We start from the raw sequence: 60,948 nt of genomic DNA, 5'->3' as shown, positions 1-60,948 counted from the left end.
CTACCTACAATCACATAGGCAGTTGGCTAGTGGTGACGTTCTCTGTCCAACTGTGCAGTGATTTAGAATGGTTTGAGGTGTTGGGCCCTATTGTGTATCATTGCAGTACTTAGTATGTACTCTATTCAGTTAGGATGTAAATCACATTCACTTGGATGGATGGTGCTCCTTTTATAAGCTTTAAGTGTTGAGGTGAAACTAACACTGTAAAGCATGATATATATATTTTATCGAAAACTTCATGGTTCGGCTCATAACCTGGCTTTTTAAGAGGGTTCCTTGTTACTTGGTTTGCTAAAAAAAGAAATATGATTAGTGATAGTGGGATGATTCAGAATCCATTTTACCATAATGGACGTCTGACTTGAAAAACAATTTTAATATGAGCTTGTTACTCTATGAGAACCTTAAGTGGAATTTTTGGAGAAAAAATTCTTATATAAACTTCATTTGATAGGGTTTTTTTTAGGAATTGATAAAATTGATGAATTTCTTAAAAAAAGGGGGGTTGGATTCAGACACTTGGATTAGAAGGGGTGATGGCCTTCTAATCAAAATGATATTTTTTTTACTTTAAACTCTAGGATTTTCTAGAAAAAAGAAAAGTGATAACATCTTCACTTAAAATCTATGGACTAACCTTGTAATGGTTAAAAAAAAGTTTGTAAGATGGACATGGATAATAATTGGCAGTCCATTGATACCTATAAAACACATCCAAGGCTAAATGAATTGTTGTTTTGTTTGGATGGATGCAGGTAAGGACTCTATCCTATCTTTGAAAGGTTTTTTTGTTTTTTGGCAAGTTGTCCATCACAGATTACACATTCACTTACTGCAAGGGAAGTTCTCCTGCTATTTGTATACTGGAATGAGGCTTCATTCTTACAAACATTAAAATACAAAGATAATTCTAAGGCTGAGTTGTTTTTGTACTTATCAGTTCCTTTGTTCTAAATCCATCTGTCTTTTGAATGTAAAAAGTTCAATTATGTGTTATTATTTATGATAAAAACAGCTACACACACATCCTAAACAAAAGGTTTTTTCATTCTATGAGAAAATGGGGATGCTTCTATGATGCACCCACAGTCTATAATCCCTTGACTGGTGGTAGGTGGTCCTTCACTAGACTATGTTTCTGGTCTCCTGCTCACGGCTATTATAGTCTTTGACTTTGCCGGTTTAAGGTTTGCAGGCCCAATCTACAGTAATTGATCTTATTTTTTATACAATTTCCTTTCAAGACCAGAAACTTTTAGAATGACAGCCCGCATGAGTGTTAAACACAGCCCTGAGCATCATACAAAGATTCTTGAACAAAGTAAGTTGTACCTTAAAGACCATAGACCAAAAAATTACTTGTCAGTTAGAACCCGACCTCTCCTTGCTAGGAAGGCCAAAGATTGTATTACCTACTACAAAAAGTAGTCATAACCTTACTAAACTTTTTTGGATATACTGCAGACCCTTGCTCTTTCACAAGGATTGGAATTGACCTCTGAGCCCCTCTCTGGAGCCACATCTCTTGTCCTCATATGTATTAACAGCTTGAATGCCTCTCAATTAATATATGATTCGGCTCTTACATCAGACAAGAAAATGTATATTGTACCCATGTTATCCTTTAATGATTGGGTCAAAGTTCTCGCTACCTTAGACAAAGACTCCAAGGAAGGGGTAAATTTGATTTCTCAGTACATAGCCCAACTTCCCTTACTTCCTATACAATACCAACATGAGCTTGCTCTATTTTCTTCATCTGGGGTTGATCTATCTAACTTTTTAAGGAAGTTATGTGGCCTCATTCCTTCTTTTATTAGTACCTCGGCTATCCCTGTTATCCCACAAACTGGTGGTATCTTTTGTAGGGATAGTGCAGCTCTAGAAGCCATCAAAGCATTTCAGAGTATTCTTTGTTCCCTCAATGACTCCAACCTTTTGGAAATAATGCTAAAAGTTTTTACAGTTTTTCCTTTCTTACCTGTTAGACAGATTGAAATTGAGTCTTTTGGGGTGGACCATCAGCTTTGGGTCTTACCCAACAAAGCTTTCTTAGCACCTATTTTAAGTGAAACCTGGGTTTACCTTGCCAACCTCACAGCCTCCACTGTCGAGGACTCCAGACTCAAGATCTTAAAAGGTGGACAATTCCTTGACAGAGAACTCATCAAAGCCCCCTTTAACCTCAATCTCATTGACCACTCTAAATGCCCCTCCAATACTGGCCTCTACATCCGTACAAAAGGGAACATGGAGTTTTCTTAAAGCAACCCAAACTTCTACACAAAATCCATTTGGAATGTATTTTGGCCTTATGTTAAATGTGCCTGCAGATTTCTAGACCCTAAAGCCTCTTGTGAATCTAGCATCATGTGGTTTGATCATGCCATTTGGTTTATTCTCAACCATCTAGACCTACTCTTCATTGAAAAGCCCGTGGATTTCCACCTCTCCCTTATTTGCTCCTGGTTGGGTGGCCAAGCTAAACAGATCGTAATTGCTCAGATTGCCTTTAACATCTTTCGTGGGCTAATGCTGGATATCTTGAAAGAACTAAAATATGATGAACCTAGAATCTACCTAACTACTTATGCCAACTACAAAGGTGTAAAGATCATCACTAGCTTACTCAAGCCTTGTATTGATGAAGACATTCCCCTGCTCTTAAGAGGCCCAATTCTCTTGCTACTCCCAACTCTTTCACCTCCTTCTTAACTCCTAACTCTTCTCTAACCGGGGTAAATCTTGTAGCTACACTAGGGGAAGAGGCAGAAACTCCTCCATCAGGAAATTTCTTGATATGTAATCCTTGGTATTTTGATTGGCCAATTATATCTTTGACATTGATGAATTAGCTAGCAGCTTTCTTTTGGTGACTCAAACGTGTGGCTAGGATCTTGCTTTTAGAGGAGATTAGAGGAGAGTCTATTGAACAAGAAAAGTAGAGTCTCTCTCTCTCTCTCTAGAGGTAGAAAAAAAATTCATGGAGAGGAATCGTGAGAGAAGCAAGTCACATGGCAATCATAGTAAGATTAGAGAAGAAGGACATTGTGTCGTGCTGCAAGGGACTTGTTGTGCGTTGCGTGTGAGCCACTAAGGTTGCAAACACACAACTCGTGTAAGGGAAGCTCAGGAATTCAACGTCTCTCACCTCTCTCTTTTTGTCATTACAGGAATTTGGTGCCATAGTGAAGAGGGAGCCCGCCGACGCCGCTTCGCTGCTGTCGACGCCGTCGCAATGCTCAATCGCGCATACATGTGTGCACACACACACACACACACACACACACACACACACCCCCCGTGAGCACACAATGGAGAAGGAGATGGAGATAAGTCAAGAGCACTCTCTTTAGCATGCACCTCTCAGAATAAGGGATTTAGGTCATAATGACCCTTTTACATGGGTTTGGCCCATTCACACATAGGCGCCATACTGGTCGGTCAAAGTAAAAATTAATGTCAATTGAGATATGTGGTGCGTCTCTCATTGGAAATCACCCAATCACCTATAGGACCAATAAGCCGCTCGGTCCCTGACTCAAAACAATGTGATATCCGTGGATGTTAACTGGGCCGATGTCCAGCCTCATATTTTCCCGGTGCTGACTCCACTGCATGTCCCGTAAAAACATCATCACACGGGTCTCCTTCATCAGTTAGCATGCCCCCCTTCTTGATGTAGATTTTGTCCTTCGAAAGCTAGTGAGGTGAAGCTCGTTTATCAAGGTGGTAGAGCATCTGGGATAGATTGTCTGCACAACAAATTCACCGTGAGAGAGAGGAACTATATGGCAATAAAGCATGTGGGAAATATAAAGTACATGAGGATGAGTAATTGCAAAGAATTATGAAATGCTGCACTGCCATTAAGGACAAATAAATTGTACTTTGATGAAATTAATCAATCAAGAGTTTTGGGCTTATGGATGAATCTATCAATTAGGTAGGTATGGATAAGGTTAAAACAACTACTCTAGTAGTAGCTAAGTTTGGAAGATTATCTAAATGCAAGAGGCCCCAAGTGTGCCTTTCATCTTTGATTAGCCAACTAACTCTCACAACTCCAAACAAGAGCTTGAATTTTTCACTTTAAGCTTAATGGAAGTTCTTTTTCATGTCCTTTTTTTCTTTTTCTTTTTTTTAAAATTCAAAATTATTTACTGTCTGTGCTTATTTTGTAAGTCTAGGGTTTTTTGCTTTTCAAAGAAAAGCGTCCACTTTGGGAACCTCGAGGGCTCTATTACCATAGACAATGCATGTGAGTGAAGTACCAAACCAAGCCGAGATTTCTCTTCTAGCTTGAGATTTTACCTTTGTGGTACTTTTTCTTTTTGCTTCCATTTCCTTTGTATTCTCACTAGTGCCTTTCGTTGTTGAAGTGAGCGAGCTTCTCTATGCATAAAACACTCCTAAGGTCTCAAACACCCATATAATTTTACCAACTAGGACTAGTGGTCAAGTAAATGAGTTAACCTAAAGTCACGGCCTCCTAACCTCAAGGCTCATCGATAGGAATAAACTCTAGTTCATCAACCTAAGCAAAGAAAAATTTATATAGCTATAATGGCATATAACAAAACATAACTAAATGCACTTAATCAAACCATGGAAGACCACAATCAACAAGTATAAATATCCACCAACATGAATCATGGAAAGTAGTACACCTGGAGGTATGGAGGAGGTATGGAGTTGCTCATTTCGTCGAAGCAGATGTCCTCAGCCATGTCGTGGAGATCCATATATGTTCTACACAACAATATCAAGCAAAAAGGCACTATATCTTGAGGAGGCATGTTAGTGTGAGAAGAAAAAAACTCTTGGAAAAGACCAAAACTCATGAAAAACAAGCTGAAACAAAATATAGACCCCTAACCTACCTATCTGTTATTACTTATGGAATCAAGGGAAGAGGATAGTATATAGACCGGGTGGCATCCCTAAGGCTAGTCTTCTATCCTCATTGTCTAGATAAACAAAATCATTGTCAATGAGACCATAGTCTTCCTTAGATTCTTCATCATCATCGTGTGCACATGTTAATCAAGAACCTTGCCATGCGCGGATACTCATCTTGTGCAAAATAATAAGCATGTGTCACTGGAGAAACATTCATTATTGGGTATGGGTCACTAGTAGTCCATAGACATATTAGCCATTCTAAGTCCCCAAAATTTTTCTCACACGCGAGTCGTTCTACCAAATCCCATTCACAAGAAAGTACAGGGTAGTATATGTGAAACACTTGAGAAAAATTAAAAGGGTACCTTTCATAAAAAATAGAAGCGCATGCCTCTGGTGAACTAGTGTTGGAGGAGCGACTCACACACCCATAAAGTGCATGCAAACACTACCTAGATCAATATAATGTCAATCGAGGACACAGATAACACGATAGGCACACGGAGGAGATCTCTTTAGCTTGTCAAGCTGAGACCATCATACACATACAACACTCTGGAAGGCCAACTAAACCACAATCAAGAACCTCACTTCTCTCAACTACACCACCTAGCCGCATACACACATACGGAAGGTAACTCACCTAATCATGCCAGATTCATATGAAACTTAAGGAACACCATCCCCTCACTAGGATACACTTGTACCTACGCTTCTACACTCAAAACCCTCACTCTAAACCCGTCTGCGGAAAACGCGTAGGATGACAGAGCAGAATTTTGAAAGTGCCCGAAACTGAAATTTATGAGTACTTATGCGTAGCTTATGTCGCCACGATTCTATAAACTACTAGCACGCAGAAAACAGACATCGTTTGATACACTTACTACCACAAATAGCTCGTAGATGCGTCAGCATGTGCGCTTCGTCTCACGTGGAATTCTTGGCGTTGTCGCGTAGCTCTCCTTGAGCCTATAGCAATGGTGCAGTCGGATCTCCAATGTGTTGAGCGAGCCAGGCGTAGCGATAGGATAAAGCTCACACTCACTCTCTTTCTCTCTCACACACAGTAGACGGCAGCGCTAAAGTTATGATTATGATAAAAGCCCCCTTTACAAAATGACCTAAGTACCTTATATACTAAGGCTACCTTAGGTTTAACCAAAAATGGGGTCGAAAGGGTCAAATGGCTTTGTATTTACAATCTGGAAGTGCCATTGCACCCCGGCTTCTGAAACTAGAATAACTACTCATTACAAATGACGTTTATAGCCATAATCCGCAGCATTTCATAACTCGCAAAAGATAAGACTTTGGTTATGTTGTGTTGTTGACCTAGCGGTCAACAACTAGCCATCTTTGTGAACACATATATATGTGGTTAGGTCTCTAAAACATGAGGGTTGTTTCTTGTGTTGCTTGATGTGATATGGTGCATTTGTACTATGTGTGGGTTCGATAGGGTGCACTCTTGTTGCTAGTGGCTCTTGCTCATTTACTGTTTTTGTTTTGTTTTTTGTGATATGGTGCATTCATACTATGTGTGGGTCCGATAGGGTGCACTCTTGTTGCTAGTCGCTCTTGCTCATTTACTGTTTTTGTTTTGTTTTTTTTGCCTTTTGTTAGTATAAGTATAAGGCTATGTATATACGTTCCCTCAATTTTAAGAGTTGATAGGTGAGGAGGAAGATTAAGAGGGAAGCGAGCGAATGATGGTCATAGTAAACACTCTCTCCTTCCTTGGGTAGATCATACTTTTTGGAAGGTTGTCGTCAGCTTCTAAAACCAATCATTCCAAGCTGTAATGGGTAAAGTATTTGACCAATAGTTTTCCACCACCCTATGAACTTCATCAAGTTGCAAGGGTGGTAAGGTTCTCTCCCATGATCTTACTTACAACATTGTTGTAGGTGGTGAACTTACAATGGGAGGTGCAAATTCTTTCTTGTTTGTATGGATATTTCTAATGGTAGGTGGAGGTTGTATTGAAGCTTGTATTTTTGTAGATGAACTACATGAAGAGCTAGAAGGTTCATTTGACTTTCCTATTCTTGAGCTAGGTGACAGGAGAGAACACAAGGTACATTTAGGTACCCAGATTTGATCATTTCCATCATAGTAGCCTTGGGCTTCTAATAGTCTCTTAGGAATCCAACGTAACATTTTCTTACATTTCTTGGGGCGTCTCTCACGAGGCTTCTATTTTGAATCAAATTGAGCATCGAAAGTGGTTGTCAAGGAAGCTTTAGGGACCCATTTGTATGTTGCCCTTGACAAATCACGCTGAGTCTTGGGTGCCTCATTCTTTATTTCAATCATGGAAGTTGAAGCTCTAAAGGGTTGTGCCATAGGAATAGATGTTTCAACCTCTTGAATATGCAATGTTCCATTTTGTGTTCCCTCAGGAGGCAATAACTTAGAGACTATTGCTTGAGTGGAAGGACTGAGAGTTTGTGTTTGTGTCGTGATACTCCCCGTTCTCCAATCGATAGTACACTTGGTTGCAGAAATCACTTACATCCTAGGTTTATGCTGCCCTCCATAGCACCCGCAAGCATGACCAAAAAGCTTTGAGCCACTGTCCCGTGTCATAAATGACAGGAGCGTGCAAGATTCCAAAGACAATAGGTTTCTTCTTGTTAATACCCTTGACTTGGATGGTACTTTCGGATAAAGATGGCTTTCCTAATTGACACCACACTCCATAGGATAACAGATTATGTTTAGCTCCCGTGTCCAATAAAGTGTTATATAGCACTTTTCCATAGGTGCTATTTAACTCGATGGGGTATCGTAGAGGTGGGTCAAAATCTTCCCCTCTGATTCAACTTGAAATGCATGTGGAACTCCCAATCTGGCCTCTTGTTGGCGCCTAATACATTGCTTGAGCTTGTATCTTTTTCAATTCTGCTTGTGCCTCGGCTGCCTTTTTCTGATGAATGGCATGTAGCTTCTCTTGGCCTAAAAGATCATGGTATCTTTTAAATTTACTCCCATTGAGGAATCCAATGGTTTCCACTCCATCAAGTGTTTCCACGCGAATGGTACCTTGTGGGGTGATTTCGTATACTCTATATGGTCATTTTTATGCATATTTCAGCTTTTTCTTCTCGTTAGCACTCCATACATAAGAACTTTATCCCCAACCTTGATATCCTTGTTCTTTAAATGACGATCAAACCATTTCTTTCACCTATCCTTCTCCACAAGTGCATTTTGCACATCCAATTGCCTCTCTTCATCTAATCGCTCAATGATATATAAACGATCAACCAAAGGGTTACCATGCCAACCTTCATGTGAAGCTACTCAAAGCTAGGAATAACAAACTCCCAGGGCCTAACTTCTTCTTGGCCATATACCATTTTGAATGGTGTACAATTAATAGCCACTTTATATGCAGTACGATAAGCCCATAGAGTTGATGTTAGCTTCAAATCCCAATCTGTGCAATGAGCCTCTATCATCTTGGTCACGATAGAAATTAAAGTCTTATTAGTGCTCTCAGCTTGGACATTTTCTTGTGGATAATAAGGTGTCAACTTATGGTGGGATATCATGAAGCTTGTTGTGAGTTCCTTTATCATTTCATTTATAAAATGAGTGCCATTATCGTTCACAATTTCAAAGGGACAACCAAATCGTGTAATAATATCTAGGTTTGAGTTATCTCCTTGTCTTCCATTATCTGGGGGTTGAAGTTTGTGAATATTGTGTGTTTGGTAAGCATGCTAGCTCAAATATTTTCAGGGTGTTAATATGAAAGATCTTAAGAGAATAAACCTACTATTGTGTGTTTGGTAAGCATGCTACTTCAACTATTTTCAGGGTGTTAATTATGAAAGATCTTAAGAGAATAAACATATGCCGTTTGGATGTGTGTGGGCCAATGCCTACCAAATCACTAGGTAGCGTTACTTATAAGAATCAATCATATATAAAGCTTAAGTGCTTAAGGATATTTAATGGTGGCAAATATGGAATTTATACAATACAAATGGAGTTAAGAGAGAGCTTATGACTCCTCATACACCTGCCCATAATGGAGTTGCAAAGAGGATAAATCACATGATTCAAGAGAAAATTTGCAGTATGCTATGAGTCATGCTAAGTTGTCATATGGTTTTAGACTAAATGAAAATTATAGCTCATATGATTAATAAGATCACCAATGAATGTACTAGCTAGTGGTGTTCAAGAGGAGTTTTGGGCAGGTATTAAGAATTTTGTACACTCATCTCAAATTTTTTGGTTGTGAAGCCTTTGTGGATGTGCCATAAGTGTGTTTTCCTTGGCTATGGAGAAGATTGTGAGATGGAACATGTTTTGTGGGATCTAATGTCTTATAGATAATTTGTAGTAGTGATGTCATGTTCAATGCGAAATAGAATAGCAAGATAAAGATGTTATCTTACTTGTTCATGAGCAAAGACAACATGCTATACATGCATCACAATGGAAGAGAGTGTGCAAAGTGATGCTCCTAGTTGCTCTAGCCATGTACAAAGTCGTGGTCGTTCATCAAGAACTTCAGAAATTGTGGGATAACTAGTTTCTCATGCATTATGTTGCATTGAGGAGGTGAACTCAAGTTTCTAGGTTGCTTAAACAATTGTGCCAGGCCTATAAGAAATTTTGTTGACAAATTGTGGAGAGCCCTCCTGCTATACTGAGGCTATGTTACAAAATGACAAGCTTAAGTGGGAGAGTGTGATGACATTCAAGATGGATGCTTTGTAAAAGAATCAAACTTAAAAATTTAGTGCCAAAAGGGAAGAATGTTTTTTTAATGTACATGGGTTTACAAGTTGAAGATCACACCCAATGATGCAAAGCTTAGTACAAGACAAGATTGGTTGCAAAGGGTTCAAGAAAAGCCATTGTATAGATTTTGACAAGGCATTTTTGGAATTTGTTAAAATGAATACTTTTGCTCTAATTTCTAAAGAGGACATGGAGTTGGTCCAAATGCATATTAAGATAGGGTTCTTACATGGTAGTCTTTGTGAAGACCACCATGTGAAGACATTTACATGCATCAACTAGAAGGTTTTGTAGAGAAGTTGTTCTGTCAACATAAGAGAAGCCTAAATGGTTTGAAGTAGGCACTGAGGTAATGCATAGGGAAGAGCACATTATTATGCGTTGAAGTGTTTCAATATGGGGGGGTGGGGTTGGGGAGATCCGATTTCAAGTGCCTTGCCTCCATATTTTGAAGTGTTTCAATATGGACGCAGGAAGCTAATTTCAATTGGATTGCCTCCATATTTTGAAGTGTTTCAATATGGACGCAGGAAGCTAATTTCAATTGGATTGCCTCCATATTTTGAACCTTAGCCAAGAAGATTTCCCATGAAAAAAGGGTTGAGATGGCCAAGATCCTTCCACTACAAGTTCTTTGATGTACACCATGATCTAGACTCATGCAGAGTGGTGCACCTAAACTAGTCACCATTGAGTTATGCTTTTGTGATAACAAGTATGAATATCCTAAAAGCTTTGGTGCTCCAAGTAAGCTTGACTACCTATATATGTCCTCCATCAACATGAGAAGGAATTAGGGAGGCACTTAGAGTCGTATTCCACTAAGGGTTTCCACTAGCTACAAGGGTTGGACCTCTCTCTAAACGAATAGCCTTGCAACTATTGATGCAAAGGTGCCAGAGCATGCACTCACTCCAAACACTATCAAACAACACCTCACTTGTCCAATGAGTTCATGTAGGAAAGTGACTGGCTACAAAAGGTACCATAGTTATTTGAGAATCAATTTGATTCTTTGTCCTCACAAGCAATCTCCACTTACCAACAAAACTGTGTGTAGGTTGTACGTTTCATATCATTATTATTGAAGCCCCCTAAGTGGAACAAGGTTGCCCATAGAGTCTAGCTAGTAAAATCCAAAATCAGAGGGATTGTGTGGTGTAAAGAGTGGATGGGAGTGTTAGGTTTTCTTTGAGAAGATGGCAAAGCTAAGACAGCTAGAAGATTTGTACGTAGAAGTATTCGATCTCCACATGCTCAATGTTTGTGAGTTTTACGTGTTGATGGGTTTGAAAATTTCACATAGTACCCAACTAAAGACCCTCTTCCAAATCTTTAAAAAACCTAATGGGAAACATTAATTATGTGCTTTGGCTATACTAAACAAATTTACATTAAATTTCTAGTAGGTTTTAATTTCTCACCTTTGAATATTGCTTTAGATATATACCTTAAAATTTGACAGCTAGCTGTATTAAGCTAATAGTAGGGCTTTCCCCGCACTTCTTATACAAGCATCGACTCTCGATCGTATAGGCACACCTTTCTCTATCGATATCTTGCTCTGGGGGTCCACCTCCAAGAAATTATCCATACAATGTGTAGTCAAAGAGTCAAATTCACCCTTCAGTTACATGCTATGGAGTGTATAAAATAACTCCTTTTTAAAACAAAACTTAGGGTTTTTTTTGCAAATTGCAATGAAACATTCCTTTTCTAAATGTAGTCCTATATAAGCTTCTAAAAATTGTCACATAAAATGCTCCTTCTTTTGAACTCAGGTGACCCCGAGCAATCTTATGACAGCTTCACTTAAACCACCGATTGACTGTGTTGTGTCTACCTTGGAGCGTTTGACAATGTTGTGTCTACCTTGCTTGTTTTGGGATGACTCTAAAAAACCCAAACAACATGTGAAATATCAGAAAATGTTGTGAAGGAGTGCTAGCTCAGTTGGTAGAGCAAGAGCCCCTTGTGTCTAAAGTCTTGGGTTCAAACCCCCTTGACAACTCGTGTGACATGTAGCCCTTAGGGGTTGTTCCCCTAGTCCATATGATGGGTTGGGCAACTTTATCTAGCCAGGAAGACTCACTTGCTGCCTCCACTATGAGGGTTGGTTGTAATTTCAAAGTTGTAGGTAAGGCCTCATTCAGACTGCGCAATGCATCTTCAACCCTTCCACCCGGACACCCGGAAGCAAAGCCAACTTTTCGAGTGTTGCTTTGTTCACAAACAGAAGCGAAAAAGAAAGCAGTTGCAAGGCGATGTGGCTTTTGATTGGCTGGAGCAGTGCACACAAGTTACGGGTGGGTGGGCAACCGGAACATGGAGTAGCCCCCTTGGGCATGAGTCAACATTCTAGCTCAGCAGGGCTAGCCAAGTAGAGTGTGCAGTATGAACGGCCTCCACTGAGGCGTGCATTTTCATTGGTCCACCTATGAGAAAAGTCTCTTGCACACGACGATATGAGCCCAGCCTAATTCTAAAAATAAAATAAAAAAATGTGGGCCATGTGTAGATTTGGCACACACTTCTTTTTTAATGAAAGTGAAAAGATTAAATTAATTTGAAAAGAACATACAAGGGGTGGGTCAGCCCCAAATTTGGCATAGAGTTTGAAGTGAGAGTCAAGTGGGAATGGTAGCCAATAGAAAGGATATGTACACTTGGCTCGCTGAGATGGGCTGAAAGGGCCATCTCCTTCAGATAAGGGCTCCATCAACCTTCACTCGTTGTTTGTCTGTCTCCTTCTCTCGCTTCGGCTAAGGTTCTCATGTAGTGTAACTGTGAGCCGCGCACACTCTCTCGCACACACAGCATACTCTCTCTAGCCCACTAGATATTTTGCTTCTTCTGCTTATACGTTTCTTCTGGTGGGCGTGGTAAGGGTTAGAGCTAATTGCCTCGCGTTTCTGTGTTCCCATCCGCGATCCATCTCTTCTGCAAGGTTTACATTTTGGGTATAAATTTGAAGTTTTGGTTTCCCGCCCAGACCGATCGCCTCGCCCACTTGCCAATTTGATCTTTGAGTGGCTTCTGTGTGTGCAGAGAAATGGCGTCCTTGACAGAGAAGGCGACCCACATGAGCAAACCCATGATGGGCTCCGGGCAACTAGCCTCTCGGCACTTGGTGAAGAGGACCATGGCTAGCTCACTCGGAACAGGCTTACGCAGAGGTATGGGTCTTCCCAAGCTGGACATGACCTCACCTAGCAATGGCGCGGCGGCTCTCAGGTCGCATTCCTTTGGAAAGTCTATCATGTCAGCGGACAGCCCTTTTGCTCCTTCCCCCAAGTCAAGGGTTCCCCTTTCCCCTGTCTGTATGGCTGCAGCAGCAGATGCTGGCGGTAGCGACGCCTCTCCGAGGTAGGCTCATCCACAATAGTTTATTTTTATGCTAACTCTCATTTACCCTTGCACACAATATGCAAACATGGAATTGTTTAAACATTGAGGCATGTACTCACCAGCTCACTTGATGTGCTACATCTGAATTTTTGGAGATTTGGCATGTTTGTTGATGTTAAAGGAGATGAGACTTTATTTCTGGTGAATGACAGCAGCGTGTCTACCTCATCTGAAGGATTCCTTGCGAAGTATCCTGCATTGGTGACTGGATTCTTCTTCTTCATGTGGTATGGATATTGACCATCCACCTTTTTTTTTGTGTGTGTGTGTGTGTGTGTCAATGTGCGGTGTCTGTCTGATGTGTGTGTGTGTGTGTGTGTGTGTTGAGAGACAAGGCTGTAGAAACAATGCCGAGAAACCTCAAAGATCCATCCGACGGGCCTTAACTCAGGACCTGCTATTAAGAGAGGCAGAGTATCAAATTTACCACGCTTGAGAATGAGGGCCTTAATTGACATTTGACTGGCAGTTTGGAGTAGTGAGCAGGGATGAGATATAGAAGAGATTATAATTGCTCGTGTTAGGCCATGTGCACTGTGAAGGCATTTCTAAGATAGATGACACGGTCATCGACTTCTTCAGATGCATTATGATTGATGAGCTACGTTGTGTTGATCTTATGGCTTTTGTGTAGCTATGTGCACCAATTGACTAGCCTTCAGGAAGGTTTGTACCTCCACTGCGCCATGCTTATGGTGCTCTTTGCCTCAAGCGCCGAGCGCAACAAAAGATTAACCTCCTTTGTATTTTGTGTGGAGGGGTAGCCCTACCCCAGAATATCTGGCCAAATCAGAGTCTTGTGGAAAGTTTACTGGGATTAGGAAGTGACGTGATGCACCCTCCCAAAGTAGTCTTCTTTTTGAAAAATGCTGCATAGACATTAATGCTTCTGAGCAATATCTGCATTTTGTTGGCAATTGCAGCAGAATGTGTTATCTATGTTTCTTGGCCAGCCGTTGGTACATAGAACATTACCACTGTTTGGGTACTCACAAAGGATTGGGCTGTGATAGCTTATGCTTTCCCGAGAATTATTGTATCTTCGCATGAATGTTCATAAGGGTGAGCACAGGGTTCAGGTGTAGATGAGATTGATAGGGGATCTGTCATATGAACAGTTAATATAAATGCCCTACACCCACTTGTGGGTACTTTTGAGGTGAAAAGCGGATTTAAATAGATATTGATTAGAGGATTATCATTAGCTCATGACTCGTACCTCTCTAGGTGGTTCGAGGCCGAAGTCTGTGTCTTGTTATTTGACATGCTACTTATAGTTCTCGTTATGTACATGCATGCGCACCTGTATGTGCGTAATGTCAGTCCTTTGCAAGAGCCCATCAGATTATTCTTGGTAATTGTATTCATGACCCAACCAAAATGCTCAGGATGCTGGGCATAATGATGTTTTTATGGTTTAGTATGCAATTAATTGGAGGACAAAGAGAGAAGAAAGGAAAGAACGATAGGTTAATTCTAGGTTTAATGTGGTAGGGCTGAACAAATATAAGGAAGGAGCTTCTTCCTATGTAGCTGTTTGGGTTTCAATTGATAGTGATGACTGTCTACCTGTCCTCACAATGTCCTATCCAATCTCGCTATATATATATATATATATATATATATGTATATATATATATGTATATATGTATATATATATATGTATATATGTATATATATATATGTATATATGTATATATATATATGTATATATGTATATATATATATATATATATATATATATATATATATATATATACACACACACACACACACACACACACACACACACACACACACACACACGTATATAGAGAGAGAAATGAAATGAAATGAAATGTTATATTAACGTCTTCAAAAGGCCAAGATGACCTATGAGACCAAACTGATACAAAAGTGGTGAATCTGTTACAATGTCTGGGTACCTTAGTACTAAAGTACTAAGTGTGAAAAGTGTGAAAGTGTGAAAATAAATGTGAAAACTAAATATAAAGTATTAAATAAACTTCTTAGGAGCATTTTGGGTGTCTGGCTAGAATGCTTCTAATCCTTTGTTGTAGTCTCCTCCGGTGAAGTGTGCTTCTGCATCTCGGTCGTGGTCGTCTCGATTTTCTAAGCTCAATCGCCCTATCAATGAGGGTGCCTTTGGTATGAATGTGGGTACTCCTTTGTGCTCGGTGCTGGCCTCTTGCTTCTCCTTCCATTCCTGCTTCTCTCGATCCGAAGAAATCTGTGCTCTGCCTCTGAGGCTGTAGTGCTCTTTGTCTTCTCATTAGATTATCCCTGTGCCGAAGTAGTTCCAGTAGGTACAGGCCTAAGCATCTTTGATCCTGGTATTGCATGACTCTATCTAGAGGTCCAAAGCCTTCTTTAAATAGGCAATGGAAACGCCCACGTATCTCATAGTATACGGTGCAATGGCATATGTAGTGTAATTCCGTCTCCAGCTCCATTCCGCATAACTTGCAAATTCTGCTCTCAGGTGGGATTCCCCTAAATCTGCCAAATTCAATTTCCAGCTGGTCTCAGGATGTACGAATCTGACCAATAGCACATCTCAAACCATGAGACAGGTGGGTATCCATGTAGCTCGGGCGAATCACAAAACCATCTTCAGATAGCTGTAGGAAGTTTTGTTTGTAGTCGGCCATCTTCGTGCCCAATTCTTGTGTAGGGTATAAGATCCTGGCGGATGATTTTATTAATCTCCGTTCGTGTGATTGCCAGTGATGGAGCCTCAAGAGAGTATTGGAAGGGGGGTAATCTTTCCATACTGAACCCGTGTCTCTGAAACCTCGAGGACATTTGCGCATACCAGCATGATGTATCTCCTTTCATTGCTAATTGTCGAGAGGATTCGAGGGCCAATCTAGTATATTGGCAATCATTTGTATCCCACAAACCATGGATAAAGGACACTGATCTGGTAAGAGCTTCAATTTCTATCGGAGGGGTAGCTAGTTCCGCTCGGGTAATCGCGTGTGGTACGGAGGCCTTGGCTCTAATCATTTGGGAAATCATAGATACCAAAGGTCTCTCCATTGAATTCCAATTATCCTGATCCAGAGATGGTCCCCAAATCTGGACCCCATAAAGCATAGCCGAAGCCACCACAGTATCAAAGAGCCAAAGTTTTGTTCGTGGTTCCTGAAACTGCACTTGTGAACACATCCTCTCCAACCCTCCCAAGGCCGCAGAGGCTGAGGGACAATCTAGCATCTGCTGCTTTCTTAAGAGTAAACTTCGGTCCTGTAAATATCACACAAAGGTATGTGTATGCATCTGTGTACTCTACTGTATCCTGGCCATATGCAAATGTAGGTGCCGATCTCCTAACCCACTGCGGTGTGGTGTTAAACCCCATAACTTTGGTTTTACCCAAATTTACCGACAGTCCGCTGTCCTCCGCAAATTTATGTAATGCATCTAACAGCCTCTGCATTCCATGTGGTGATTCTGCTATCAATACAGTATCATCTGCATACAACAACAAAGGGATCCATGACCCTGCAAGTTGAGCACCTCTGTCACCCTCTCTATCAATGTAATTTGATACCTCATCTATATACATTCCAAATAAAGTAGGAGACAGTGGGCATCCCTGCTTTACTCCAACGGTGGAATGAACAATGTCGGAATCCCCTTTTGGAGTACGTACATAACCACTTACTGACCCGTATAAGGCCATGATCCCCCAGATAATCTCTTTGGGGACCCCTGACTCTTGCATCCTGCGCATCAATCTGGCCCTTGGTATTGTATCAAAAGCTTTCCGAAAATCCACAAAGCAACAATACATCCTTTTCCCGCTGGCTCTTCCTTCCTCAATAATGGCTCTGAGCGTAAGAATATGATCTAAAGTGGAATAACCCCTCCTGAATCCAGCTTGTCCTGTTGCCCTTATGCCTTCATTCTCTGCCCATCTACTCAATTTTTGTTCCAGAATGGATGCATACAGTCGGGTCAGTGTGTGACCCACCATAAATTACGGTAGTTTCCGGGTATCATAGGATCCCCTGACTTGAAAATAGGGACGATAGTAGATAATTTCCAAGATTCAGGTAATCCTTCACACATGACCCGATTAAACAGACGAGCAAGGACTTGTGAAAGTAGATCCCTTGCATGGATCAGATGTTCTGCTACTAAACCCTCATGATCATGTGCTCTTCTTGTCTTCATCTTGTCAATGGCTTTTTTCACCATTTCCGTAGTAAAGAAAGTACTAGTAGCCGGGCATGGCTCTAGCGGATCTGGTAATGGAGGCTGTCTAGATACCATATATAATGATGTTACATATTGACCCCAAATCTCAGGAGAAGTAATTGTTGGAGGCGATGAGTGCTCGTGAAATAAACACCAGGCCTCATGTGAGTCCTGACTCAAGAAGAGCTGATATAAATCCTTCTCCAGTTTGGCTAAAAATGCCCTTTTCTTGCGACGTACTATACGCGAAGAGCAATCCGAGACTGCTTATATGTGATGATCCCAAGTGTAAGCTCTTTCTGGACCTGGGTTCTCGTCTCTCTGCATTCCTCGTCGTACCAACTGTTTTGAGGCATGTTCCCAGATCCTCTCTTTTGATCAGGCTGAGTATGTGGGTATGCCTCTTGTGCTGCTCCATGTAGTATCTCTGTTAGCTGAGAAGTAATCTCCTCTACAGTATATACTGGCTCGGTTGCCCACATCCTATTATAGATCTTTTCCACATAGACTGAATCAGTCTCTGGCGAGAGAGAGAGAGAGAGAGAGAGAGAGAGAGAGAGAGAGAGAGAGAGAGATTCTCACAGGTACTTCCTCAATGTGATCTTCAACATTTTGAACAAGAAGATTTACAACTACTTCCCCTATCCTTAGTGAGTACCTGTTTGTTGTTATGAAAAGCCTAATTTACCCATTTTTCTCGTAGTTGTTCCCCTCATTGAATAAAAGCTATGTTGAATTTGCAGCTTTGTTTCGGTTATTCATTTGCTTGTAGGCGTGGTGTACTGTTGTGTGTGCTGGACCATTGGGCTTCCGAAACGTGCGGTATGAGTTTTGGCTTTTCCAATTCAGATGATACTGTAGGGAAGATTCCCATTTTATGAATATGCATATTGTTTGTGGCTCTCCCTCTTGACATTGTTTTTCACGCTTAGCATAATATACAAGATGATATGAGGCTCTCTTTGACATCAATGCAAGAAAGCTTTAAAAATCTTCAATTTTACTCTAATGATGTCCAACTGTTTATATATGACTGTATGATGTATGTATGTATATATATATTATATATATATTCATATTCTTATGTACGCATGTATGTAGGTACGTACGAATGTATATGTATGCAGGTTCTTGCTAAGACATTGCCATTTTAGTGATATTGTGATCTCTATAAGCTTATTCATAATCTGTTTGATGTATTTTGAGCAGCCCATTGACAAGCAGCTGCTCTCTCTCCTTACACCGGTTGCTTTTTGCCATGCATTGGGCCATGTGATGAGTAATGTCTCCTTTGCGGCTGTAGCTGTTTCTTTCACTCACACAGTGAAAGGCATGTTTTTCTCCCTCATCTTGTCCATTGATTTTCTATCTGGCGACTCAAATTTGTACTGATTTAGAATAAATAAATGCAGCATTGGAGCCGTTCTTTAATGCGGCAGCCTCTCAGTTTATTCTTGGACAACAAATCCCCTTGTCACTTTGGCTCTCGCTTGCTCCCGTCGTGCTTGGTAGGAAACTTGTTGGAGTTATGTATATGGTATATATGTATCTATGTACGAATGTATGTATTTATATAAATGTATATACTGTAAATGTATGTATGTATGCATATATGTTAGTATGTATCTGTGTATGTATCATGCCTCGTCAAATGATTGTCTGCCTGTTTAATTTGTTTGTGCACATGCTATTGAACAGGTGTATCTATGGCATCCATGACTGAGCTTTCTTTCAACTGGTTGGGATTCCTGAGTGCAATGACGTCCAATATTGCATTTACATATCGCAGTATCTACTCAAAGAAAGCAATGGTAAATATGTACTTTGTGAACTTCCATGTTTCTAACTATTGTACTTCATATTAGCTCACTAAAGGATTTATTTCTCTATTGCAGACGGGTATGGACAGCACGAATGTGTATGCATACATCTCCATTATTGCGCTCTTCTTTTGTATTCCTGCGGCCGTGGTGGTGAGCTATCAGTTTTTGTCTGGTTTAGTCCACTTGGCTGTTAAAATGTTTCGAAGTGATTGTTTTCATATTCATACTAATTGTCGGTTTGGGCTAACATGGTGAAAAGGAGTAATGGAATGGTTTGATCTTTTGCCTTTGTACCGTACAGATGTATAAAAGCTTCATGTATTCATGTTTACGTGAATGCATCTGTGAGTTGTGCATTTGTATTGACGACGCCTAGTGGCGGGAACAGAAGTGATGAAACAAATCATGTTGTGGCCTTTGACTTTGAGGAATTGTTGGTATTGATGCAGTTGGAAGGCCCTAAACTTTTACAAACCGGGTTCTCAGATGCAATTGCAAAGGTTGGGATGCAGAAGTTCCTGTCTGATCTCTTTTGGGTCGGTATGTTCTACCACCTATACAACCAGGTAATTGATTTCACCCAATCTATTACTAATTAATCATTTCATATACTAATTATGAACACTCAATTCACTATGAAACAATTGAGAGGGACCAGTCAGGACGGAATTGCGGGAAATTTGGGTTACGCGCTTTTGAGCATTGTGATTGGGCCACTCCTATTTGACCTGGGCTAATTAGTGTCTGAGTTGGAAACAATCCTTGCTTGTGGTCTAATGCTTGAATGAAAATTTCCAGCTTGCCACCAATACCCTTGAACGGGTGGCTCCTCTCACTCATGCTGTGGGGAATGTCCTGAAGCGAGTATTTGTTATCGGATTCTCAATTGTCATTTTTGGTACGATGATATATACGCAACTTTTCGTCTAGTTCTTTCTCTCCATTCTTGATGTGTCTAATGCTTTGATTGTACTCTCGTGTTGCTTTCCAGGAAACAAGATCTCCACACAGACTGCCATAGGTACATCGATTGCCATAGCGGGTGTAGCAATCTACTCTTACATTAAGGCACAAATGGAAGAGGCCAAGAAGGTATGATTTGGGCCCTTCTTGTGTGGTGGGCATTGTTTTTTTTGCATGTGATGGGGCTTAATTTGAATGTGCATGTGCAGAAGGCACCTCCTCCCCTACCAGAAGACGCCAAAACCGCATGAATTGCCTTCTGGAGTGCTGCTGAGACATAGCCACTTTTGTTGTACATCATGTATTTGATTCTTTTATCTTTTGGTGTGAAATGCAAATTGTTTGTCTTATACTTTCTTGCCACATTCATGTGCACTTTGTGCTGCATAATTCTCTCTCTCTCTCTCTCTCTCTCTCTCTCCCTCTCTCCCACCCGCTCTAGGGGGGCATATTCACGCGTATGTAAGAAGAGGAAACTGGAATAAGCTTTCTACCACCGTAATATAATTCCCTTTTGCCTAACATGTCTTGGGTTCAAAACTCCTCAATAGATCTTTAAGGTCTCTTGGGATTGTTCCTGCGTCTTTAAAAACTTCTCTCTCTCTCTCTCTCTCTCTCTCTCTCTCACACACACACACACACACACACACACACACAAAAACACACACACAAACACACACAAGTGTGGTAGATTGGTTATGCCATTTCCCTCTTGAATAATAGGTCTTGAGTTCAACTCCTCGTCGGCTAGATCTTTAAGGTCTCTTGGGATAGTTTCCTACGACGTTAAAACTCTCTTCTTCTTCTTCTACAAGGGATAGAAGTAGGCATTGTCTTTCATTGCGAGTTGTGTGTGTGTGTGAGAGAGAGAGAGAGAGAGTCAGAGGCATTGTCTTTCATTGCAAGTGGTGTGTGAGAGAGGGAGACAGAGAGATGAAGAAGTAGAAAAAGAAGAGAATTTTAACTTTGTAGGAAACTATCCCAAGAGACCTTAAAGAACTATCCGATGAGGAGAGTTGAAGTCCTCTTATTCAAGATGGAAATGGCACCATCAATCGAGAGTAGAGAGAGAAATATACATTCAAGGGTAGTCTGTTGTACACGGATTGAAACTCCCTCGACCACACCCTTTCTATCGAAAAGCATGACTACTTTTTTTTGGCTTGGCAAAAAATCCTTTTTTTGCCGCATAAGATCCGATTGTGTGGAAGCTTTGATTACAATTTCATATTTGTGAAGATCTAAATCAATGTCATGGGCTTAATTTAGAAGATAAATGACCAAGTGCAAAAAAATTTGAAGTTTCAAAAAAAAGAAAGAAATTGAAGTTGCAAAAACCATTTGTTTGCGGTCGACATTTGTCGAGGACGAAGAGTTTCTTTCAATCTGTGGTAATTTGATGGTGAAGAACCCCAATGTTAAGAACAAGTTGGAAGAAGGGTTGTAGGTCAGGAAAATATCACCCTACACACAATTCTTCGAACCCCCTGCCCCCCCAAAACAAAGTTGACAAGGTCTTGCAAGATACGAGTCAAGTGCGATTATTGCCAATGGAAGGTGGGTCTACTTTTGGGTCATTTATACATGTTATTCTTTCTTTTCGTTTTCCTCATCAATTGAGCCTAGCCTAATTGTCAGTGATTTGATGTACCATGTTAGCAGCGCCATCAGGAAGGAATGGACGAGACCTTCAGTGATGCTTTTTTTAGCATACAATGCTTTTTTGACAGACATATTCAAATTTAAAAATTTCACAAAAATTTAAGAAAAGTAACTATTTAAAAAAAAATTCATTAAATTAAAAAAAAAAAAAATAACTCCAAAAACATCACAAAACATCAAGAAAATAATAAAAAACCTTTTACTTTTTGTTTTATTCAAAATTTTTTATTTTGTTTGTTTCACTTTGAATATTTTCTATTAAAAAGAAAAAGCAAAAATTCAAAAATGATAAAAAACGATTTTTTTTGTGCATTTCACTCGTTTTTTCTTCTTGCTTCCCATGCGTATCACACAGCCCGTAACATGCTCTTTATGCGCACATATGCACGGTTAGGCACACTTTAGGATAGAAACGTCCAAAAAGTCAAATTTTGTTCGATTATGTTCAATTTCATCAAATTTGCGCTAGATTGCATGCATATACTTTGTTCTTACACGGATTTTGATTTTGGTTCACATTTGATGAGTTAACGAGCTTTAGAGCCATTTTACATGTATTATTTTATTTTGGTTTGATTTTATAATAGATTCCACGCTTGACCACATTTGGTCCCAATTTGCTATAGAGATTTTGTTTGTTACCTTGATTAGACCAGATTATGCTAGTTAAAGCCCATTCACAAGTGAGATTTCGACTTGGCTTAATTTTAGTCGTTGGTCACATGCTTGCTCACGCTTAGGGTTCGATTTGATCTATCAATTGAATTTTGAGCCAGACTTGGGTCTACATATGATTTTTAGAGCTAGTTCACACGCAGTGACCCTAGATTAGCGATTGGCTAGTCTTCGATTGCCAAATTTTTGCACCATAGCTAGTGCACTTGCTTATTGATCTAGATTAATAGATTTTGGCGATCATGGATTTAGAGGCCCTGTCTGATAGGTTATTATGGATTTATGGTTTGATCTAGATTAATAGATTGTGGCGATCATGGATTTAGAGGCCCTGTCTGATAGGTTATTGTGGATTTATGGTGAGATAGATGGATTGCCTATATACACATATGTAGACACCCAACGGAGGTATATCTAGCTTTACCCCCCCACAGATTGTCAGACACCTAATTTTCAGGTGCTTAGAATACGAGAACACTTGACCCTGCCAGGTCACATTCTTGATGGTTTTGGTACATCATACATACCTATGACGGAGGATATTCAAGTGAGTTTCATGCTAGTATTGTATCATTGTACCTGTTTGATGGTGGACCCTTTTATGTCGATGAGCATCGAAAGATGTACATGAGTACTAGAGCCAGATTTGGAGAGTACCCTACCTTCTATACAGTCAGTGCTATCCTCCCATGTTCCTTATGATGATGACCATACCGTTTACACAGCCGACACGACTTAGAAACCCCAGGATTTACACCATCCAGACCAGCTAGGAGACATACATCTGTTGAGAGCATGACAAAGGCGATGGCAGATATGGAGTGCATGAGCTAGAGCCTTAACAATGCACCACTAGAGTTACCATGCACAGAGACAACCACATCACATTCCTTGACTGGCACTAGTACACATGCTAGAGAGGCTATAGATTGCACTACAGACTATGAGCACACTGGCCACTGAGCTTACTAGATCACATGCATTAGATATGATGAAGAGACATTTATCACCACCTAGAGACACCACGCAGGTACCACTTGAGGATAGAGTTTCCACGACGAGCAGAGAGGGCACCATACTGAGCTTGTGCTACATGTCATAGGCTATAGACTATAAAGGAGTCATGCCTTGGTTTATTGACCTTGATAGACATTCCTATACTAGAGGCAACTTCTCACATGACATTGACGCTTCGATACGGTAGGTAGTCAGAGCTCAGAGACATCACCTTTGTTTGACTGAGTTTTTTATTGATGAGCTCAAGGGCACATACAGGTCCTTGTCGATCAGCCCATACGATGTTGTGGACAGAGCACATCCCGATGATTGTTTAGACACCTAGGTACATCCTAGGATAGTCCAGTTACATAGATTGGAGTACACATTGACCTATGTTGATGGTTGTGGACATAGATATCGACGAGAGAAGATCCTAGGATGTTTTGAGCTAGCCTTGAGCATTATGGTATATCTTGTTGGAGATCCTTGCGATAGGATTTATAGGAACACAAATGGTACCCAATATTCCTTGATGATTGGTTTGCCCTATTCTCCACGGCATGGCCAGGATCCTGTAGTAATGACCACATAGAGTCCACAGACACCTGCTAGACAGACTTCCCCTACCAGGTCACCTCCCAAATCTCCATCACACAGACATATTTTAGATGAAGGAGACGAATGGCCAGATCGACGGCAGTATGAGTACATCAGAGAGCACTACCATAGAGCCACCTAGAGTGACTATTCTAGAGGTTTCTACTGTTCTACCTGGGAGGTATAGCCTAGTGAGATTTCTCCTACGCCAGAGACGAGACCTGAGCCACATTTGAGGAGGTTGTTGACGTACATGACCATAGATTTTTGTCACATGAGGTTATAGTTTCGATGAGCGACACAAGCCGTACGACGAGAGATGAGCTACACTTGCTAGCCACTACTCTACAGACAGATAGGACCATGCTAGTCATATGTGGTGAGAGGATGGGATTGTGCATATTTCATGATCTAAGCCGATCAAGTTTGTTTGAGGAACTCAAGCGCTTTGTTCAGGATCCTCCCACACATTAGCTAGTGCGAGTTATGCCTAGCCCACGCATGCCAGGATCCTTTAAAGACAAGTATGATGTGATGTACTTGTCGATGTTTGGGATTGAATTACGGACCATAAAGCCTTTATCTTACGATGAGTCCCTAGATACACATACTCATTTGACATTGGTAGAGTTGTATGGACTTGAGCAGACGCAGACATATATTGATGACTATGGACGTCGATACACATGAGAGTCTATCACATCTGGCGAGTTACCTCTGAGTGTGAGTGCCATTCTCATGTTTGATTGAGACTCTTGAGGGCGAGGCATTGATCATACCATCTATTTGCTGATTGACGGATTGAGATACACATCCAAACCATTGATTGATCGAGCATGATATAGAGCTAGACTACCTACGGTAACTCCAACCCAGATACGTCATATATCACCTCCTAGATCCATGACTGATTGTGATCCTCTATGAGAGATTCCTAGGACTATGCCACCCCCGAATGTAGCTCTGGAGCTTAGCCTACCACGAAGTGAGACTCATAGCTTAGATCGGTATGAGATTGACAACATAGAGCCGATATGTGTTGTTCACCATCTTGATACGTAGCAGAGTGACACATTATTGAGTGATTCACCTATAGAGCAGCCATATCATAAGATGTTTCCATCGAGACATATGTATTTGCAGAGACACGAACATATTCCCCGATCATAGAGCGGATAGATACGACTTTTGAGACATTGGCACATTACAATTTGTGAGCTCATCGAGCTTTTGATCTATGTGTGTGAGTGATTGATGAGAGTGTGCGCCATTGTTTACTTGATTTGTGAGATTAGAGTAGTTAGAGAGTAGGCATTGAGTAGCACTCTCTATTAGCATTGCATTATTTTCTTCTTCTCTCTCTTGATTAGGGTCCTCTTCTTGCACATTCTTTTGACTCCATGCCTCCATGCACTAGCCAGGTTTTGATCCATCGGATTGACATTATGTCGGTAGATTGAGCTATGCTATGACCATCCAACATACTACCTTAATGACCTTATTGTTTAGTGTGGTAGCTTTATTCATTTTAGAGTGTTGTAGCATGGTTAGAGAAAGATGGTAAAAGAAAGTACATATGAGGTTTGCCGGACTTACAATGGTTAGAAAACTTCAATTCTTCATTTGAAAAGATCACATTCACATGTGCACACCTCGCAAGGGGAGGTACAAAGGTATGTGGGTTTAGAGATACCTTTGAAGTGAAAGAGAGAGAGAGAGAGAGAGAGAGAGAGGGAGAGGAGAGGAGAAGAAGAAGAAGAAGTAAAATAAGCAGAATGTTGGGATAACTCTAACATAACTCAAGAGAGAGAAAGAGAGATTATGTCTAATTGCAATTGTGAATAAAAGGAGTATTATTTTAGCCTCTATACGAGTAAATAATATGTAAACATGTTGTTGTCGACACTTGAGAGTTGGAGCCCAAATCAACTTAATCTCATGTTGGTGATCACTTCTTGGATTTGGCATTTTCCTTTGGCCCCCTCCTTCTGGTTGCTATTATAATGAGTACCACTTTAATGAAAGATCATTGAGGTTTTTGACCAAGCGATAGGTTGTATTCTTTTGTTAACCCATATGCCTTCATTTCATGGGAAGGTATCCTTGTGATTGCTACGTCTACCTCAACATGATCCATCCTATGGGTTTGCATTCATGCTCTGGTTGATATATTGGTACCTAAACTAGTTTTGCAACTTGAGTTAGAAGGCGTTGTATTCGTTCAAATTGATTGAGACAAATCAAGTTTGATAAGTAAGGTCAATGTGGTTTATCTGAGTTAAAATCTATGTCAAGCACTTTTGAAAGTAATGAAGGGATAGTTAAAACATATATCCCGCATCATTTTAAAACGCATCATTTTTTTTAAAGGATTAAGGAAATAACTCTCTTAAACAAAAATGCCTTCAACGTCAATTTTTTCTAAGGATTATGAGATTTGGAAAAATGGCAACCAATAAGAATTTTTTTTGTAGATTGGCTTCCACATTCTGTTTCAATTTACATTTGAAAGCTTCACGTTTTAGTCTTCCTTTTTGTTCTCTTATCGGGCCTTTTTTTTTTTTTCCCAGTTCGCTCATAAGATTCTATTGATAACCAAATCTCCAAGGAGACTCACCTCTAAGTCTTTGACTCTCACATTATGATAAACCTTTTGTGTTAATAGATAAGGAAGAATTTTGAGATTTTTGTTAATCATTGTTAAGGGAAGACATTTCTCGAAGAAGTCGTGATAAGTATGGAGCCTTATTTACCCCTTGTAATTTTCTGTGGTAAAAGCGCACATTTGTAAGGCCCCCATTATGAGGAGAAGTCATCGTGCGTGAAGGAAAATCACTCATCGGAAATCAAAATTTTCACGGCCAAGAATCAGGGGCAACTTTAGGGAGTATTCTTCGTCGGAATATTTCTTTTTGCCGGAATATTATGGCTGGACGTCGACCGAGAAGTGGTCGAAAAATGACCGATCGGTTGGCCGGTTGCTGGTAGTCAATGGCCGGTGGTCAGTGGTCGGAAGTCGATGGCCGGTGGCCGAATTCAAAAGCGAATTTGTCTACACAAGGGCGGCCACACATGGGGCGGATTAGAGGGTCCGATTTGGACTTATTCACACAAGGGCGGCTGCACATGGTTGCCTCTCATGAGAGAGGACAACACTTTTGGCCTATAAAAGGAGGCCATTTCTACACACATTATATAGTGTGAAATTGATGCAACAAGGTGAGTGTGAGGAGGTGAGAGTGAAGCAAGGCGGGAGCTCTATTAAGGGTTTAATCCCTTTGTAAACTACTTCTTTTTTTGAAGTGCTAAAGCCATTGCGTGGCTGCTTTCTCGTGGGGACGTAGCCCACATTGGGTGAACCACGTATATCGTGTGTACTCTCTCTCTCTCTCTCTCTCTGCTCTATAATCTCTTATGTGTGAAATCTATCTCTCTCCATTAAGTAATCTACTCAAATATCTATTTAGCTACGTCATATTTCTTAACAACTGGTATCAGAGCAAGGTTTGCTTGTAGCTCAGTTATCTCAAGGAAAGGATTCCTTGAATTGAGTGGGAGTTATGGCGGAGGAAGGGAAGCTCAAGATTGAGAAGTTCAACGGCAAAAACTACCAACATTGGAAGATGCACATTGAAGACTATCTCTACCAGAAGGACCTCTATTTGCCACTCGGCGGTCTTGCGAAGAAGCCCGCAACAATGGCAAATGAAGCATGGATTGTCCTTGATCGAAAGGCACTGGGAACAATCCGGTTAAGCTTGGCATCAACGGTGGCCTTCAATGTTTCGGAGATGAAGACCACGGAGGACTTGATGAAGTCACTTGACGACTTCTACAAGAAACCATCGGCATCCAATAAGGTATTTCTTATGAAGCGCTTGTTCAATCTAAAGATGACAGAGAATGGTTTAGTTGCAGAACACCTAAATGACTTTAACACAAACATAAGTCAAATTCGATCGGTGAAAATCAATTTCGATAACGAAGTGCGAGCTCTCCTTATACTATCATCTCTACCGGATAGTTGGGACAGCCTTGTGATGGCTGTAAGTAATTCTATTTCTGGCACAAATACTCTTAAGTTTGATGATGTTGTGGGTGTTCTCCTAAGCGAGAAAATACGAAGGAGAAGTACAGGAGAATCATCAAGTGCTGACCTGTCAGTGGAAACAAGAGGAAGGCCTAAGGAGAGGTTCAAAATCCAAAAAGGTCGTGATCGCTCAAGGCGGAGCAAGTCAGGCACAAAGTCAGTTCTTGAATGTTGGAACTGCAGCAAGAAAGGCCACGTCAAGAAGGATTGCTGGTCCAAGAAGAAGAAGGAGGCAGAGTCTCAAGACAACAAGCCAACATCGGAGGCCAATGTGGCAGGTAAAGTAGAGAAAGATGATCTAATCCTCTCATTAGAAAATGTGTCTAATTCCTGGATAGTAGATTCCGGGGATTCATTCCATGCGACACCACACAAGCAACATTTCCAAGATTACACCAAAGGTAATTTTGGGTATGTATACTTGGGAGATGATGAAGCTTGTGAGATTGTCGGCAAAGGTACAGTTTCTGTCAAAACTGCTAATGGAAATGAGTGGAAGCTTAAAGATATTAGGCATGTTCCTTCTCTTCGCAAAAATTTGATCTCTACAGGACAATTGGATGATGAAGGTCACAACATTGCATTCGGAAACAAACGGTGGAAGATCTCAAAGGGATCTTTGGTGGTTGCCAAGGGAGAAAAAGTCGGTACACTTTACTTGTGTACTATTAGCACACAACCTTCAGCTTGTGCAGCAACTACAGAAGTTGACAGTGCGGTGTGGCACTACCGGCTTGGGCATATGAGTGCCAAAGGAATGCAAATCCTTCAACCAAAGAAGCTTCTACCAGGTTTGAAAGAAGTGGACTTAGAGTTCTGTGAAGATTGTGTTTATGGTAAATAAAAGAGAGTAAAATTTCAAAAATCAAGAAATGAAAGAAAAAAAAAAAAACTTGAGTTGGTTCATTCTGATGTTTGGGGTCCTGCAAGTACACCATCACTTGGTGGCTCATTGTACTATGTAACATTCATAGACGATGTGACTAGAAAAACATGGATTTATGTCATGAAGAATGAGTCCGATGTATTTTCCATATTTCAAAGGTGGAAAGCCTTTGTGGAGAATGAAACAGGTACTTTTGCAAATGACTTTTGCAAATCGAGCAAAGTCAATACTCTTCCCGTAGTCAATTTCTCTTTTAGTGTTTGAAAGGTAGTCACCTATGTGGGTCCCCACAAGAAAGGGACTCCATGCAAAGGGGAAGCTACCTCTGCAAACTTTCAAATGAACCGCCGGTAGTAAGAACACAAACCCAAGAAGCTTCTAACTTTATGAACATTATTCAAATTGGGCCAATCACGTATAGTCTCAATCTTGGCCGGGCCCATCTGTACTCCTGCTGCTGAGATTATATGTCCCAAAAAGTGTATCTCCGGCAACAAAAATTCACTCTTTTTTGGCATTGATAACTAACTTCTGATCTCGCAATGCTTGAAATACCTATAGCAGATGGTGTCCACGCTCTGCTTCATCCTTGGAGAAGACTATAATGTCATCAAAGAAAGTGCCAACAACAAATGAACTATACTCTCTGAAAATGCTATCCATCATTCGGTTGAAAGTTGTTGGAGCATTGGTAAGGCTAAAAGGCATCACCAAAAATTCATACAAACCGAAGCTCGTCCGAAAGGCTGTCTTCTAGACATCTCCCGGTGCAATTCGAATTTGATGATATCCGCTTTTCAAATCAATGCACATTATCCAAGATCCGTATTTCTTTAAAACCAAAAACACCAAAGAGCAATTGGGCGAAGTACTCGACTGGATAAGACCCTTTTCTAGAAGGTCTTTCACTTGGTTCATAATCTCTTCATTTTGGGCTCGGCTAACCTGGTAAGGTTCGTTCTGTGTTCATCATTTAACTCTTTCAAGTAGATCGAGTAAACAAAGTGACTGGATTTCGATAATTTGAAAATGGTCGAAGTCGATAAAATACAGACAAACTCCCCCTTCATTTTTACATCAAGTACAATTTTTTGACCATTTTCATTCATCAAAGTCGCTTTCTTTTCCTGATAATTGACCACGGTCTTGTTCTTATGGTACCAAGGGACTCCTAGGAGGACATCACAACCTTCCAAGGGCATTATGTAAAAGTCCTCGTGCCCCAAATACCCCTGACAATGCAATCGAAGTTTGGCAATGACAGGTATAATGGTTATGCCCCGTCCGAGTGCCACTAGAACTGCCTCTACTGATGGTCCATCTTGTCAGGTGTAATCTCGAGCCGTGCCACCAAACCGGGAGAAATGAAGTTGGCCTTGGATCCTTTATTGAAGAAAATCAGGGCTTCTTGGTCTTTCACTTTGCTCCAAGCTCGGAAAAATTATGTACTTTCATCAATAAGGCTTGGGTCAGTACCCATGCAATCTGGTACCACACCTGCTCGTTGTGGAGATGTGCCCATGTTCCCCGCAACCAAAACACTTCCCTTCTCTATCGTGTATCCTTATCTTTCTTTTCTTGAGAACTCTTTTTCTTTGTACTTTCATTGTTGGAGGTCTGTCGGGTTTTCTGAGTCAAGATCTCATCGGTGGGGTAAGTCAAATTTCCTGAATGTATCCAGAAACCCCATTTTGCATGACCCATTAATTCTTGAATAGAATTTGACTTTTGTTCCAGGCTGTAGTCTCGGATCTCTGTAGGGAGTCCGCAGCAAAACTGCTTCGTCTGTTCCTTGAAAGAGACCTTCTTGAATGAAGAGGTTGGTAGAAAAGAGTCCCAAAAACTCTCACAATAAGCATCCAAAGAATCTCCCTTGGTCATCCACTGAAGATGGTTCCAAGCGGTTTGTATATCCCGTTCGTACTCCCGAATCAGCCAAGAAGATATAAAGAGCCTTTTGAATTTCAACCACTTGACTCGAGCTTCCTTCCTGAGAAGAAGAGTGGACCACCATGTTTGAGCATTTCCTTTGAAGAAAGATGGAGCCCTCCTAATCTTGGAGTGCTCTGAGTAGTGCCCTCCAGAGAAGGCTATGTCAAACTGCTGGATGAAGGCCAAAGCCCTTAGAGCATCTCGGAACCCAGAAAAGGATTCAGATTGTCCACCTTCTTTGAATTCTTATGCTTTCTTGCTTTTGTCTTCGAGGAAGTCACATTGGTTGGCTCTATAAAAATGCTTCTTCTCTGCAGAAATCATATAGTCATCGGAGTTTGAACTATCAGAGGATGACTCCTCTATAGAACTATCAGAAACTAGGAAAAATCTGGGTTTCTTTGCCTTTTTCTTGCCCTTTCCAAAGTGTTTCTTTTTTGTTTTGCTTTTTGCCTTTTTTGTCTTCCTCGCTCGAGTCAGAAGAGCTAGAAGAACTTCCAAAAGAAGAGGAAGAAGAAGAACTGGGTAGTCCTTCAAAGCGTACACGCTTCTTATGCTTTCTTGCAGATGCAAAAAAAGATTGACGGCCCAAATAACGAGGGTAGTTAGTCCCCTTCTTGCGCTTCCTCACTTGCTTTTTGGAAAAAAAAAATTGCGTCCAAAAGCCAACTGATCTGTGTCTGAATAACCTCCTGTATTTCTTGCTCTGTAAACATCCTTGGAGAAGGAGGTTTCTTGATTGTCGGTTTGATGGATGGTTTTGTGGCTTTCTGCCACTGAGTGTGCATTTCTGCGATGGATTGCTGAGACAAAAATTTTGCAAACTGAGGGTCCTTTGCAAATTTTATCATCTGCATTGTGCACTCGTCAACTTGTTGTCGACGTTCCATCTCTTGAAGTTCGTACTGAGTAGGCCTAGGTAGCCCGTACTCTTCCTCTGTTAATTGGGTTGAATCCATAAGTGTCACAAGAAAAGGATCAAATTTCCCGTTAGAAGAGAAATTGGTCGCGCTCTGATACCACTGTAACAAACTTGGACACCCCAAGTCTAGATTCTACCACGACACAATAGAGACTCACTATTAAAACAGTTCACAACAGACAACATGGCCCCATCTAGTTCCGTGCCAAGAGGTATTGGCCCCAAAGATTGATGCCCCTTTTGGTATTTCTTTTTATGTTTATATGTGCGCAAAGCACAAGAGTCCGCGGGAACTCACACTCAGACTCTGCGTCCAGATGCTCTGAGTAATGAGGCCCAAAAGACTTATTTTATTGTTATAAGGATGCCCAAAAGCAGAGCCCAAAATCTTTTAATCCAAAATCTTCTAACTCAAAAGCGTTATGCCCAAAAGCTGACCAGCATAATTTGCAGAGATCTGTATGTACTGCCACATCAATCGTCCAATGCGTTTTATGGAAATTTTCCACATAAGCAGCTCGACGCGTTTTACAAAAATCTGCCATGTCATCCTGTCGGTGTATTTCACGGGGCTGTCCGTAGTGTATATGTGTCCAGGGGCCTGCCACATCACTAGTTGTGACACTGTCTACGTACAAGCTCGTACTACAATCAGAACCTCTAAATGTGTAAAGGCCCCCATCCACATAGGGGCCCTAGGCTCAAAGGGGCACCCTCCATGTTGTTGGAATAGACTCATGGACGTCAAGATTCATGCTCTACCCCCCCCCCCCCCCCCCCCCGCATAAGGCTCAGATGCTCCACCTATATATCCTCTGAGAGACCCCCAAACTAAAGCCAATCACCGTAACAGCGTGCAGGGCCCGCTACCATTGAACCCCGAGCCACATGCGAGCGACTCCCAATCATGAGTCCTTGCTCCGTGCAAAGCTTGGGGTTCCAAACAATAGGCTGGCACATACGTTCTTCCATGCAAGAAAGCACCTCCTGTGACAAACCGGGGTGGAGCAGCTCCCAAGCTCTGAGAATGCTCGCTGCAAACCTCTCCTCCCATCCTCGATGCAAGACACTCCTCCTCATCTTTGTGAAAATCCAACAAATCTTGCTAGGCCAAGGTCCTCTAGTAGGGGATGACCGATTGTGAAGACGTCGGAGAAGTAGCTCCTTCCAGGGGCAAGTGCCTAGAAGTAGCCCCTGGACCACCAACTTCTCGAGAAGCGCCCGTCTCGGATGTGTAGGATCAATGATGCCCAACCCGCCTTGAGAGAGAGGGAGGGCAAAGGAAGTTCCTGATCACCCACTAAACTTGGTTGATGCAAGAACTCAAGAAAATCCAGCAGGAAGTGATGTACCACATTGTCACTATATTATTTATTTTGGTGATGTTAAACATTTTATGTGTGTTTGTGTGTGTGGGTGTGTGTGTGTGTTATTTAAACTATGCAATAGGATGACTCCTTGCAAGTAGTGTTTGGAGAAGGTTTGACTAAGCTTAGCCGTTGAGAGTGTAGATTAACAGGTCTCCAACCACATTAATAAGAAGCAAAGTGAGTAACAAGGCTAAACTTCTCTTCGGCCTATCACCCACAAAAAGATGGCCAAAGTGAAATAGCTAACCTAACAATTCTCGATCTACTAAAAGCCTATGTAATAGAAGTAGATCAAAGATCTCAATGTGAGAAGTACTTACCCTTAGTGGAGTATGCCTACAATAACACTGTACATACTTCCGCGGGAAAAGCACCTTTTGAGGTAATTGAGGAAAGATCAAAAAGTCCCCTGCTACTTAAGGTACACGGGAAGATCTTCGCTGCAGATGAGTATAGCCGAGACCTATAAGAGTCTTTCCAAAAGATTAAGGATGCTATCTCCATCTCACAGCAAAGGCAAAAGGCTGCTGGTGACAAGCACAGAAGAGCCCAAGCCTTTAAAGAAAATGATTGGGTCTTACTCAAATTTCCAAAGGCTCGATTAAGGCACACGTCGGGCAAGAATCCTACGGGACATCAAAAGTACTATGCTAAGTTAGCAAAAAGATACTATGGTCCCTTCCAGATTCTTAGGCCAATCAATGAAATGGCCTATCAACTCAAGTTGCCCAACCATTGGCTCATACACAATGCTTTCCATGTGAGCCTACTAAAGCCCTACAAAGGAGAGCCACCTCAAGAACCAACTATTGAAGACCCACTGGAGATCGAGGACCAAGAAGAGGTGCTGCAGCCTGAGTCCATTCTCTGACATGAAGACAAGGTACTAAGAGCCGGTAAGACTATCTGACGATATCTTATTAAGTTTAAGAATTATCCTTTTGAAGATAGTAGATGGATGCAAGGCATACAACTAAAGGATAACCTAAACCTTGTCAATGCTTACAATGCTTCCCTAGAGTAAGCAAATGTACAAATGTTTAAAATGAACAAAGTTTTTGTCTTATAAGACTCTCTTTTTCTTTATTGTACACAAATGTGAAGTAGTATGCATGTTTAGATCAAGTTTGCGGAGACGACGTCTCCCAAACACCAAGTAGAGATTTTCACTCTACTATGGAAGATTGATAGGACTAATGTGCAGACATGCTTGCGGTAGCTTAGGCTCTCAAGCACCAAATGGACTAGTCATCCATGCTGAAACGATGTTGTAGGGTAACATAGGGATCCTCTACCCGCTAGAAAAAGCACTAATGAATATGCTTTATCTTCTCTACCCCATAGTCGGCGATGACTATGATTTCAAGAGAGAGGTAATGTCATAATAACTAATATCTAATTCTCCTAAATGATTTTCTCATGTTAAACTGATCATTTAATATGGGGAAGTGCCAGGGGAGAAAAAGCTAGAATATTGGTTAAGCTGGCACACCGGCCACAGTAGGGATCCAAAAGAGGGAGAATAGGGATCCAAAGGGGGGGCCATCTGCAAAAGGGAAAGGTGCAACAATGGGATTAAAAGACCCTAAGGTTCAGCCCATTAAGACTTCCAAAATGCTAAGGTTCCAAAATTCAAAGGTTACGTCCAAAGGTCAAGAGCCTAGGAAAATTGGATGCTTTGTGTGTGCTCAGAAAGTCTTCATGCATCCCTACATAGGAGGGGGCGAGCCCTAGAAGTAGGGGATGAGAGAGAAACACACACACATACACACTCACAAGCTCCTTTACACAAAGGGAAAGAGGGACATATGTCAACTCCCTAGCACAGATGCCCACAAGGTGTACTCAAATCCTATTCGATGGCCATGGAGGTGGACCAATTAGAACTAGGATAGAGTAAATCTAGTTCAATTAATTTTAAAAACACTTAATAAAAGAACTAATAAGAATTAAGCTCTCTAGAAGACTATTGGACTGTCTCCCAGGGGGTCCAATGAGCATTCAACAGCCCAATGACTTGCACGATTCCTATTGGCCAGGAGACAAAGGGGTCTAATGAGAGTTTAGTTGTATTAATTAATTACCTAAAGCTCTCACAAAAGGGGAAAGGGGGACACATGTAAGAAGGCTATTACTTATGCTGCTTAAATTCCATTGGCTAAGCCTGGCATGGGCCAATAGGGTGTGAGGATGAGCAAATAGCAAGAGGGGTCGACCAAGAGAGAGAGGGGGCTGATTTTCTCAAGGCATTACTGCATACACACTCACACTAGTCCATGTGAGGAGTAAGAAGACTCTCTCTCTCTCTCTCTCTCCTTCTCATGCTTTAATGGAAAGCTTATCACCTACTCCAAGCTTGTGAGAAGGGAGGCCTACACCAACAACTCTTGGCTTTGTGATGCAAATCCAACCAAGAGCCAAGCTTCAACGCATGCTCATCTCCTCTACATGCTAATTACTATGCTAAGCTATGCTAATATGAGTGATTATGTGAGGAGATATACATCTTTCTCGTAAGACTACTCCTTCTTCCTCTCAATCTACTCTCATACCCCATTAGCTCTCACCTTCTTCGAAGGTGTGTGAGGTCTTGGGTAGTCTGAGACCGTGAGGGAATTGATGTTGTGTTTAATAAGTGTTTTGCTTAGTGCTTGAAGTTTCCATATTCATTGCACTAGCTAGTATCGATGGAACACAAAGAATTGTATTGTAAAATGTCTCTCTTGATGGGAGAAACCATAATACAAAGCCTTTTGGAGGGGGACCGCCGGCTCCATGTAAATCCGATCCTCAACTGTTGTCAATAGCTTAATTTCTCTCTCTTTTGGAGTATTGTTCATGCTATCTAACTAGGTGTTATACTTTATGTTGCTCTCTCCACCCAAGCACTCTTGTTATCTTCATTAGGAATCTATTCTAATGAAATGCTCACTATGTTCATGCTATTTTCCGCTACACACAAGTTACTAGGCCATTAAATGTTACATTGGTATCAGAGCACAAGGTTTCTCTTTTCTTGCTCAAGAAGGGAGGTCCTAAAGCTAGCTATAAATGGTTGGTACTATTAATTGCATTTGAGTAAGTAGAATAGGGATTTTTCAACCTTGCAGTGTGCCTGCCTTCGTGTAGATAACGGGGCATCACCATCGAGAGCTATGGTCTTAATAGTGGAGTCCTACGGGGCTTGCCTACGGCTTAACCACTATTGAGCTATTAGAAGCTTGACAAGAGCCGGTGCTATTTTGGTGTTGAAAAACCCTCTCTTTTATTCCCTGCAATTAATGGTATTCGAGCCACGGGTACAATAGCTTGAGTGATTTTTCTAAAGGGGTAAAGAGGAGTAACAACTAGGGCTTGAAGTGCCAAAGTAAACCTAAAAAGTTACACCTAAAAGTTGTTAGAATGGCTGACAATGATAAAGAGAGTGAAATTAATGTTGATAACTTTGATTTTGCTAATGAGCAGGCTACTAATGATGCCCCTATGTTTGTTAACTATCTTGTTTCTAGATGTACTTGTGAGGATTTTCAAAAAAGAGACAGCAGGCGTCCTACATATGTGCTGTGCAAACACATGTACTTTGTGTATTTTCGAGTCCTTGGTTTGGATTCTGCAGCTCATGAGTTTGTGCATCAAGCAACACTGACAAAAGTAGAGTTGTTCCAAGGATTGTGTGGGGCCAGAGTGCCAGCATAGCATCGGCTTCTTGAGCTAAGGTTTGCAGTCCTCTATGGATTGGCCATTTTTTTGGATTCCCTGCAATTTCCATTGTAGGATGAGCGCCTATTATACTTACGTTGTTTTGATAGCTTGTGTTACTTAATCTATTTGGCGTTTATATTGTTACAACAATCACCTTCTATGGATTGCCGGTTTGTTGGACTGGCTACACTTGACATTATGGTAGAGCTTTTTTGTGTTATAATTCTCTCTACTTTCGTTCGAAAAAATGCCATGCTCGGTTTTATTCGCTCGGTGTATGGTTTTCCTCATCGTGACCCTTTCACTTGTTTTTAAAGCATGATCATCCCTCCACTATTTTTTATCCAAGTCAAAACAATTTTTAGAAGGAAATTTAATTTGGCCTTTGAGGAAGTTATCACGATTACTTCTTTTTGATGATTTTTTAAGGAATTTGGTATGGCCTTGTTGGTCTTGAGATTTTACACCTTTTGACACTATCTCTTTGAGTTTTGGGTCATTGCAGTCATCCTCTGGTCCTTATTTTCTGTGTGTTTCTCTGACTTGCACTTTTTGATTGTGAAGGAGCTTGAGAGAGTCATCCGTTAGTTTTCTTTGATCACCATGTCCCCATCACTTGTATTGAGCTATAGGGATCACTTTTCGTGACTTTACACTGTCAATTTCACTTGTTTAGCTCTTTGAGCTCTATTTTCACTGTTTGAGTGATAGGAGGGTGTTTGGGATACCTCTTGGCAATGTGGATTGATGGTTGGGTTAGTGACATCATTTTGCACCATTAGGCCAAGTTCAGTCAACTTTGGAGTTGATTTGGCCACGTTATGGAAAGATGACATTTTGGTGGTCTTTCTGCAAACTTGTACTACATGGAGGCCTTCCTTTGGTCAAAAGCTACAAAGCCCTATATGAAAGTTTCTCTAGAAGCCCTCATCTACCTTTTGGTCCAACCAAAATTTGATTTGGAGCGTTTGACAAAATTGGGATTACTTGCAATGACATCTGTCGGGTTTTTGGAAACTACTTTTTGGTCATCAGAACTTGATCCCTATATTGTTGGGAACTTGCTGTCAAATTTTGGTCAAGTTTGGAGGTCTATAGTGGACGCTGGGTCTACTTGTGTGCTTGAGGTGTGGTGTATCTGTGATTCTCTACTCGGCCCTGTGGGGTGTCGTAGGCATGAAACTTTGATTCACAAATGTTTTATAGATGATATAGAACTCACTCTTATATCTGGTTCCGAGGGGTCATGCGTGCAAGATGCAAGAGCAATTGGAAGATCTCTCTCTCTCTCTCTCTCTCTCTCTCTCTCTCTCTCTCTCGGGAAATGTGGAAATGAGGTCCGTCTAAGAAGCCTAGAGTATATGAGCCCTCGGCTCCAAATATGAAATCTAACCAAACTCACCCAATGGCTTTTATAGACCTTGTAGTGAACCTTCGACTCCAAAAACACCCGATTTGGATGTTGAATGTCCAATTTCTAGCATTTTTGACAAACTTGGCTTTTCGAGCCAAAAATAGGCCTCCTGTCGACGTCTTCTGAATTGCATGAAACTTGACATGGGTGTTCTCCTTATCTTGAAGATCATCGTAGTCACTTATATTTTTCACTTTGGTACGTGTAACCTTGATATTTATATTTTTTTAGTTATTTTGCTTATTAATTTACAAAAATTGGAATAAAATTTAAAAGAAACACCAAAAAAACTTAAAAAGTCAAGAATAAAAATGTAAAAAGTAGGTAACCCATCCTCTGGATGGAAAGAGAAAATAAAGGAGAGAAAGAGAAAATAAAGGAGAGAGCCCTAGTGTTATATATATGTAGTCTACTCTCTCTCTCCCCCCCCCCTCTCTCTCTCTCTCTCTCTCTCTCTCTCTATATATATATATATATATATAGATATATATATAGTTCCACCGTGCCTATTTGCCAGCACAACTCCTACTACAACTAATTAGGCATGCAAGTCCTCCCTAGAGGAGCTCATGATACTGTGATTGAATCATACTGGGATTATAACAATTTTAAATGGTTTTTTGCACCTAGCTAGTTTTGGTTGCTTGCATTGCTAGAATCCACATGTTGAAATCATAGCGGGAATTTGTCAAAACCTTCTTGAGAATTTGTAATGGAGGGGGTTATCTTTGAAACCCTCTATGCCTGATAAGGTTGGAGTCGGAGTTAGCAGTAGAGTTGAAGCCAATGCTAAAATAAAACCTAGGTGTAGGGATTCCACTTTCCAAATTTGAAACTTCCCTTAAAAAGTAAAAATTAAAGGTGAAAAATATACATATCTTAACAAATTTTCGTGGATTTTATGCAAATATCTCTAATTTTGTTCAAAGACCTCTAATCTTTACCACTTAAGTTTTCCATAATTTTTGTAATAAAAACTTTTTTTGAGCTTTTGTACGTTTTACTTCAATGGTACTTTATTGCTTTTCTTATAAAATGGTAATGGCAAGAAGTTTTGCTGATCAATGACTATAGTTGTCCTTGCCCAACCCACAACACTTAGTACCAATGGCATATTGGCTCAAATGAGGCTTGTGGACATTGGGCACTAGTCAAAGTATCCTTGCCTAGTTGACCTTCTCATTTGTTTGACGCTACCCATCCCCTTTGGCTCCTCTTCCCTTTGGCTCCTCTTCTTTCTCTCCTTAAACCATGCTTGAACTTTAGATTTAAATGAGACAAAGAAATTTGTGTCATTCCCTTAGAACCCAACCATCTTGGTTGTCGAACATCATATGCATATACATGCTCATATGTCATGCTCAAGGCTACAATTCCTTGAACCCCATCACCATTCTTTTGCAGACCAAACATATTCACTGACTAATCTAATTACGTCTAGTGAGAGCGGATTTTTTGAGATGGGGCTCAACTCAAGGCTCCCACCAGACAACCACTCTGTGAGACCCTACACATGCATATTTCTTAGGGGCACCACCCTCTTTTATGGAGAAAGAAAGAAACCAAAACAAACCATATACAACACACACACACACACACACACACACACACTCACACCTTCCTTATGTGCTTCAACACAAAATGCCCTTCAACCATTCAACACACACTCCTTAAGCAATCCCTTTGAACACTACACAAACTCACATGCAAAGATTGACCTTCACCATATTAGTGCTCATATACTTCTAAGAAAAGCAAGCACAAAACCTCAAAACACAAAACACCATAATGCACAAATACTTGACAACTCCTTTCCTTTCCCAAAAGAAGAGACTACTTACACACATAAGGCGGCATGCATAGAGAGCTCTTTTCCATCTATGCAGCCCCAAGACTTACTTACACACAACATAAGGAGATAAGCCAAGCAAATAGACACCATGGTGCACAAAAAACTTTCTCAACAAATAAGCAACCCAATGAGCATAAAATATTAGAAGCTATCAAGATATGCTTACCAATTTTACATGCGTTTAGAGCAAAAGTGTGACGACGACACCCCAATTGCAACAATTTGTTGATCAAACCATGAGATAGATCATTGAACTTGATATCCTTGCTCTCATATAGAATCTACAATCCTTATTTAGGGATGAGTATGGTAAGAGAAATGTTTGCAAGAGAATGGTAGTAATAGCATATTGATGCTCTCTCTATGGTGCCGCTTATGATAGCGAGCTTAGGAAATGGATAGGGAGACAAGAGGAGAGAGAGATTAGGGCTTCCCTAACCTTAGAGGAGCTTATTTGCAGCAATGGAGTAGGTGTGTGTATTTTTGTGCTTGCCAAAGGGCCTTTTTATAGCTGTACAAGACCTTGGGTTATGTTAAACTTGACTAGGGTAGGTAATTAACCATAGTCAGGTTCCCTTTTGACCATTCCTTCAATTATGCAAATAAGGGACTTATTTTTTCATTAAAAATAGCATTTTAAGTCGTGGGGGCTCCATAAGGGTTGATAATGTATGTGGGCCCCACCATGATGTCCCTTCAGTGGCTCCTGCAGAGTGTCCCCATCCTGTTTGTTGTGTCTCTGGAAGCATCTTGAGCCGACCCCTCCACATGCAAGTGGTTTTTAATTCCCCATTGGTATTTTAGAATGTTGGATAAGTCAAGAAAACTTTTCACCTTTGTGGTTTACCTGATTGTAACTTTGACCTGCAGTAACAGTGTCCGCAGCACCTTGTTTTCACCATAACTTTCAGCCCGTACCTCAGAATTGGGTGCTGTAAAAGGCAAAGTTGACCTTCTCAAAGTGTTTAAGCTGATTTTGGAGTGTTCCTCAAGTATACCCACGAGCTAAGGCGTTCAAGATGCATCCAAAACACCTTTTGAACCAAGTCTCCTTGTAGGGGTCCCTTTAGCATGCATCCAAGGTGTAGCATGCTTTTTTCAAAAGAGAATCCACCTTAAACAAATGAGGTAGGCTCCAATAAAGTTTGATTTTTTGGAGATATACATTATATTTAAGATTTGTTGACCAACACAAGTAAATGATCCAAGAGTTGGGTCACATAGTGGTGGGGAAGGGAAGGCCTACAAGGTTAACCCTACCCTTGAGAGAAGATGGGTAAGATAAGTGCCCATAAATTATTTATTTACAAATTATGGGATATAGATAGCTATTTAAATTAGTAAAGGTAATTAGTTAAAAGAATATGCAGTAAAAAAACTAGGAGAGTAGAATTAAGTTTACTATTTACATTTAGCATGAAGAGAGAAATATGATGTAAATGCATAAAGATCTAAGAAGGGTAAGGTGTTTGTATGGAAAAAGGCTATTACGGAGAGAGAGAATGAACACTAGGTTAAAACTTTGATAAAAAATATATACATTTGAGTAGAAATGTAGTTCAAATGCAAGGTTACCATTTAACGCTACTCATATTAGCCCTCCCCCTTTATTTAGGATCATTCATGCTCCTAGATGAAACAAAAGAGTTTTTTCCTTTTTCTTTTCTTTCTTTTTTTTATTTTTTTAAATTTTTTTTTCTTATTTTTCTAAAAAAAGGAGAAGTGATATACACTCTTTTACTCCATTAGACATGCTTTTCATTACCTTAATCCCATAAATCGGAGATGGGAGGGTTGCCTTGGGTATGTTGAGATTCCAAGGCTGGTTCTTCTTTGCACATCAAAGCTTTAAAAATAGGTGGAGCATTTGCCAAGCCGAAGGGAGCCATGCCAATTTGGAGCTTAGATGATGTAGGTAGATGACTTCCTATCAACGGATTGATACGTTGAAAGTAGGGCTTTAATCTCCATCCATTGACTCTGGTCTTGTGGAGTTTTCCTGATAAATCTGCTAATCTGTAACTACCATTCCCAAACTTTGTTTTTATCATGAAAGGTCCCTCCCATCTTTGCAAAAACTTTTTGTCAAGTCGAGTATCAAGTCGGTTATCATAGCGAAGAACCAACATACCTTCCTTCAATCCTTTCCCCTTGAGCTTCTTGTTGATTTTGTTCCTTTGGCTTGTGGCTTGGGCAATGTAATAGTCGATGGACTCTTCTCTATCAAGCTCAAGTCGTTGAAGATCTAAAATTCTTTCCTGCAAAGCTTCTTTTGGCCTCTTTGCTCCCCATGAGAGAATGCGTAGGCTTGCAATCTCCACCTCAATAGGAAGGAGTGCCTCCTGTCCATATACCAAATGAAAAGGAGTGAATTGAGTGGATACCTTGAAAGATGTTCTGTATGCCCATAGAGCTGCGGTCAAATGACGATCCCAGTCGTTTGGTCGATCTGCAACCTACTTAGAAATGATCTTACATATCATTCCATTCACCTTTTCAACCAATCCATTGCATTGAGGATAGTAAGGTGTAGAATGCAAATGTTTGACTTTTAACTTTGTCAAAAGATTATCTAGGAGCTCTGCTCTAAACCCTGGACCACGATCTGACAAAATCTCTAATGGTGTGCCGAATCTACTGCATATGTGATCAAAGATAAATTTTGATACCTCCTCGACTGTAATTCGTGTTGTACTTGCTGCCTCCGCCCATCGTGTCATGTAATCTACTCCCACAATGATGAAGACCTTCCCGGTAGATGTGCGAGGTAAGGGGCCTATTGCATCCACACCCCACTTCTCAAAAGGACCATACGAAATTATTGGAACTCGAGTTCGTAAGTGAGTCGTCGATTTCCAGCAATCTGACAACCTTTGCATGACTTACACCAATGCTGGACATCACGGTGTAGACTTGGCCAAACAAACCCTGCTTGCAAAATCTTCCTGTTTGTAATATCATGAGAAAAATGACCCCCACAGACATCATCATGGCATGAAAAGAGGATTCTCTCTATTTCTTGAACAGAGGGCACCCTTCTTAGCACCAAATCTTTCCCTTTATGATACAGATCATCTCCTATGAGTTGGTAAGGAGTTGCCTTTTTTACCAACCTATGCCTTTGCACTTTATCCAAGTGTTTAGGGCACTCACCAGTTTGGAGGAAAAATATGATGTCCTTCAATTCCTCTTGGCCTTGGTACTTTGGTTCGTAGAGCTTCACACCTCCCACCATGATCTGAAGTTTCTCATTGGCGAGATAATCTGCTTCCTTGTTGAGGGTTCTCACAACATGCTGTACCTGTGTAGCTTCAAAGTTCTTTATCAAAGCCTTCACCTGTCTAAGCCACTCCACTAGAGTAGGGTTCTTGCACTTCCATATCCCTTGGATTTGCCTAATAACTAGTAAGGAATCACCTCTTATTATAAGTCTTTCGATGCCAAGTTTTCTGCATTCTTCAAGCCCCAACTTTAAGGTGACATACTCAGCCTCATTATTAGAATGAACATTTTCCAAGGTGATACCTTTCTTAACAAGAACTTCCCTTTGTGGACCTAGAATAAGAACCCCCCCTGCTGCCTGATCGTGTTGTCGTCGGTAAGCTCCATCAAAGCACAAAATGTGTGCATTGTCCATCTCCTCCTCATTATTTTGTGGTGTAGCTTTGTCTCTTGCCTTTGGTGACTCTTTCCTTTCTCTCCCTTTGTATGTGAGAATGTCTGCAAGACCTGCCCTTGTGCTATCTTCCACAAGAAAAGTGTATTCGAACTCTTGAAGTTCTAGAACCCATTTGGCTATCCTAGATGAGAGGCTCATGTGTTGCACAACATATGGTAAATTGTTTTCCATGGTGAGAATGACAAATGGTGCAGGTAAGAGATATGATCGGAACTTTCTTACCGCAAACATAATTGTGAATACCACCTTCTCCATATCGGTGTAGCCCTTCTCTGTAGCGGTCATGACTTTGCTTGCAAAGTATACTGGCCTCATGTAGCATGTTTTTGGGTCTTTTTGCATGAGAACTACACCGATGGCCTCCATTCCTACACTTGGCGTGATGTAATATGTATCCTTTGGATTTGGTGGCATTATTGTTGGAAGAGAGTTGAGAATACCCTTTACTTCAGTAAAGCATAATTCGTGTTCCTCTCTCCATTCAAATGTGGGTTTGTTTGCTAGCTTGTGCAAAGGTGCAATAGCTTCCGCTAGAAGGTGAATGAAACGAGACATGTACCTTACTTTGTGGTTGAAAGTCATGAGCTCCTTGGTTGTCGTTGGTGGTTGTAGTGACAAGAGAGCATTTACTTTTGATGGATCCACTTGAATTCCTTGCAAAGAAACCACATGACCTAGCAATACCACTTGTGACTCTGCAATGTGACACTTCTTAAGATTAAGCTGTCCCCCAAATTGATGAAGCCTCCTAAGCCCCTCCTCAACTTTTTGGCAATGAAGTCTTTGGCTACTATAGATACAGAAGTCATCCATAAAAACCCTAATTGACTTTCCAAAGAAGAGCTGAAAGACAAGAGTTGTAAACCTTATAAAGGTACTAGGAGCATTTGTGAGCCCAAATGGCATCACTCTATAGGCAAAGCAACCCCAAGGTGTGATGAAAGTGGTTTTTAATTGATCTTCTTCTGCTATTCTGATTTGAAAATACCCTGAATACCCATCACACACTGTGTAACATTCATAGCCGGCTACTTCGTTTAAGATTTCATCTTGGAAAGGAAGAGGAAAATGATCCCTCTTTGTTGCAGCATTGAGCGGTTTGTAGTCAACACAGACCCTCCATTTTCCGTTCTTTTTTGGGGTTACTACAATTGGGGACACCCACTCAGAGTTAGACACAGGGTAAATGAAACTAGCTTTGAGGAGTCGGTTAACCTCTGTCAAAAGTGCCTCTTGTTGTATTTTTCCTAGGCGCCTTAGCTTTTGAGCCACAGGTTTAGTACCTGGTTTTAATTCTATGTCATGCTCTATAACATCCACACCTCTAATTTGTGAGTAATCAGTTATAAACAAATTGGGATACCTCTTGAGCATATCGATGTAGGACCGCTTCTCCTCAGGGGTAAGATCTTTTGCAAGCATCCTCTCAAAGTCTTCAAAGTGCTTGTGGTCACCTTTGTCATCCTTTGTTTGCTCCTTTGTTGGGTCAACCTCTATTGATGGAGTTTTTGATGTGTTGAAGATGATTCCCATTACCTCCAAAGATGATTCTTCTTCGCTATTGGATGTAGTGGTTGAACTTTCCTCGTCGCTTGAGCCAAAACTCTCTTCACTTTCTTCATCAGCCGTGGTCTCATAGTTGATGTCGAGCTGCTTTCCTTCATGCCAATCGTATACTACATGTTGCCCCTTTTTGAGAACCAATTGTCCTCGTCCCCATTTTTGATCTGCATTCACAACAATGAGCCAAGGCCTCCCTAGGATGATGGGATAGCCCTCCCCCTTGGCTGGCATAACATACATGTCCACACGTGCATCTATATTACATACAGAAACTTTTACATTCTCGATGATCCCTAGGCACTTCACACTTGCATTGTTGGCCAACCTAGCTTGACAATTAGAGGATTTAGTGATTTCAAGCCCTAGTCTATTCATGGCTCTTTCCGTGATCACACACATTTGTGCTCCACCATCAACATACACATTGGATACCTTCCTACCCCTTACATAAGCATCTACAATAGGTTCCGCATCTTGTTGTGGCTTTGAAGTCAATGCCTTTATTGTCACCTTTTCTTTCTTTCTTGGGAGTCTTGTGCTTACAAGTTTGGACCAGTGCTTTCTCACCTTGGGTGATAGATGTAGGAGTTGAGGCCAAGAAATATTGGGTTTTGGAGTTTGCAAATCTTCTAAGATGTTGTAGGGTTCCATATTCTTTCCTAATGGAAAATCGTTGATGCCGATCTCCCTTTGCCTTGACCTCTGCTTCTTGCCTCCTTCCTCCTTCTTTGACTTTTTCTTCCTCTCCTTCCTTACAGGTTCTGACTCTTCATTCCTTGTGTCTTCATCCTTGTTGTGTGCTCTTGTGCGCTTTTCTGCTGGCATAACATCAAAATGTATAGGGCTCACCTCTATCTCCTCTTCCAGCTTTATGACGTTTACTCCTCTCTCTTCCTCCACTGGTGGGACAGGAGGGATGTTTGCCATTGGAGGTGGTGGTGGTCGACGAAGAATTTGCGGGGCTTGAGCATGCTCTTGCTGCACCATGAGCGGAGGGGGTCTAGGAGGGTATATGTCCCCTGGAAGCCTTCGAGGGTGAGGGAAATTATACATGCCATGACCAACTTCGTTGCAATTCCATCATCTCAACTCTTGTGCTTGACGTCGTTGATTGCGATTCCCTTCTCTTGGTTGTCGTTGTTGGGGTAGGCCCTGCACTAGATTCAAGGTGAGACTCTCTAGTTGTTGAGTTAATCTTTGCAAGATCTCTTGTTGTGATCCTTCCCCTATTTGTGAAGTTTGGGCAAGAGAGCCCCTAACTTGTGCTCCCATGCTTGGTGAAGAATCCCTCTCAATGACTTCATTTAGGTCCCTTGTTCTATGTGCTTGAAAATTTAACTTCTTGAATTTGACCATGGCCACCTCACGTGCTTCCTCAAATGTTGATGGGAATTTTAACTCTACCTTGGTCTTCAAAATTGGATACAAGCCAGCCATGAACCTATCTTTCTTTAGAAAGTTTGGTGCACCACCTTGGTTTTGTAAGGTAGCCTCCCATCTATCCCATAGGTTAAGGAAAACGGCCTCATAAGATGGGTAGTCTTCAAGGAATACCTGTTTATGTTGAAGTAGACACTTCCAAAGACCCTCTGGAGTATCTCCTTGCCCAAATTTGGCAAGAAAAATTGCACGTAGCCTCTCCCAATTGTTTTTGTTTTGAGGTTGCAAGGCCTCGTACCATGCCTTAGCCTCCCCTTTGAGAATGAGTGGAAAAGCACGCAGCTTTACCTCTTCTTGATCTCTCCCAGAGATGAGGTGTGCCATCTCCAAATTATCCAGAAATTCTTGTGCATCCTCACCATTTTTAGAATGAAAGGTAGGAAAAGTGTTTGACATTTTTACAATACAAGGAGGCTTGTGTACCACAAAGTTTTGACTACGATGAGTGATCACATCAAAATGAAAATATATACATCAAGTGTTAGTTCATAATTTATCATAGGCAAAATAAAAGGGTTGATTGAGGCATTAATTTCATTAAGGCGAGTGGGTCCAAAAATTCTCCTAATGGTTGCTTGAAATCTAAATTTTGTAGCAATTATGATGTGCACAGATTGACGAGCTATGGGTGTAAAAGGAGAAGCAACTCCAGGTTGGTTCATGTGACAATGTGTTCTCCTTTTTCTTTCTCTTGAAGAAAGTTTCCTTTGCGTGGATCGCTATCTAAGCGCCTCTTGTCCCTGCCTCAAAACAAAATAAAAACATGGACATCAAATGAATCATCATGATTAATGAATGGAAGAATAATGGGATTTGGAGATGCCAAGATTTCACCAAGTCTTTCTGCTCCAAACATAAAAACAATGCGTTGTTGGTAAAAAAATTTGCGATCTACACAAATGTTAATTCTGATGCGCTGTGAAAAATGAAAAGCATATGGTGCAACTCTATTGTTCATGAGGAGAATAGAAGGCAATTAGGAAAGTTCCTCAGTGGGGGCACCACTTTTATGAGAGCGGATTTTTTTGAGATGGGGCTCAACTCAAGGCTCCCACCAGACAACCACTCTGTGAGACCCTACACACGCATATTTCTTAGGGGCACCACCCTCTTTTATGGAGAAAGAAGGAAACCAAAACAAACCATATACAACACACACACACACACACACACACACTCACACCTTCCTTATGTGCTTCAACACAAAATGCCCTTCAACCATTTAACACACACTCCTTAAGCAATCCCTTTGAACACTGCACAAACTCACATGCAAAGATTGACCTTCACCATATTAGTGCTCATATACTTCTAAGAAAAGCAAGCACAAAACCTCAAAACTCAAAACACCATAATTCACAAATACTTGACAACTCCTTTCCTTTCCCAAAAGAAGAGACTACTTACACACATAAGGCGGCATGCATAGAGAGCTCTTTTCCATCTATGCAGCCCCAAGACTTACTTACACACAACATAAGGAGAGAAGCCAAGCAAATAGACACCATGGTGCACAAAAAACTTTCTCAACAAACAAGCAACCTAATGAGCACAAAATATGAGAAGCTGCCAAGATATGCTTACCAATTTTACATGCGTTTAGAGCAAAAGTGTGACGATGACACCCCAATTGTAACTATTTGTTGATCAAACCATGAGATAGATCATTGAACTTGATATCCTTGCTCTCATATAGAATCTACAATCCTTATTTAGGGATGAGTATGGTAAGAGAAATGTTTGCAAGAGAATGGTAGCAATAGCATATTGATGCTCTCTCTATGGTGCCGCTTATGATAGTGAGATTAGGAAATGGATAGGGAGACAAGAGGAGAGAGAGATTAGGGCTTCCCTAACCTTAGAGGAGCTTATTTGCAGCAATGGAGTAGGTGTGTGTATTTTTGTGCTTGCCAAAGGGCCATTTTATAGCTGTACAAGACCTTGGGTTAGGTTAAACTTGACTAGGGTAGGTAATTAACCATAGTCAGGTTCCCTTTTGACCATTCCTTCAATTATGCAAATAAGGGACTTATTTTTTCATTAAAAGTAGCATTTTAAGTCGTGGAGGCTCCATAAGGGTTGATAATGTATGTGGGCCCCACCATGATGTCCCTTCAGTGGCTCCTGCAGAGTGTCCCCATCCTGTTTGTTGTGTCTCTGGAAGCATCTTGAGCCGACCCCTCCACATGCAAGTGGTTTTTAACTCCCCATTGGTATTTTAGAATGTTGGATAAGTCAAGAAAACTTTTCACCTTTGTGGTTTACCTGATTGTAACTTTGACCTGCAGTAACAGTGTCCGCAGCACCTTGTTTTCACCATAACTTTCAGCCCGTACCTCAGAATTGGGTGCTGTGAAAGGCAAAGTTGACCTTCTCAAAGTGTTTAAGCTGATTTTGGAGTGTTCCTCAAGTATACCCACGAGCTAAGGCGTTCAAGATGCATCCAAAACACCTTTTGAACCAAGTCTCCTTGTAGGGGGCCCTTTAGCATGCATCCAAGGTGTAGCATGCTTTTTTCAAAAGAGAATCCACCTTAAACAAATGAGGTAGGCTCCAATAAAGTTTGATTTTTTGGAGATATACATTATATTTAAGATTTGTTGACCAACACAAGTAAATGATCCAAGAGTTGGGTCACATAGTGGTGGGGAAGGGAAGGCCTACAAGGTTAGCCCTACCCTTGAGAGAAGATGGGTAAGATAAGTGCCCATAAATTATTTATTTACAAATTATGGGATGTAGATAGCTATTTAAATTAGTAAAGGTAATTAGTTAAAAGAATATGCAATAAAAAAACTAGGAGAGTAGAATTAAGTTTACTATTTACATTTAGCATGAAGAGAAAAATATGATGTAAATGCATAAAGATCTAAGAAGGGTAAGGTGTTTGTATGGAAAAAAGCTATTACGGAGAGAGAGAATGAACACTAGGTTAAAACTTTGATAAAAAATATATACATTTGAGTAGAAATGTAGTTCAAATGCAAGGTTACCATTTAACGCTACTCACTAGTACAATTGCAAATCAAGCTGGTTGCTAAAGAAATAAATAAAAATTGTTGAGATATATTAATACTTCTACATTATCTGATCATCCTCATCATACATTTGCTCAATATATGTATATTGCCTCATCAGAGTGATGCTTGTTAATACAATGAATAGATCTATTGTCAGGCTAGTTGCTATAACCAATAGCTATGAATTACACCATTATTAGGACCAAGATGTAATGAACTCCATTCAAAGTTATATGGCTTTGTTATCCAGCACCAGTAGTGCAAAATGCTATATCTTTAACTTCTATGTCCCTCTAATTCTTTTTTGCTCGTTTGCTCATCTTATATAAGACATAAATTATCTTTCACTCTCGTCGTGATCTTGCCTTCCTCTATCCCTTTTCTTTCTCTCTTCTTTTCAAGACTTCTCGCTTCTCTTTTAATCATGTGTCTCTTTGATCTCTTACTTTATGGACCAGTGTGGCAGGAGCTGGTTTGATCAATAGCCATTTCTCATCTTCAATAAGCAAGTGCACCAATAGGGAGAAATTCTGTAGAGCGATATGAGCACCTGGTCTTCCCTTGCTTAGGAACTTTAGTAGCACAAACCAAGTGGTGGATGTTTCAAGGCATAACAAGGGTGACACTCTGGGTTCGGGATCACTTCTACAACAATGTTTTCTCGGCTGTGGTTATCGAAGCTATGGGTTTGGATCTTCGATATAACTGCGTCCGAAGACCAATGCATCGTGGGTTTTTTGAACGGGTATTTTTTCTTGCACAGTTTCTACCTCACCAAAGATATATCTTTACCCTCACTTTGATTTACCTCTTAGAGAGCCTTTTAACTTCTCTCCTCATACTAGGGAGATCAACGTGACAATATCTCAATGATTCCTTCCTGTGGTTGAAAGGCCTAATATGTGCCCCGCTTGTGATTCTTGCGTTTGCGATCATGTGATGGATAGGCTTATTGAGCTGTAAAAATGTTTTTGGTGTATCATTATTAACAATTAAGATCTTTTGTTTCTTTCTTGAGGTTCTTCTGTTGTTAAATTTGTTCATAGTTTCCATTTTTGGTAAATAGTTCTAGTCCCTATCCAGGCTGGTGTCCTTCTTTTATTTAGGAATGAGACCCGAGAGTGGAAATGTTAGCCTGTGAAACCACAGAGAGGTCCCTGCCCATTGGTGAAGGAATCACTAGTTAGTGTAGAGTATGGAGGTGTGTGTGTATGTATGTATGTCTTGGTTTTAGACCTAGGTAGGCAGTGGTCAATGGAGTCTTATATCAACCAATACGGTTGCATACCCCATATCCTATATATATTTAGGGACAAGCATATCCTTTTACGCATGAGGGCTTCTAAGGGGGAAAGAAAAAGAGGTCATCGTGATTGATAAGAGAGAGTCAGTAGGTGAAGTAGCAAAAAAAAGGGAACGGGGTTAAGGTGGACTAAAAAAAGCCTCTTTGTGTCGGTAGGGTGAAGTGGTAGTTGCTAAAGGAAGGTTAGAAGCATCCTAGATTGACTCAAAGTATGTAAGTATAAAAGTGTGTGTGCGCGCACCCACTTTTTCTAGGCATCAAACTCTATGAGGTATTGTCCCCCTCCCCCCCTCCCTCTTTTTTTTAAAATTAATGTGCTAGAAGAATTAGAAGTGGTAGAAGGGCTAGTGATCTTAGCTTGGTAGCAAAAAAATATTTCTTTTGTGTGTAGAGGAGGGCCCTATTCTAGTGTAGGGGTAAGAGCTAAGTGTCTCTATATATGTCTTCGAGTTTGTGTGTGTGTATGTGTGTGCACGCGCGCGCGCGCGCGAGAGAGAGAGAGAGAGAGAGAGAGAGAGAGAGAGAGAGAGAGAGAGAGAGAGAGAGAGAGAGAGAGAGAGAGAGAGAGAGAGAGAGAGAGGTAGATCGGACGTTCAGTTGCACACACATACACTAATGATTGGATCAGAGAGAATCCCAGTAGTTGGCCAATGGAAAGGTGCAACTCTCTCCCATCTTTTCAATTAGAATGACAACCATTTTCAAGGCCTTTTTAGAGCACTAATGCTGACTTCTCCTTGTGATTATGAGTGAAGATAAAGAGGTGTTGTCTTGTTGCAAATAAAATAATTACCAGACATTATTCAAAGCATAGCAAGGATCATATGCATGCCTCGATTGGCATGCTTATGGGCCTAGGCATAATTGCCTATTGGTGTTGTCGTTGTTGATGCAACTCATCATGCAATTAGATTAGTCTAGGGGTGTGGAAGCACCTGTCGCTGTTGATGGCCAAGCTCATCATTCTGTAGCTATTGCCCTTCTCTTAATCCAGATTGTGCCTAGCCTTGTGTGCCTTACCAGACTTAAATCCTACCTGATGCCATTGGCTAATATGGCCCACCTAAGCCACTGCTTTAACAATTTTTTTGTATCTAACCACTTGTGCAAGAGCCTTGCATCCACGATTACTTGCCACGATGTGCACTGGTCTACCAACTCGGGCATGGGTAGCTTCCACCAGCAACAACCAAAAGTAGAGCTATCCAAGTGCTCAAGCTTGTGTTCCCCTTGTGACCACCTCTCTTTTCAAAGGTGTTGAGCTCTTGTCGTTACCCACCATAGCCCTAGAACCCCTTGCATTTACCCCAACAATTTTCACCCCTCACCTCTCTAACTCAGCTTTGCATCCCAACACCCTAATCACCATCCTCTGACTACAAAAGTCTTTCCCTTGGTACAAGTGCTGCCCTCAATACTTGTTTATGTGGCCACTAAGTATGTTACACGTTGTAAGCAGCCCCATGCTCCCTCTAGGGACACCCTGTTCCCCACCAAATAGGGTCATGGTCCCGACTGTGCACCCTCACCACCCATACTCCACCCCTAGGTCTACCTATTCACACAACAATGCCGTATGACGCTTCCATCATCAACCGACCTTCCATCCCCTCATAGCCCTGCATGCTCTACAGGAATCTCTTCACAGACGATGAAAGAGCCTCCCATGCATTGGTGCCTGCCTCTTGCATGATATCGGCTTCCCTTGCCAAATTTTTGGGTCAGTCAATGCACCACCCATAGTTCTTTTGCAAAGAAGAAGACTTGGGCCAGTTTGGGGCAAGCTCCAATCTCTAACAAAGAGCATCTGGCTGGTGGCAAGTAGGGAGGCCCCTAGCGACCTGTTGGCCCCTCAATTCATGATTTGTGCTCCATTTTTTGTTGGTCGATCGGTCCCTCATGTCCTTGGACCGTCGAGATCTAGCATTGTGTGCATGCACTCACTTACTCATCTATCTTTTCACTGCAGCAACAAGAGGTTTTCTAAATAGTCGTGTGCACACGTGTGTGTGTGTGTGTGTGTGTGTGTGTGAGAGAGAGAGAGAGAGAGAGAGAGAGAGAGAGAGAGAGGTGCACCACTTATCTTATTTTTACAGTAGTTTTGCAACGATCGTCCACTGTGGGTGCCCATGTGTGAATGGGTCAAACTCTTATAAAAGGTCCATTTGACCTAAAAATATTCATTCTTCGAGGTGCAAGCTAAGACGTGCTCTTGCTCCATCTCTGTCTCCTTCTCCTTTGTGTGCTGATGTGTGTATGTGTGTGTGTGTGTGTGTGTGTGTTCAGCATAGGAATTTTGGGATGTTTTACTTAGTGGAAGTTGAAATGTGAACTTTTGTACTTTTGGGATTCCAAGGGGTGTTCTTGGGAAAGGGCGTTGCCCATTAGTCTTATCAAAATATGTAACTGTCGATCAGTATCTTCTTGGGAATGTGAAGGTGGAAGTTATGGCGGATTTAGTCTGTTGTCAATTTCTCTGTGTTCTGTTCTAGTTCCAGTTCCATTCTGATTTCTGTGCTTTGTCTATTTTGAATGTCTATGCCTTAAACACTTGGCGATCACGGTGTATGTATGATGTAGCATGAACGGATTCTGATTTCTCTTGTGGGAGCGAGTGCTGAAGAGACGGAAGTAGTTACTGAATGAAGGGAGGACGTTCAATATAGGGCAAGTATGTATGGGCAGTTATTTGCACTCTAGAAGAAGACAATTACATTCACGTTGATGGAGTTGGGTTGATTTTCTGAAAGTCATCAAAATTTTGATGTTGCCCTAGAAGAAGCAAAAGAGGACACATATCCAGATTGGACAAGAAGATTTGGATGTACCAGAGGATTATCTGAGAGACAGACAGAAGGAAGAAGTGGAAGATGAACCAGATTTATTATCATAGATTTTGAGGGTCACCAGGAAGAAATTCCCGGGGATCAGTTCCTCCAGGGGGGAGTTATGGGAGTCAAGTTCCACTAGGAGGAAGTGCAGGAAGTTGAGTACCACCAGAATCAGGAATCAGATAAGTCTGCAGAATCAGAATTCAAATCAGAATGACTGTTGCAGAGTTTGAAGTCAAATTGCGGAATTTGGAATTAGAACCGTTGAAAATGTGGAAGTCAGAAAGCAGCCAATTTTTTCAAATCAAAGTTCTAGCAGATAAGCGCCATGGGGAGTCAAAAGAAGAAGAGGAAGAAATGTAAGGTATGCATGAGTCGGAAGCATGAAGTGGAGGATTGCTCATATGCAGTTGATGAGTTTTAGAGGGAGATGCATGTAGGAAGTGGTGTATGGTGGATTTGTGTTCAAAACTTCAAAAATTTAGCCGAAGAATGCATAAAGCATCAATTGATGGGACACAAGTAGCATGGGATAATTTGGAAGATTTTGAGGATGACTTAGAGAGGGCATATGAGTGGTTGACTAATCATAAAGAAAAGAGGAGGACATCATGTTCCAGCAGGAAGGAGGTGAGAAAATTGCAGGAAGCATGTGAGAGATTGAGAGATGCATATGCGGCTGAGTTTGAAGATGAATTAAGTGATGATGATGACGGATGGGTTGGCTTGGAGACGGACATCCATCATGTGGGGATACCAAAGGTGCATGAGAAGGAGGTGCAAAAGGAGGTTGGCCAAGAGAGCCTAAAACTGCCCCTAGATACCCCTACCCTACCACTGAAGTGTGCTCATAGAGTGGAGATGAAATATCCATTGCTGAAATTGATGTCGGTGTTGTCACTTGTCAATGAGATTTATTATTTAGAGGAGAAGCAAATCATACATATTGAGGATGTTGTTCACGGAAATCAAAGACCATTTGAAGAGGCGAATATGTGAGGAATGGACAGGTGGATAGTCGGATGAACGGAGAGGTGATGGATAGAGAGAGGAATGAAGAAGAAGAGGTGATTGATTTATTTTTGGGTTCAATTGAGAATGTATGTAGGATTACAAATGAAGAGTCAAAGCAGGAAGAAGTTTCAAAAATCAGATGTACTCAGGAGGAATTTGCAGCAACAACAATGAACAACTCAGTTTCGGAGGAATTGTCACCACGAAGATCCACTGATGGAAATATGTAGTTAGCAAATATTGTGGAAATTGTATCCCAACAATGTACACAACAATTTCAATCAAAAAATCAATGGGGGGTAGCTCAGCAAATGCAAGTCGAAAGTCGAAAAGAAGACCATGTGGATGATCAGAAATATCAGCAGGATAAAAGGCAGCAAGGTAAGGAGGAGCAACATGAGGTCAGGGAACAGAGCCGGGTAGAAACCCTGGTTACCTCTATCCTACCACGGAAGCGTGTCCATGAAGCACAGGAGGATTATTCCTTTTTGACTGATCGAAGTGTCATGCTCATTGGGAATTCACATACATTTGAAGAGGACAGTTGTCAGCAGCAAATGGAGGATGTGCATGCTAATGCGGATATCATGGCGGAATTTTATCATTTCAAGCGGACTTCAAAGCAAATGTCAAAAGAGGATGTCAAAAGAGCCAAGCAATAGTTGCACCAGCAAGGACCAGAAGATGACAGCAGCATAACGGAGGAGATTGAGGATGATGGTATTCATATTGGAAGTTGGAGGTGGCATTCCATATTGCGGCAGTTTCATATAGATGGATATGAAGAGATATTGAGGGAAAATTTTCAGTTGATAAAGCAAGTCAAATTTTGGAAGATATCGAATGTGATTCAGAATCAAATTCAGATTTCAATTCAGATTCAGTCTCAATTTTGGATTTGGATTTAGCTACACTTTTGGATGCAAAGACCAATTCAGATGCAAATTTTAATCGAAGCAGTGGAAAGCTTGATGCAGAGGTATGACAATCAGTGTCACAAGGAGGATGACATTGATACTTTGTGGGGACTAACAACATCATTTTCTTCTTGGGTTGGACTAAATCAGAACAAATATGTAGGAGATAGGGCACTGTTGTATAAGGGACATAAAGAGGAGTATCCCAAGTGTAGATTTTGGTTCAGATTCATATTCCGAGTGAGATTCAGATTCAAATTCAGATTTAGATTGGAATTCAGATTCAGGCGGAAATGAAGAAGCAAATTTAGATATTAAAAGTTCTTGAAATTTCACAGTGGGTGTTGTGGAATGCTAAAGATATTGCAGCAAATGATGAAGTCATCTTTGGAAATGTAGATGGAGCTGAATTTTATCATGGCGATTGTCAAGCCATTTGCCAATTTGGGAGTCAAGGAGATGATGTCAACGTGGAAGTAGATGATGTTCAATAGAATGCAGATTTAATGTCAGGATATGTTCAACCTGTAAAGGGATCTGGAATTCGGAATTCGGATTGCGGATTGGAAGTCGGAATTTGGACTGACGGATTTGAAGTCTCGAAAGTGGAAAGTCGGAGGAATGGAATTGGGCAAAAGGGTACAGAGGTACTAATACGTGGGGGTACTCATTTTAAGGCAAAAAAATTCACTTAGTGCTGATGTGACTCACTTAAGGATGAATATTTTTTGGGCAAATCCTGCATGGCATGCCCGAATCGTGGAGAAAATTCATCATCATAAGAGTAAGGTGGTGAGAGGAGTTGGGGATCACATCCAAGTGTGTGAACGTCGCAATTTAGTGACTGTTAAGTCGAGGAAGAAGGGCGAAATGTTTTCTGAGACTACTAATGGAAAGCTGATGGCGGGTATGCAAGATGATGCGTCAGAAGCGATGCCGAACACCAGGTCGATGAAGATGGCGATGGAGGAGCTATTCAAAGTGTGGCAACAGGAAGAGCATATTGAGGTGGAAAGCAATGAGGTTGAATCTCTGAGTGATCAGGGTAGCGTTGAGATGGCGGTGGCAGCGTTTGACCCTAATGAAGCGGAAACCCAGGTATGGCTAAAGCATATCGGTCTTTATGAATTTGCATGTCTACCATGGGGTACATGGGCAGAAAATGAACTCGCTGAGCAGCAGTGGAATATGATAAAGGAAAGTGATGGAATGATTACAACAGATGTGCGTTTGACACCAAAGCTTGTGTCTAAAGTCTTTAAGGTTCCCTGTCTAACTGTGCCGGCTAAGACGAGGAAGCTGACCGATTCCCAGATGGAAAGGGAATTCGGAAATCCGGTAGGTACGAAGGCATACTACATGGTGAAGAATGCGGGTGGAAACAGAGCTTCAAATTTGTTTTGGTATTTGGAACAAGTGTGTATCCTCCAGAAGACTGCCTACATGTCCAAGGAGGCTTTTGCTCCTTTGTTTCAGGCGGAGAGAGGCATTAAAGTGGATTGGGCATCAGTTCTATGATCGGATGCAGTTAATTGGAAAAAAAGACCGACATCGGACACTAGCAGTGGGCAGAGTAGCACCTTATTTGGCTGCAATTTTCGAGTATGTTCTGAAGGTTCCGACAGTAGCAACAGGTTTGAAGACACCAGTGGTAGATGTGGCTAAAGAAGAGGGAATAGCATATGGAAGTAAGAGAAGGAAATTGTTGTTGGGCTCTCCAACAGTTGAAAAAGGTAAATCACCTTTCAAAGTGTCTTGGAAGGGTTTGGAAGAATCGGAATTAAAGCCGAACAGTTTCACAATGGAATCAGAATCAAAGAAATCGGAGTCCAAGGGCAAGAAGGTAACGTTGTTCATGAAAGGAATGGGTGGAGGTGTTGAGAAGACTGCTCTGGAAAGTTTCAAAGTGAAAGCGGAGAGCAGTGACAGTTATGAGCATAAGGGAATTTTTTCTGTGGAAGAGGCAGCTAACAGTTTGACTCAACTGAATGAGTTTATGCAGAATCAAGATGCAGCTCTGAGGGTGATAGAAGCTGAGAAAATGGAGCATAAATGTAGTGTTATCCCAAAGTGGGAACTGCAAAAAGTGCGGATGCAGTTTTTTTAGGAGAGATCAGATAAAGAAAGACTGCAGGAGGAAGTTAGACGGATTACAGGAGAGGCTTTGGCGAGAAATGCGGAAGTTTTGAGTGTAGCTGAAGATTTTACTAAGTGGGGAGACGAACTAAAAGCTGCAGTGGATGACCAATTCAAAGAACTGGGAGATAAAGTGGCGGAGTTGAACACTGAGAATATTTTCCTGATTAATAGATTGACTCCGTTGATAGATATGGAGAAAGCCGCATTGCAGAACCAGGGAATGACAGGTATCTTGGTTGCAGATTCGGATGCAGATATTATGAAGCAGGAAGTGCTGGAGTATACACAAGAGATGTGGAATAAAGCTACTAGGCTTTGGAGGGAGCACATGGAGGTATCGACGGACCGATTCAAAAATTGGTTTTAGCTAGCTGGAAAAGAGAGCATTAGGAGGGAGAATGAGGAATTGAAGGTGGATAATGAGAAATTAGTGGCAGAGATGTAGGAGTTGAAGGAAAAAGGTAAGGAGATTGAAGTGAATGCAGGGGCAGTGAGTAAGTGGACAGCAGAGCTGAGCAGTGATATTTTGGGACCTGATCAGATTGTAGCAGGAGGAGCGATTCAGAAGTGGAAGCTGAAGCGGAAAAGAAGACGGATTCGGATGTTGCAGCAGAAAAGGCAGATACAGAAGGAGATGCTGGGGAGCAGGTTGTTTGATCAAGGGATTGTGGGTCCAGGTCAGCCTGTGGCTCTAGCCACTGGGCTGTGCCAGGCGTTAAGCCTAGGAATTTTGGGATGTTTTACTTAGTGGAAGTTGGAATGTGAACTTTTGTATTTTTTGGATTCCAAGGGGTGTTCTTGGGAAAGGGCGTTTCCCATTAGTCTTCGAAATATGTAACTATCGATCAGTATCTTCTTGGGAATGTGAATGCGGAAGTTATGGCGGATTTACTCTGTTGTCAATTTCTGTGTTCTGTTCCAGTTCCAGTTCCATTCTGATTTATGTGCTTTGTCTATTCTGAATGTCTATGCCTTAAACAATGTGCGTGTGTGTGTGTATGCTTGAGAGAGAGAGAGAGAGAGAGAGAGAGAGAGAGAGAGAGAGAGAGAGAGAGAGAGAGAGAGAGAGTGATCGAGCATTGCGTCAGAATCAGTGGCGATGAGGCGGTTGAGCACGGCATCGGTGGTGGTTCCTTCTTCTTTGCAGCACAGAATCCTTCACGACGGAAGCATTGAGCGGTGAATGATACACCATTGTTTCTTTGAGCTTGCTAGGACTATCTAGTTGTGTGCTTGTAGCCTTTCGAGGCTCGCATACAATGCACATGCAAGTTCCCAGCCTCCAACATGTGAGGCAAAGCGCACATTTTTGGCGGCGTTGCTAGGGACCGCCTTGCACTAAAGCTTGAGGAGCACTCAGTGCTACCTCTAGAAGCCTTTCTTGCATCTATTTTTATGCTTTTGTCTGAGTTTGTGTAGATCTGTTAAGTGGCTATAATGCACATGTTTAGCAGGTTTTTTAGAATCTATTAGCGTTGAAATGTGCAGGTTTTTTGTTAAATTTGCTAAGATCTGTAATGTGTAGGTGCTAGTAGGTCTGCTAGTTAGTGTAGACAGTGAGCAGTAGAGTAGACAATGAGAAGGTTGATTGTACTATGAGTTTGCAGTGTACTGTGTTGAACAGTGTGTGAGTAGAGGTAATTAGCGTTAATTAGACGTGTTAGTTGTAAGGTGGTTAGACAGAGGTACATAGAGCTAATGACACACACACACACACACACACACACACACATGCATGTTGTTTTTTGAGAGAGCAGACTGTATTCAAGCCTTCACATGCTTGCCCTTACCCATATTTTATACCATAGCAGCCATTTGGCTTAGCTCCCACTCCCTTAAATGTGAGACAAAGCATTGAGGCACTACATGGAGGGGAGTCTCTTTTTGTACGCGAATTACATCCCTTAACAATTTGAGAGTACGATCAATATACCCTACATGAGTGCTTAGCTTTTGATCACATCAAACTTGGTTTACCCACATTTTTTTCCATACCATGGCCTACATACCTTTCTCTCCTAGCCACCTCATGGATTCAACTTGTCAGTGGCCACCCTTATATCCATAGTCTTCAAGCATGTTACATGTTGTACTCGGTCACATTGGTCAATCTGACCTTTAAGGATGATCTCTCTCTCTCTCTCTCTCTCTCTCTAACCTTTGAGGTCAATGTGATTGTTTTTATGATACTAAAAGTTATGTCCTCCTCTCCTTGTATAAGTATGTGAGCATGCAGGCCCTTGAGTTCAAGAATCAATGTTCATCGGCTAAAATTTTTAGGTCTCTTGTGGTCTTCTTCTTCTTCTTCTTCTTCTTCTTCTTCTCTCTCTCTCTCTCTCTCTCTCTCTCTCTCTCTCTCTCTCTCTCTCTCTCTCTCTCTCTCTCTCTCTCTCTGTTCCTTCTAACTTGCTATGCAACATGACAACTTGTTGCCGACAATGTTTGGATTCGATAAGGTTTCCCTAAACTTAATAGCTGAGAGTCGAGATTAGTCAGTCTCAAGATTAACGGGTTTCAAACCACGTTAGTAGGAAGAAAAACATCTCTCTCTCTCTCTCTCTCTCTCTCTCTCTCTCTCTCTCTCTCTCTCTCTCAGGCTGCATGTCTAGTTTTTGTAGTATTAAAATGAAGCATGTGAGAGGCTAAGAGCCTGGTCGTGTGTACCAGCGAGCCTACTTTTTGCCCGGTCACGAGCCGGATCTTCTATCTCTACCTATCTAATCGTGATAGTTAAGAGCCTCGAAATGGACATAGCCTTTCACATTGGTTGAAAGGTAAAAGATACGCAGTACACATTATTCCTTGAAAACAAAATAAAATGAAAAGAAAATAAAATAGAAGCAATAAAAGAAAAAACACACTAAAAACT

The 60,948-nt window shown here is 41.2% G+C and overlaps 1 protein-coding gene and 1 pseudogene across 3 annotated transcripts; both read left to right on the top strand.

Moving 5' to 3' along the window:
* Positions 1-12,407: 12,407 nt before the first annotated feature.
* On the top strand, positions 12,408-20,422 carry LOC147425323 (triose phosphate/phosphate translocator, chloroplastic-like). Of its 3 annotated transcripts, none has more exons than XM_086499424.1 (13): positions 12,408-12,619; positions 12,721-13,038; positions 13,233-13,307; positions 17,871-17,936; positions 18,030-18,108; positions 18,496-18,616; positions 18,699-18,794; positions 18,985-19,097; positions 19,182-19,259; positions 19,559-19,675; positions 19,908-20,007; positions 20,101-20,201; positions 20,282-20,422. In XM_086499424.1, the coding sequence occupies exons 2-13, from the start codon at positions 12,725-12,727 to the stop codon at positions 20,321-20,323; spliced, it is 1,302 nt and encodes a 433-aa protein (XP_086355550.1). In that variant the 5' UTR covers positions 12,408-12,619; positions 12,721-12,724; the 3' UTR covers positions 20,324-20,422. The 3 variants fall into 3 exon arrangements, with proteins under 3 accessions (XP_086355550.1, XP_086355549.1, XP_086355551.1); XM_086499423.1 differs by having other exon boundaries at positions 12,408-12,632; XM_086499425.1 differs by having other exon boundaries at positions 12,409-12,632; positions 13,236-13,307.
* A 34,037-nt stretch (positions 20,423-54,459) lies between these two features.
* On the top strand, positions 54,460-55,722 carry LOC147425322 (uncharacterized; annotated as a pseudogene).
* The last annotated feature ends 5,226 nt before the right edge of the window (positions 55,723-60,948 follow it).

The sequence above is a fragment of the Adiantum capillus-veneris genome, chromosome 25 (genome assembly GCF_014529385.1).
Source record: "Adiantum capillus-veneris isolate H3 chromosome 25, ASM1452938v2, whole genome shotgun sequence".
Taxonomy (NCBI): domain Eukaryota; kingdom Viridiplantae; phylum Streptophyta; class Polypodiopsida; order Polypodiales; family Pteridaceae; genus Adiantum; species Adiantum capillus-veneris.
The sequence above is the reverse complement of the archived record's forward strand: the minus strand, read 5'-3'. Positions and strand labels throughout refer to the sequence as shown.

Coding starts and splice junctions, on each gene's coding strand:
- LOC147425323 (XM_086499424.1), top strand. CDS start 12,725: ATGGCGTCCTTGACAGAGAAGGCGACCCACATGAGCAAACCCATGATG. Junction 13,308..17,870: donor GGATTCTTCTTCTTCATGTG/GTATGGATATTG, acceptor AGATTCTCACAG/GTACTTCCTCAATGTGATCT. Junction 18,109..18,495: donor TTGGGCTTCCGAAACGTGCG/GTATGAGTTTTG, acceptor TATTTTGAGCAG/CCCATTGACAAGCAGCTGCT.